Source organism: Diadema antillarum, unplaced genomic scaffold (genome assembly GCF_040938485.1).
Source record: "Diadema antillarum isolate AM-2024a unplaced genomic scaffold, OU_Dant_1.0 seq00000814_RagTag, whole genome shotgun sequence".
In the NCBI taxonomy this organism is placed as follows: Eukaryota; Metazoa; Echinodermata; class Echinoidea; order Diadematoida; family Diadematidae; genus Diadema; species Diadema antillarum.
Genome location: NW_027271693.1, coordinates 694 through 61641, shown reverse-complemented (window position 1 = coordinate 61641; position 60948 = coordinate 694). Strand labels below are relative to the sequence as shown.

The 60948-nt window shown below is 40.3% G+C and overlaps 1 pseudogene; it reads right to left on the bottom strand.

The window, feature by feature from the left end:
- Positions 1–745: 745 nt before the first annotated feature.
- On the bottom strand, positions 746–60486 carry LOC139739734 (uncharacterized; annotated as a pseudogene).
- Positions 60487–60948: the final 462 nt, after the last annotated feature.

Below are 60948 nucleotides of genomic sequence, written 5' to 3'. Positions count from 1 at the left end.
GATATTTTAATACAGAGGAATGAATACATCAAATTTTGTCTATCATCTTTTTTTTAAAGGAAAGACTAAAGTGGATGTAAAATACTAGGAGAACCCAATCATGGAAGATAGTGCGGAAAGGTGAAGAATGTGTGTGACAGGTGGTGAAAAGTACATAAGATAAGTGCAATGTATACGGTTCGCCCAATCCAAAAACAAATTAAGTTGAATTCCACACTCATTTCATATTCATGGACCGTTTGCACCGTTACTGTAACTTTGGATCCCTGTGGTATGCATTTGACGTATGTAAAGTACTCTATAGCGAGCTAAATGAAATCAGGCATGCTCTTACCAAGACAATATTCAATCTACCCCCCACCCACCAACTGTTCAGGTTCTGGCAGATATTTTTAACTAGTAACAATAGGAGCATCATCTCCCTGAAAGTTGAAACTGCTCCTAGTCCCACATCCCACAGGCCATGTGCATTTTTTTTTTTAATGTGATTGTATTTTCTAATCTCCTTTACTCATTATTCTCTACAGCCAAAATTCTTTCGGGGCTAATGTTGTTAGTACTCCCTATTCCTGACTGGTTATAACGGGGAATTTATATTGTCTATTGATAGAGATGATAATTTTCTTTTAATTTCCAGATTTACGAAGTGTGAAAGGACTGCAAATTACCAGCAAATATCAGTTCCATATTCTCTTCCTATGCAATAACACTTTGAACTCTGGTCAAATGATTTACATGTCCCTTCCTGAGCAACCAGAATAATTTTCTTTTCATCTTCAGATTTGCAAAGCATAAAAGGACCACGAAGTACCGATTCCGAACATCAGTACCATATTCTCTTCGATGCAGTAAGCGTGGGTCAAACGGTTATCGTGTCCTTTCCTGAGCAACCAGCATCACTGGAGGGATGGATAGCCTCAAAGAAACGGCATAAGTATAACCTTCTAACAGTAGAGCCGCTCTTTCAAGCACTTCTAGTGCAGCTATTCCTCTGAACAGTCCACAGCGATGATGAAGCTGACCTGGCAACAGACACCTCGACCACAAACGGGGCGTGGCACCGCAGCACCGATGGGCACCGGTCTGAAGATATCGCATCTGTAGATGGAGGAGTGTATTGGCGGAGAGACCCCCAGGGGCTCGTATGATCAGTTCATCATGCTCTCGAGATCAAGGGCGAGGTTGGTGAACATGGACTCGATGTCGTTAAAGATCTCTTTGCTCTCTTCAGCGGCCGGTTCTTCCTTTGGCTTCTCCCTGTTACACACACACACACAAAAAAAAAAAACAACAACAGGAAATAAACACCTATTAGTATATCATCCATGATATTTCGCAACTCGCAAAGATTCTGCCGCGCCATTTCATGACTTTTTTTCACTTGTCACCTGCATATTGTTAGACCAAATCTGCGACGTCTGGGTAAACTATTCTGAAGTTACGTAAAGTTTTGTGCATGCATGTCAGCCTGAAAACAGCTCAAATTTGTGATATTGCGAACAAATCCAATGCAAACTGAGCTTTTTTGTTAAACTGATATACAAATTAGATTATTTCAACTTTTAATCACTGAAATGAATCAATTCTAATGTAGATAAGCTTGTAAAAGTGTCTGCAAAAAAATTTGGCAAAAAAACAGTAAAACACAAATGGTCGAGAAAAATATATAAGATGCATGAGAAATTAACAAAACAATAAAAACAAAGGAAATCAATTTTGATTAAGGTCTTGAGGAATTCTGACACAAAAATTAGCAATCCTTCAGCCTTTTTAATGGAGTTACAGCCAAAAATATGATTTCATGCAAAAATTTGCATAATCAATTAATTAAAAGTAGAAAATCATTATTTGTCTATTGTATAACCATATAATCTTGTAGTTGACACCTGGCTCTATGTTTGGGCACAATTTTTGTAGCCGCCACTTGCAGCCGAGCTCAGGGGGGTCCCCTATTCCCCTTAAAAACTTGGTCTAAAATACTGTAGCCCAGTTAGAACAGGGTTAAAGAAAAAAAAAATTGACAAGAAATCACATGCCTCAAATTATTAAAATAGAAAGACAAAATTTATGATGCTCCCTGCCACAGTCTATAAGGGGGGGGGGGGGGGGGGGGGGGCACCACGTTTTTAAAAGTGGAAGCCCAATTCATATTTCTGGTGCCACTTCAGGGTTTCATCAGCTGACAAGCAAAAAAAAAAAAAGGCCTTCAGCGCAATTTTCCCTGCCCCTTCCGGGTTTCTTCAGCTGACAAGCAAAAAAATAAAAGCAAAAAAAAAAAAAAGGCCTTCAGCGCAATTTTCTCTGCCACTTCCGAGTTTCTTCAGCTGACAAGCAAAAAAAAAAAAAAAAAAAAAGGAGGCCTTACCCACAATTTCCTGCTTCCATTTCCGGGTTTCGTCACCTAATAAGCAAATAAAAAACCAGAACCTTAACCACATTTCTAGTGCCACTCTTCAGGCCTCCTCTGGTTCCACCGGCCCTTCTATACCTCATAAAATGGAAATATTTCCACTACTGCACTGATGCAATGCCCTAATTGGTGAGAGATCAGAAACAGGGACAAAAAAGAGTGAATGAGAGCAGGATAAAACCCTGAGAAATGAGGACCAACCTTCTGAGGTCTGGTTGCTTTGGCCACGTGGAGTCCGAGGGTAACGACGTCAAGGCAGGCTGCTGAGGTGGAGGCTGAGACTGCTGGACGCCGCCGTTCCCAATGGCCTGGTCATCGACGAGCTCGGCCAGGGGATCCTCCATGGCCATCGTCCGCAGGATCTCCTCCAGCTCCAGAGTGGCTGTGTGTGCCGGACATTCAAAATGTCACTTTCAGGTCAGAGGTTAAAGGTTTCATGCAAGTATTCAAAGGTCACTGCACTTTCAATCACCTATCCATCCTTTATGAACACCTGCACAAGCTGAAAGTCCTAAAGCATTGTCAATGCGGAAAATTGCTCCCCACCTGCTTCTACTTCAAATTAAAGCGGCAACATACTATGATTAATGAATGATACAATAACCCCACATATGGTCCTTATTGCATCCAAATGATTCAACTCCATTGTCACATATGCCACTTCAATGTTGACATTTTTCAGGCAGATATTCAAATACCTAGTTCATGCTATATCACCATTAACGCACAAGTATTCATTAAATGCAGTTTGAAAAATACATCGTTAAAGCATCGGGGTAGTCTTACAATCATGTTTCATTAACCTGTGATACAAATGTCACAAGCAAGGACAACAAATTTTTGGAAAGAAGTAACTGACTTAGTCTGCACAATAGTTACAACCAAGTGAACTTTCACATTTGCTCATAAATTTTCTTACCATCACCAAGTGTTTCTCCCTGGGTATCGGTCTTCGTAGTGAGTCCCGCGCCAATGGGGATACTCTGCAGGGAAGGCATCTGTGGAGTGACTGGCGTCATGGGAGCTTTGAGGATATGCGCGTCAAATGAGTTGCTCAGGTCGTCTACCTGCCGGCGAGGGCTCAGCCGCACCGGCTGCTTCTTGATGGTGTCCGTGTTCTCGTTCTCAAAGCCACTGAGCCCCGTGTCGAGGCTGTCGCTATTCTCGCTGCTGTCAGAATCGATGACCTCTTCCTGGTCCTCGAGCATGTCGAGGTCGTGGAGTAGATGTCGATGTCCTTGGAGTTGTCTACCGGCAGTGCCTGTGGTGCCGCCTTGGCTGCCACCTTGGGTGCCATCTTTGGTGCTGGAGGTGGCCCGACCTTCGGTGAAATTTTGGGGGAGACTTTCGGTGGTTCTCGCGGAGGATCCCTTGGAGAAAGTTGTTTCAGTGGAAACTGGGGCACAGTCTGCTGATGCTGGGCCTGCGGTGAAACATGTGGTTGTCCGAAGCTTGTTGCTGGGGAGGGCGGTTGGTCAGGCTTTGCCCCTTTGGGCGATAACTTGGTCTTAGGCAACACAACTGGTGGTGGCCCTGTTTTCTTCTCTTCACCTGTGGGCAGAGTTGCACTTAATTCTTTTGGTGATGGCCCCCTAGTCATAATGTTACGTGATTCTACAGAATCACTTTCAACGACTCCAGTAGGGGATGTTGGCTTCCTTTTGATGGTATCAGAATTTGATTCCAGCCTTCAGACACAACTGGTGTCTTTTGCCGCTTCTTCTGCTTTAGTTTCAGTTCAGCCATCATGTCAAAACCACCCATAGGCATGCCTCCAAGTTTCATCTGCGAACTGCCACCACTGCTGCTCTTTGAGTCAGCACCAGCTTTTGACCGTAATTCCTCCTTTTGGCTCTGTTTCAGTTTTGAGAGCTGCATGCCTGTTGGTGGTGGTGGTGCAGGAGGGGGTGGTGGGGCACCAGCTCCGAGAGGAGGAACTGGAGGGGGTGGTGGGGCACTGGCTCCCATGGGGGGAACTGGAGGGGGTGGCGGGGCACTGGCTCCCATGGGGGGAACTGGAGGGGGTGGTGGGGCACTGGCTCCCATGGGGGGAACTGGAGGGGGTGGTGGGGCACTGACTCCCATGGGGGGAACTGGAGGGGGTGGTGGGGCACCAGCTCCCATGGGGGGAACAGGAGGGGGTGGTGGTGCACTGGCTCCTATATGAAGAATGGGAGGGGGCGGAGGAAAATTTGTGGAAGAAGGTGGAGGAGGTGGCAATTCTGCTTGCAATTTGGGTACAGAAGGAGGCATTGGAACCACAGCAGGTGCCACAGGTGGCACCTGGGGTGGTATCGACGCTGGAGCCACAGAAACTGGAGGAGGTGGTGGTAGCGAGGGAGAAACTGCAGCTGGAACAGGTGGTGGTAGCTGTACCTCAGGAGCTGAAGCTTGAATGCTGGATGGTGATCCTTGAGTGGACAGTGGCATCATCTTTGGTATAGCTGGCACAGCTGGTGGAGGACCGACAGGGGGCGGGGGCACTGAACTACCGGGCATTTGCATAGGCTGTTGTGACACAGGGAAGTTCACCATAGGCGGTGGAACCTCAAGTGGTTGCTTAGGTTGCGTCTTCTTCGCATGCCTTGGAGATGTATCAGGACTTGGCTTCTTAAAGGAAGACGTATATTGCTTTTCTCCATCTGCTTCAGATCTTGAAGGCATGGAATGTATATGCTCCTCTGCTGATGGTACAGAATTCGCATTCATGTTCCTGTTCATTGTTTCAAAGCTAAATGGAGCAATTTTACTGACAGGCGACTGATTGTACTCGTCCTGCTCGGTGAATGAACGTGATCTCGACCTAAACTCTGGGGCTAGTGGCTCCGGCTTTTTGGGAGGACGCTTCAAGGTTTGATAACTCAGGGGATGTGAGTCCGTGTTCAAAAACTGCTTTTTCAGCTGCAGAAACGTGGCTTGGGTTCTGATGGGAGACTCCTCCTCTGCTCCCTTCTGGGAAGATGAATCCCCCGAAGAGTCCTCGTCCACCTCGATGCCTGAATTTCTGTTGTGCCTGGACTTGGGCCTCCATATCCCCTGGAGGGGATTTGAGAGAGCCGGCTGCAACACCGGTGCACTGTCGTCACCGTTGGGTTGCTTCTTCCACAGCATTTCTGTGCTGTTCGGTCTTCGGTGGTGTCCGCTGCTCTCCGAACTGTTGCTGCTGTTCTCACTGCTCCCTGACTGCCTCCGCACGTAGTCGCTCTGGAGCACCGTGGCTGTTGGTGGTGGCGGCATGACAAAACTATAGCTGTTGGATTGCTTCTCCGACTGCAGGCTCTTTTCGATGAGGGATGTTCTACTCTTCAAGTCAGTCTTAGAATGACTCTCCGAGTAGTACCTCACCTGGTCCAGAGAACGCCCGTTGCTGTAGGCCAGGGTCGTGTCCAAGAGAGCTTCCTCCTGAGGGTGATGCCTGGAATGTGGAACCTTCCCATTCGGAAAGGAGGACTCCTGTTTGGACACCAGAGCCTCCGACAGGATGGCTTGTGCCTGCTTTCGCATCTGCTGTTCCACTGCAGGGCTGTGATAGCTGTACTGGCTCTGTCCTTGATAGGGATTGTGCTTTGGCTGTTCACTGGCTGGTGGTATCACACTCGGTGCCACTGATATTGCCTCATATATTGGTTGTTCAGCATCCTGAGCATCGCTTCTCTCTTGGTGCCTGGGATCACTCCTGGACTCCTGCACACTATGATTAAGAGCATTCTGAAGATGCATAACAGAGTCTTGGTGCTCATCACTCGAGTATGTCGGCATCCGCGATTCAGAGTAAATACTTGGATTAGAAGCCGTACTCGATGCAGACGATTCCGTCTGTTGTAGAGGTATTTGGCAATACAGCTCCATATTGCTCTGCGCAGGAGAAACATTCTGTTGTTCTTGACTAGCCCTGAAATCACCATGTTGTGTGGGTTGACTTCCAGGTGGTCCCATTGCCAGGCCTTCTGAACTGGGAATTCTGTTGATATTACTGTTCTCTGCAGCGCTTGTCGGAACGACAGGAGCTGTCGGTGGACCTGGATATGCCTTCATGCTCGAAGAAACCTTGGGCACCGAGGGTGCAACTGGTGGCTTGAAGCTCCCATCCACAGACGGTCTGTCTGTAATGGCTGACAGTGGCTCATTGTCATGAGACTGTGACCTCTGTAAGCGACGTAATGTGTCCGTCTTCCTAGAAGGTGTTCGCTTGATGGTTGCAAACCCTGACGTAATCTCTGGATGTCGAGCCATCCCGGCGGCCACAGCCGACTCCCTATCATGGAAAGGTTTCATGGACTTCTTCCTTCCAATCGTTGCTGTTCTCAACTTTTCAGCATCAGATGCAGTTGTGATAACAGAATTAGTCCTTCTTGGTGGAGCAGGTGGGAGGGATTTCTTTGAGCCCAGAGATGAATGATCTCCTGAGCCAGAACCTGACCCGGAGCCGAAGCTAGAGGCACTCTCTATTGAGTTTCGGTTGTTTTGTTCCGTTTTGTGCATACCAATTAACCTCTCAATGCCGTACTGCGCTCTGGGTGGTGGCACGGTCGGTGGTGGAGCCGTGTGTGGTTGCTTGAAAGTTGAGAAGGAACCGTACGTGGGGTCGGGGGCATCTCCTGGAACCGACGTAGGAGTGACCTTTGGGGTTGGAGCGGGCCTTGGCTCTTCGGCAACTTTCCTGGAGGCCATCGTGGGTACGTAGCTGGCGTCTGGAAGATGCTGGGGGTGCTTGATGTGGAATGTCTGCATGTGAGACTCCTGGGGCGTGGTCGTGTCCTGCGAAGAGGAACCGGCAGAGCGGTTACTCAGCTCGCTCTGCAGGCTTTCCTGGCTGCTGCGGATCCCGGACCGCCTACGCCCCAGCATCGGGTGTGGCATCATCTCCTGCTGTGGTGACTGCAGGGGCGATGCCCTCTCCTGGAGTTGCAGGTGAAATCCTCCTGGCAGTGGAGTGATGCCATCCACGGAGGACTGAGGGGACCCACTTCCACCCGAGTCGCTATTTGTGGTGTGTCCTGGTAACCAGCCTTTCTTCTTCAGATCTTTCAACCTTTTCACGCCAATCATGAGCTTTTTCTGGTGACCTGGAGCAATTCAAATGAAAGAAAAAGCAGATTTCAATGCTACATTTCGTTCACCTCTATCATTCTATAATCCATTCAGTAAAATGAGAAAATTAGAGTTCTTTCTTTTTTATCACATCTAAGGGAAAAGTAATGTGCAGTGTGCAATAACACATTTACCATACCATAAGTTGCTATTAAAGGCATGATTTACCATTTGGAGAAGAAACAAGAACCCAGCATTAGTGCTTTAAAATAGTTCCAAAATGTGAGTTAGGGATAAAAACAACCACTGTAAAAATTTGAATCCAAATAATTGATGTTAAGTATTGCTAAATACACAAAATGTGAACAATAGTTATAATAAAATGTTTCCAGACAAAACTGTCTACAGTTACGGTTTAATGAGAAAAATGCTGATATCTCCTTATATTTTAGGCTTGATTGAAAAAAGTTTATAGGATGTTTTGTGGTACAAATGACCTACACATATGCATCAAATGTGATATCTTGAACATTTTTAAAATCACTGCTCTCAAAGGTAAACAGGACCTTGAAGGATTACAACCACCACTGGCTATCAGACAGAAGCTCGGTAGCCTAGTGGATATGACGCCTGTCTAGCAATCATGAGGTCGTGGATTTGTATCCCATCCTAGCCTGAATATCCATGACATTTTTTTTTTTACCATGGTTATTACTCAAACACTGAATAATTGGTGCTAATTTACGTCAATGAAAGGCAAATTGTCAGTCAGTTGCAGAAAGGCATCCATCAAGCAATCAATCTGGGTCCCATGTACAAGATCCTGACACTAGCAACTATCACGTCTTCCTCTCAATTCTTGCAGCGCGATTGATGAGCTCAAGAAAGGTATAAGCTTTGTTGAAATTGGACCTAAACTGTCCATTTTTTTTTTTTTTTTTTTTTTTGAGGGGGGGGGGGTTCAAGTTTTCTATGTTCTGATGTGACAGTACTCTTAATGTGACCACGGATCACTGAAGTCAACCTGCACATGAACAGATTTGACTGTAATGGTGAAGCCTGGTACAGGGGTGTGAGAATACTTGCAGAAAATGAATTGAAAAAATCTGAAAACTTGTGAAAAAAAAGAGAGTCTGAAATGCATTGAATTCTGAAACTTTCAGTGCATTTAAACTGCAAAAAAAGTCTGAAAAGTGGGTTTTGGGCAGAGTAAAAAAAAAAGTCTGAAATCAGATTAAACTCTGAACTCTCACATCCCTGATTGTAGCGGCCATTCTTCCTACCTAGTTTGAGAATACCGATGTCCTGTAGATCCTCCCAAGTCAGGTTGTACATCTCCTCGATGGTCTTGTAGCCGTTGGTGGTCAAGGTGTGGAAGTATGTGCTCAGGTCCAACAGCTTCAGCCATGTTCCTACGTCCGCCTACATGATAACGATAGAGACATGGACGCCAACTTTGTAAACAGCAGCATTGCAGTATTCCGAGGACTGCCAAAAGCATATTTTTGGTGAGAAAAAAAGTATTTTCCCCTTTCCTGCCTAAGACATGTGCAGTAATGTAATTTAGAAACAAAGAATATTTTCCATGAAACCTGCAGTATTATGGGCAAAAACAGTACAAAGTACTGCAAAAAAAAGTAACAGTTGGTATCTCTACAAAGTGAGTGAATTTTCGTACGGGTGAGCTGAATATCAGTCGGTGATTTGATCAACAGGTCATGTGATAGTGGAACCATTTGTAACCCTCTTGAAATAGAAGAGCATTCTATGGACGCTCTACGGAATAACTCTAGAGCACAAAATGGCAGGTGGGGGAAGCAGCATGCAATATTGGGGTGTGCAGTTTGAGCTCAAGAGGCTGAAAAAGAGTATAAAAGCTGTGAGCACCGCCTACGCCTTGTTCAGGTAAACAATTTTGAAAAATCAAACCAAGCAAATTTACAATCAATTCTGATCTGCAAAGGTCACACTTGGAAGTAAACATAAGTCCAAACACCATCATTACAAGCAGCTTAGCTCTCATTGAGCATGTTACTATTGTTATCATTTTTATTTTGTTACCCAACAAGGAAGATATATCACTTCAGAGCTACAAGAAAGGAATCATGTAGTACTTCTCGGACACTGGAACAACTACATTTAAAAAAGAAAGAAAAGAAAAGAAAAGTATAAGAACCTGTCACATGATTTAGGACTAAAGAACAAGTCAGCAACAACAAAAACACAATGAAAGCTGGCAAAAAACTTTCCACAGAGAGCACGTTACCATGGACTATCCAGTTTAGTGATCATTAGCTGAGCGAGGATTTTTTTTTTACTCACCGGAATGTACGGCGGCACCGGATCCACTTCCCTCATCTGTGCAATCATGGCCGTCACCCGCTTCCGGTGGCTCGGTTTCGTGAGACCGATGGCCGTCAGATCCTTGGGGGACAAGAACATGCAGAAGATAAGACTTATCGTGACAGCGCGATCAATGTACATCTCAGTGCCATTTTGGGTGGGGCAGGTACGTGTATGGGGATTGGGCTGTATGGGTGGGGGAGTGGGGCTGTATGGGGGTGGGGCTGTATGGGGGGGAGGTGGGAGGATGCATTGAGCTCAAGGACAGGTGTGCTCCTTGCAGCTCAAAGCAATCCAGCATTTTGTACACATGACATCACATTCAATTCACAGTCTTAACGAGATCTTTACATGAGAAACCAAGCATGAAGAAAGGGGGGGGGGGGGGGCAAAATTTTACTACACAAACACTTTCCCTCCTTGTTTAAGTTTTGATCTCTTTTTTTTTTTCTTCTTTCTTTCAATCTAATATGCCACTACAAATAACACACCTGGCACTCTGCCACTGAATATCTTCCTGTAGCTTTTCACAGAAACTCACCTCAGGAGTCATTTTGGCGATGGTCGGCATGTCGTAGCCAGCCTGGGTAAAGTTGTTGGTGTATTCCATCAGGCGTTGTCGCCGCAGCCATTCGTATATCCTGTCTGCATCCTGCCGTTCCGGTAGAAATACACCAATCACAAAAAATAACGGCATGACACAACAAATCTTGATTATCTACAGCAATTTCTCAGAGGCTTTGATGGCATGACTTTCCAAAAGTGAAACCAATTTTCTTTTCAGTGAAATGAACTTTTCAGAACCAAAATAAACAAGATCTCCTCATCCTACATATATGACAAAATACAACTCTACCAACTTAATAACAAACAAAATGACTTATTGCCTTCTTCTTCTAATTCCTCTTGGGGTAAACTGAACTCCTTTAATCTTGAAGATATCAGCCGATGTTTTGTGTTTGACCACTTCACGCAGGACTTCATCCTGCCCTTTACAGAAAAAGTGAAGGGTTTTTTTTTTTATGTGCATAAGGTACAGCTCTTCTATGCACTGAACTGACAACCAGTCTCCTCTGAAAGATGTGGCAATAAGGACAAAGTGCCTTTATACCAAAAGGGCACTACTGCCAGACTGGGGCTAGAATGTCATATGTGCATTGAAGCCAACGATCTTATCTGCGTGGTCTAACTGCTAAACTACGACACCTCCCCTTGACGTGGAAAATATCAATTCTATTTCCTGGATTATGGTTAGCCAAAATAACAAATTGTATGTTTGATGTTGTGGATGGAAAATAATGAATGCAGAGAAAGTGAAATTCACCTTGCCGCTGTCGCGAGGAACCGACATTGCCTCCATTTTGAAATCAGAGATCCCATCGCTGTGCGGCCTTTGAGAGTCTACATGGAAGACATGGCAAAAAAAAAAAAGTCACATTGATGAACAAAAAACTGGTTATCAATTACTTGAAAATTCATGACTGGATGTTGGATCCTACTACATAGCCTAACAGTGCAGGCTATGACAAAGTATGTATTCTCATGTTCACGATGCTGACACCGAATACAAAGCACCCCCTCCCCAAATAAAATCGGAGAATTAGCATACTGAAAAAAATTTGAGTATCCCTAAATAGGGAACAATGATAATGCAAGAATTTACATGGTTGTAAAGAGAGCATATGACTACGTTAACAAGACCTGTAACAAAGTGTGGCTTTATCAAAATAGCTACGGGCAGTTTAACAATTGCTGCTTCATCATAGGGTGGGCTGTACGTGGACAATTTACTGACCATTGCAAGGGTAATCTGACGACAGCATGTTGTCCATACTGTGGGCTGGATGCGTGTGGAGGAGGGGCTTAGGAAGGTTGCCGGGAAACACTCCATGATGACTCCTTATACTGTGAGTCTGCAGCGAGTAGAGGGGAACAACAACAACAAAATACTTGCTGATGTTTTTTCTAAAGAAAAATTCAACATATTAACCTCAACGATTACTTCAGCGCTACGAGTAACATATGATATAGGAACAATGGCAAAAGACATGATGATGATGATAGTGATGATGCACAGCATTTGTATGGCACCATACATCTGTTGAAAAATAATCACAGGCACAACTTGACAAGGTAAAAACACATAATCACAAACAATCACGATACACATGTACAGTGTGTTTGAAATGTCTCACATGTTATAAAAGCTACCTGACAACTCTATCTCATTAATAACATACACTCCATATTAGAATTTTATCATTATTTCACTTTGTCCATGCTCTGGTAGAAAAAGCTACAAGCACGGCTTTTCCAAAATCTGAAGATCTAAAAACACACTGATGGATGCACAGGAAGTCAAAAATCCTATTTTGGTTTGAAGAAATAAACGGAAATTGCACAGACTGTGCATGCTCAGTCAATTTCAGAACAAACAAGCAAACAAACATACTGCTCATTTCAACAAGATATCTTTGAAGTTTTGATGAGGTAAAACAAATTAAGTAGAGTAAAACAAATACCAGTTGTTAGTTCTGTATGGGGAAATCTATTTACCGAAGCATACATCTCTTACCAAGGAAATTTTTGTTCGACAAAAAAAAAAATCATGTTTTGCACAGTGACTGGATCTCTCCTGTTTTTACATCAGGAAAAATGGCAAATGGGAGGCATTTCATGGTCTGTACTTGAGAATAGAACACACAGCACAAACACAAAATACTTCTAAAAAGCATGTACAGCTGAGGCTTAGCTTTCACAGTCATCCTAAGAACAATTCAAGGAAGTAAAAACATGTGATAGAAAATCCTCACACACTACAGACAGCTTTCAAAGAAAAAAAAATCCAAAAGTTAAACAAAATCAGTCGAGTGAAGCACAACTTGTTTCCTCTTCAAACAGCCGATGTGGTATCATGTTACACTGGAAAAATCTTGACAGCACACAGCATGGATGTGAGCGAGTGTCACAGGCAAATATTCCTTAACTTGAGACAAAGCATTGTTAGTGGTTTCCTCGACATTTGATTATTGAACATAAAATGTTGGCTGTATTGCTTTTATGAAATCAATCAAATGAACTGAATTGAATTGAATTGAATTGAATTGAATTGAAATGAATTGAATTGTTCTTTATAATATAGGAGCAAAGAACAGGCTAAAAGGCAAAGGAAAACAGCATGACATTTTTTTTTTTTCACAGCAATATATCAAGAGTGAGTATTGTGGAAAAATTTCATCCACAATTTGACAAACAAAGCTTGTACGAGAGTAAAAGTCCTTGCTTTCTCAAAAGGTGATGCAAAACTGAAACAAAATTGTTGAGAGACATATCGTGGAGTTTTTTCATTTATTGACAGACAAAAGTATGCAGATCTATGTAAGTTGTAGCCCACAATTAACCTTTCAGTTGATACTTTCATATTGTGAATAGCATTAAGGCATGTCAACGCGATGTTATTTAGTCATCTTCCAGTGATATTGCTGAAATGACTGACAAACTGGTGTTGTGAGTTTCACTCTATTTAGTTGGAGTATGTCCCCGAAACACACCAAGACAAAGACGGCACTGCATAGATGCAATTAGCAGCACACACAAAATGTCTTGTTATTACGTTCCGCAAAACTATAAAACCAGCAGGGTCTACCTTGCTTTTCTTGCACACAAATCAGCGATTACAGAATACTTTTGCGGAAACGAATTAGCCAGCTATCAAACACGAAGATTGTCATGTGTGACATAACTCAGAGACATAAGATAGCATTTTTTCTTTGGTTAAAAAAAGTCAATGTACGGGAAATGATACTACATATGTAGGCTTGGAAAACGAAGTACAATCAAACAGAATGGCGTAAGGTTGCCTTTGCATCAAACTCGTAAAGAGTTTGGAGTACAAAGTTACAGCTCCTGATATATTGCCCCCAAAATAACACTTTCAACATCTTAATTTTCAATCCAGTGGTTATATTGTGAGTCGATTGCATCAATGCCTCATCTAATTTGTATGCACGATTACGATCCACTTCAAAGTTTTGAAGAAGCAGTTTAGAATTCAGTAACCTCCCAACTCTATTAAAGAAAAAACAAGAGACCCGCGGGTCACGTGCTCACCTGAGTATCGCAATTTCCCCTTCCATGCATTCTTGCACACTCTTACCTGACAACATTGGAAACTTAGGTCTGCATATGGACCCCCCCCCCCCTCCCAACTCCAGGATGGGGGGGGGGGGCAGGGAACAGCCCTGGATCTACGATGAACAAACTTGGAACTAAAGTCATCAATGTACAAACTCGTGGTATTAACTATGCTTATCATTTCTGGTTCTAGAGTAGAAGATTTTAAATATTCCTTAATGTGGGGGGGGGGGGGGGATGGGAGGTGGGCCCCCTAGGGGCCCCCAAGAGGGACATGGCGCCCATTTGAAGGAATTGAGATTCTATCCCCCTAGGGATGCTACCTGAGGTTTTCAAGAAGAAGATGAACATGTACAATTCAGGCCCCATTACAACTGTAGTGTAGGACTTCTCTCCATCCCCTCTCCTGGGTCATAAGGGGGGGGGGGGGGGGTACCCTTGATTCCGCCAATCCCATGAATAAACTTGAAACTACAGTCATCAATGTACTAACTCATAGTGTTATCTAAGCCCTATCACTTCTGGTTCTAGAAGATTTTTAAAGATTCCTTAATTTTAGGGGGTTTGGGTCCCCCTGGGGGCCCTCCAGGTGGGCCATGGTGCCCATTTGGACAAATGGAGATCCTATCCCCCTAGGGATGCTACCTACCAAGTTTGGTGAAAATCAGACATGGGGATATCAAAGTGAAGATGAAAATGTACAATTTAGGCCCCATTAGGACCCCTCCCCAACTCCCTCCCCTGGGTCCCAAGGGGGGCACCCCTGATTCCCTCATGAACAAACTTGAAACTACAGTCATCAATGTACTAACTCATAGTATTAACTAAGCCCTATCACTTCTGGCTCTAGAGAAGAAGATTTTTAAAGATTCCTTAATTCTAGGGTGTTTGGGCCCCCCTGGGGCCCCCCAGGTGGGCCATGGTGCCCATTTGAACAAATTGAGATCCTATCCCCCTAGGGATGCTACCTGCCAAGTTTGGTGAAAATCGGTCGTGGGGTTCTCAAGAAGAAGATGAAAATGTAACAAGAGACCCGCGGGTCTAGCGCTCACCTGAGTATCGCAAGTTCACCTTTCACGCGGTCACTAATCTAAATTATTCACAGCTCTACCAAAATTTGACCAGGCATTCTCAAGTAGAAGATGAAAATGTCCAATAAGGGCCAAATTTTTTAAGATTCCTTAATTTGGGGGGATTGGGGTCCCCTGGGGCCCTCTGGGTGGGGCATGGTGCCCATTTTGATAAATTGAGATCCTGACCCCATAGGGATGCTACCTGCCAAGTTTGACGAAAATCCATCATGAGGTTTTCAGGAAGAAGATGAAAATGTACAATTCAGGCCCCCATTTGGACCTTCCCAACCACCCACCCCTGCCCCCCAAATGGGCACCCCTGGATCTCCTATGAACAAACTTGAAACTACAGTCATTAATGAACTCACTCATAGTATTTCATCTTAGCTCTATAACTTCTAATTCTAGAGAAGATTTTTAAAGATTCTTTCATTTTGGGAATTTGGGCCCCCTGGGGGCCCCCTGGGTGGGGCATGGTGCCCATTTTAACAAATTGAGATCCTAATCCCTTAGGGATGCTACCTGCCAAGTTTGGTGAAAATAGGTAATGGGGTTCTCAAGAAGAAGATAAAAATGTACAATTTAGGCCCCATTAGGACCCCTCCTCACCCCCCTCCCCTGGGTCACAAGGGGGGCACCCCTGATTCTGCCATGAACAAACTTGAAACTACAGTCATCAATGTACTAACTCATAGTATTAACTTAGCTCTATCACTTCTGGTTCTAGAGAAGAAGATTTTTACAGATTCCTTAATTTTGGGGGGTTTGGGCCCCCTAGGGGCCCCCTGGGTGGGGCACGGTGCCCATCTTAACAAATTGAGTTCCTAACCCCCTAGGGATGCTACCTGCCAAGTTTGGTGAAAATGGGTCATGGGGTTCTCAAGAAGAAGATGAAAATGTACAATTTAGGCCCCATTAGAACCCCTCCCCACCCCCCTCCCCTGGGTCCCAAGGGGGGCACCTCTGATTCTGCCATGAACAAACTTGAAACTACAGTCATCAATGTACTAACTCATAGTATTAACTTAGCTCTATCACTTCTGGTTCTAGAGAAGAAGATTTTTACAGATTCCTTAATTTTGGGGGGTTTGGGCCCCCCTGGGGGCCCCCTGGGTGGGGCATGGTGCCCATTTTAACAAATTGAGTTCCTAACCCCCTAGGGATGCTACCTGCCAAGTTTGATGAAAATCGGTCTTGGGGTTTTCAAGAAGAAGATGAAAATGTAAAAAGTTTACGCACGACGGACGACGGACGACGGACGACGGACGACGGACGACGCACGACGCACGACGCACGACGCACGACGCACGACGCACGACGGACGCCGGACGAAGGGCGATCGCAATAGCTCACTTGAGCCTTTGGCTCAGGTGAGCTAAAAAGTTTACGCACGACGGACGACGGACAACGCACGACGCACGACGGACAACGCACGACGGACGCCGGACGAAGAGCGATCGCAATAGCTCACTTGAGCCTTCGGCTCAGGTGAGCTAAAAACAAATCCTATTACTGAAACTTCTGAAACTGAAACTGAAAGTTCTGCCAGTTTCACTCTATCCATTCTTATTCTTTGACTTCTTGAGGGGATTTTCCCTCTAAAAAGTGAGAGGCACATCTTGCTCCAAACTTACATCGGATGCATTCTCCTCGGGATAGTCCGCCCCACTTGGTGGTCTATTCCTGGGCGGATGTTTGCGTAGCCACGGGGGCTCGTCGTAGGTGGGCTTCCTCCCACCCTGGAAGACCTGTCTACTGGGGGAACTCCCCGCTGAGGAGGGGTACTGGAACTGGTTGTAGTAGCCGCCATTACCTGGGAGAAAAAGAAAAGATAGTCTATCAGAATTTTGATGTAACTAATGCTGTCATCAACGCAACTACGTCTATTAGCATCAGCTTCCTGAGAGTGTGTTACCAAAACAACAACAACAAATACTACTACTACTTCAACTGCTACTACTACTACTACTACTACTATTACTATTACTACTACTACTACTACAACTACTTGCTCATGATGATTACAATACTATTCCTACTACCACTACTAAAATGAATGAAATGAAACAAATAATTCTGCATAATAACCAAAATCGTCATCATCATCATCATCATATCTACAACAAACATACATTGTACTAAATTTTCCTTTTCGACAATTTTGATATGATGTGAATTAAACAATACATTATCAGAGACATGTATTCTCGATTTTTAATACACTTAAAAGATTTCCTGACAGTATTTTGCAAAACTTGCTTTAAACCAGTACTGCAAGAGGTCAACTTGAACATGGTATGGTATTTTACTCTTAACATGGTATAGAATTTTAGTCTCAACCTGGCACTCCAAAGCACGCGATACAAAGACGTGCAAACTTCAACTGAAAGTGGGAAGGAAGACATCGTTCTTGATTTGGAGTTTAGTGCGACATATTTTGATTGTGAAATCACAAATCAGGCAAGTGCTTTACTCTCGTGTGTAAACAGAAGAGAAGGTTAAAAACATACAGCACTTAGAAGTAGCCTTCATTCAAGACTCTTGCTGCAGTAATTGTAAGAGATATGCGAAAAAAATCAGAGTCGTAAGGTTGGAACCAGTCAAGTCACCAGCAAGAGGGCCCATGGAAACGCGGTCAAATTCCTCAAATTTCGCCTTCGAACTGCTGAATATTGCTACCAGCATTTTGGTAGCGAAAATAATAGCAAATTAGCAGGGCTCTGTATGAAAAAAGCTCATGCAAAATGTATTTTACACTGAAAGACCATGGGTGAATCTAGCCAAGCCACAATTGGTCGAGGTGACTAACTGAATTATTCAGTACGAATGGTGCGCCAACCTCAGCAGGCTGTTGCGCTGACACATTCAGCTTTGGTTCTCTTCGCTCGCGACTGTCAGTGCTAACCATGCGAGGGTCTTTGACTAAGGCTAATTTTGAAGTGGCCATTACAAAGAAACCAAATTTTCTAACTTAGCTTTCCTATTTTTGTAGGGAAGAGGATACATAGTATGCACCTGAAAATCTGAACTGATATCAAAATAATGACAAGAACATGAAAGCAACATACTCTTTAGTGTCTGGTTACAACTTATGATTAAAGAGTGCAAACGCCATATTGCAATGTAAAGAGATTGCTAGTACTTTCAAATTGGGTTAATGTATTGTTGTTGTTACAACTAATTTTGAAGACAAAAAGAAAAATTTATACATCCTGCTTCTGAGAGAATATTATATGAGCTATCATTTATGGTTTTGTTAGCATACAAGTTTCTTGTCGCTGTCACATGTTGTTTTGTTTTTGTTTTTTAAGGGGGTTGGAGGACTGTGTGCTTGCAAAAGTTTGTCACTGTATGGTGGGCCTTTTGTGTGTGTGTGTGTGTGTGTGTGTGTGTGTGTGTGTTTATGTGAGTGTGTGTCAATCTCTACACATGCTACCTGGTAGGGGAAAGGGAACAATACAGTGCCATGGATAGCTTTCTTTCTGTCCAGCTTGTGGAGTGCAGAATACAATTTTTGCGGGGTAGACCCAAAGAAAGTGGAAAACTGAGGCATACGGTACCCAGAGATGACTGTGTGTAAGGTTGTGTGTGTGATTGCAAGGGGGGGGGGGGGGAGGGGAGGTGGGTGGGTGGGGATTGTGGGTTTTAGAAGTCTAAGGCGTTTTTCACACAGGTTGAGAAACGCAACGGCAATGCTGAATTACAATTACGATAACAGCTTCCGTATACACGACCGAGGAAGGCTTCGCGGATTCTTCAGCTTTGAATTTTAGAGCAAAGAGAGGAGGTTTGGCTTCTCTTCAAGTTCCTATCAATCACTCTTAAACAGTAAAAGTAGCGTGCGCTTTGACTGCAGTGCAAGCATTTGAGAAATGCAGATTTTCTGTGGAAGTGATTGGTAAGGTCACGGTATGCTACGCCCCCCAAAACATGATTTGGAGGTCAAATGGTACACAAAACTGTTTCATTCTGTAATACTGGAGAATCCTGATAGGAAAACACCTCCGGACTGTCATTTGAATCACGATTGAGATTACAATTCAATTCACTCTCCGCTATTCCAGTTTGCATACACATGGCCAAAGTGCATCATTCGAATCATGACTCTAGTGAGTATGCGCCATTAGAATCGTAATTCAAATTTTGCAAATCTGGTACGTGTGAAGCGCAGCTCAACTCACCACTGGGAGAACTTGGGTAGTGGGGCGATGGAGGAGCGTGGTGCATGTGTGAGGTAGGGCTGGGTGGCACACTCCCCATCGAGTTCATCCCGTGATGCAACAGCTCTGGTGGTGGAGGTGGAAGATCCTATGGGAGCACAATAACCCAGAGTTAAAATTAAACATTAAAAATGGAGAAAGAAAGCTGGAAAACTTTGGTAAAGCCTGGGCGGTATGATGCCTCTCTAACCAGGCATGTCACAACTCAATGTCAATCATCTTCCAAAAATATCACTCCATGTATTGTCAAGATATGACATCAACATATGGAAATATTGGAATAAAAAATCTGCTGTTTATGGCGTAAGGAAATAACATAGATAATTTCAATCACTGATCTAAAAATGTGACTTATTTTTCATATCTCATTTCAATACATAAGACCGTGGCTGAACATTTAATGCACTTTCTGTACCAGTAATCAAACTCTGAGACACTCAAGTGCATGCAGATTCTCCACTGACCACTTGAAACACTAGCTTCTCTTTAACCAGAAAGAGATTCTAGAACCCCACCCAATTATTTGTATGTATAAACCACAAAGTATCATGCCGTATTACATATCATCCATTTATCGTTTGTTTAAATCATGAAGTATCATAACATATCATGTATCATCCAATGAGACTAACATTTGAAGGAGATCAGTACTGAACAATTGTTTCCAGTGGTATAAATGCCATTATACCTCCTTAAAGGCATAATTCATCATTTGCATAAGAAACGAAAACCCAGCATTAATGCTTTAATTTGTTCTAAAATGTGAGTTAGGGATAGAAACAACCACTGTAAAAATTTGAGCCTGTATAATCAATGTTAAGTATTGTTAACACAAAATGTGAACAATAGTTATAATAAAAATGTTTCCAGACTAAACCGTCTACAGTTATGGTTTAATGAGAAAAATACTGATATCTCCTTATATTTTTGGCTTTATCGCAAACACTGTACATGGTAGGATGTTTTGTGATACAACTGACCAAAACATACCGATGAAATGTGATATCTTGAACATATTTTTCAAATCACTCTCCCAAAGGTAAACAGGACCTTTAACCTACAAAACTTCCAGACTTGCTTGTTCTCTTAAGTAGAGAGTTAAAAGGGAATCTAAAACATTTCACAACTGTTGTTAATACTAACTAGTTCCTTGTTGGTGGCTCTGAGTGAGATCTGTATCCAAATTAGATCAAACAAGGGGATGCAAAACAAACAAACAAACAAACCCCAAACCAAAACTCATGGGAACTTTTTTTTTTTTTTTGGGGGGGGGGGGGATGACTGACCACTTGAAACACTGTTTCTCTTTAATTAGAAAAAAAAGAGAGACTCAAAAACTCCACCCATTTCTTGTTCATATAAATGACAAATAGAAAGTACCATATTGTATCATATATCATCCATTTATAGTTTGTTCAAATCATGAAGTACATGTATCATAACATATCACATATCGTCCAATGACCCCAGAGAGGATGTGACCAGTTCTGAACAAAGTTTCAAGTGGTATCAATGCCATTATACCTGCTAACCTAGGAAACTTTCAGGATCTCTTGCCCTCTCAATTACAGAGTTTAGGGAATCTGATACCCCTTTCATAAACTCATCCTCAAATTATCCGCATAAGAATAATGCGGACAATTCAATAAAAAATGCGTTCACAAACTCTGAAAATTATCCGGATTATTTTTACGAGCACCCGTCCTGATAAAGGCGGATAATCGTCATAGGGACTGCACACGTCCCTCCTGCGGGAAAGACAGGTGACATTTGACCGCACCCCGGCAATTATCCGCATTATTTGGGTTTGCGTTCATAAACTCCAAATCTGGTCCCAATGCTGCTATTATGCGGATAATAGAAGTGTCGAAATAAAGCGCATTATTATTTCCCCGCTCCGATTTTACGACCAAATGTTGCGGATATTATCCGCATTATTGAGTTTATGAAAGGGGTATAAGACAAGTCATAACAGTCATCAATACCAACTAGTTCCAGGGACGCCAGCCTTGTTAACAGCACTGCAGTATTCTGAGGGCTTAAAAGGCATAGTTCTGGTGGAATAACGGTATCAGTAGTTTTACCGTTCCTGTAATAGACATGTGTAGCGATACAATTTGGGAAAAGCAGAATTTTCCATTAAACCTGCAGTATCTTTGGCCGAAAGAGATTTCAAAATGCTGCAAAAAAGAAAAAAAAAGTAAGAGTTGGCATCTCTGTAGTTCCTTGTTGGTGTCTCTGAGTGAGATTTGAATCCTCAAATGTTTTGACCAAACAAGGAACTACAAAACAAACAAACATAAACCCAATCCCATGGGATGTTTTTTTTTTTCACCGACTGACTCCACTCACCACATCCTGATATACCGAGGGACTTCCTGGAGACATGTGAGGAGGAGGAGGTGGGAGGGGCGGGGAGAACTCGTGCCCCATCATCGGATGCGGTGTGGAGTTCATTCTGATGGGGGTGGCGTGTTCTGTGCTCTCTGCAGGAAGAGACAAAGTAAAATAAAAATACCATCATAAACATAAATGTCTTCAAACTTTTTTTTTTTGGCCCCCTGAAACAAAATTTCATTCTAATTGATTTATCTTGAATGACAGCCTGAAATTTCCATGGACTTTGCACAGGATCGATACATCAGGTTCCCCTGTGCTCAAACGGTCAATATGTTAACTCTTTGTTGTGCTATCTGCACAGTAAACCCCCAGCACTGTACACACTGTTCAAAAGTCCCTGGCACAGAAAGGGTTAAATATGTTATGCAAGATGTGGCTTATGTCAATTAAAAAGGTGCGTTCAATGTAGTATATCCATTTAATACATCTTTGAAGGTTTTAAGATGTATCTCACTTTATAGATATCTGAATTCAAATCAAATCAAATTTAATCATTATATCATCAATATATAATAATCATTAAACAAACTCAAATTCAGGTACACATCTGAAATACAAAATTCTCACTCTGTGTGACGAGAAGGAGGGAATGAAATTGTTCTCCTTGCAATAGGAAGGGCCATTTCAGGCAATCAAACTCCTACCAAGATTTTGTTTTGAATTCTTGTTTTGTCTTGTTATTCTCCTTATTGTTTAGAGTTCTCTTCAAAGAGTATTTCACATCGCATGTAAAGATTCTAGAAAAGTATGTCTTCATCTCCCCTTGGAGATTAAAGGGATAGCACAGTATTGGTGGTGATGAGAATTGGACTTTTAACTTTTTGTGAGATACCAAGAAAACACTTATGATATAGTACAGAGCATACCATTTTAAGAGGAATTCAAAGTTTATTTGATGAAAATTGGGTTTGGAATGAATGAAACATCCAAAAACAAAGTAAAACAAAGCGATCGTAATAAAGTGTGGGTCCCACACTTTATTAGAATCGCTCTTTTTTGGATATCTCAGCCATTTCAAAACTAATTTTCATCAAACAAACGTTGAATTCATCAAGGAATTACATGCTCTTTCATATTTCATAAAAGGTTTCTCATTATTTCAACAAAAAATGTTAGAAACCTGAAATTAGGTCTCAACCCAAACTGTACGATCCCTTTAAAGAAAGTCAAATACAAACAAAAACTTGTCTTTGACTGCAAACTGCATTGCACACAGTCATTAGATGTCATATGTGGCTTTACAACCAACTGCACGGAACACCTCTTGCCAATTTAGTGAACAGTGCCATGGTAGTGGATTACAAAATTTCACAACTTGTCTCTAATGCTCATGTGGCCCGAATCACCAACAACATTTTTAGACCATTTCACAAGCTGGCGACACAATAAATTAGAATATATTTGTCAGGTATAAAGACAAAGTAAGACCCCTCCCCCCCCCCCCTAAAAAAAAAGGAATAAATGTGGAAACCACCCTTTTAGGGAATGAAATGATATATGGAAGTTGTATAGATGATTAAGGCAGAAAAAACGCAGCAAACGTTAGTGGCCTTTCATTTTCAAAACAGCATAAAAACCTCAATAAAGAGCTGTGTCCAGCTCACTATGGCCAAGGACAACTGCTGAAGCGGCAAACTTTGCATGATGATCACAGGGAAGCCAACATCTGCAAACCAAAGGTGTTTTATTTGATGGCATTACGCTCATTTTAATGGTAAATAATCTTTATTCTAGTCAACAGAATGAGAAAATGGTGCAAATCAAGCACATGCAATGAAATTTCAGAAGAAAAAAAAATAAGCATATCGTTAATTTTCAAAACATATCTTGATGTGTGATGAAGATATACTAGTTTAGCTGCTATTCAAATCACCTCATGATGTCTGTATAATGATCAGCTGGAAAGGTTTACCTTTTTACAATAGCAACCAGTCTCTACTTTGTATTTCTTCCTTTGTTCCCAGAGAGGTTCTAATACTCAAAATAGCCACTATTGATGTTAACAATGACAGTTTTGAGCCCCTGTGGTCTCGGTAAGAAATTTCTGCATTTATTTCTTCAAGATTTCGAAAACCACACCATTTTAGACTACGGGAGGAGTTTTGAAATCAGCCATTTTGGGCAAAAAACAATTGGACAGTTTTCTCAACAAAATTAAGACTAACACAACTAACATCATCTAGGGGCTTTATAAGGGTTTCCAAACCAAATAAAAGACAGCAGATTGTTTACAAATAATGAAAGTCTTTTTTTTTTTGGGGGGGGGGGGGGTGGGTTGGGAAGAGGGGTGGGGTGGGTCACCTCTGCTTGACCAGTTTCCGGAAGAGCTGGCAGAAGCCGTGGAGCCCGTTGAGTAGCGATGGTTGGTAATGTTGTCGACAGAGGGACTCCGCGAGGGGTACGCACCAGTGAGCACAGCGTTGCTACCATAGCTCGGCATAAACGCTTGGCTACCTGTAAGGGCATGGGGAGGACGGATGATAGCAGACGAATAATGAATGAAGGCAACGCAGCAAATGGAGAAGAAAAAAAATGAAGAAAAGAGGGGGGAATCTTTCTTTAAAGAGAGATACCAAGCCATGTTACAATTCTCTGTGCATGTGATCACACATACACTTGTATGCACACGAACATATACTCCAGGGGTCAGAAAGATTGCTGTCATGTTATTGCACTGATTACATACAAGTACGACTGTCGGGGCCTCTTTGCGGAAGTGGGGGGGGGGGGGGAAGATTCTCTCTCCACTTGATCACCTCTTGATGGTTAGAAGCCCTCATACTGTACCCCAAGTCTCTCCTGCCATGGAAATCTACTTTACATCAGTCTAAAAGTGGTCCTGATGAACACACAACATTTACAATCAAATGAGGGGGAGGGGGATGGTGGTGACAGAGTTGAGTCTATATTTAATTCTTGTAAAGTTCTCATGATAAAATGCTAAATCACATCTGTCTCTACTAGTTACTTAACTTACATGTACAGTATGTGGGGTTTGTGTCCATTTGTTTGTCTGACTTGGGTAAGTGTCAGGTTCATATTTCCTAACTGGTTATCTTTGTGGTTGTTACAGACTTCTTATATCAATATCTCTCTCAATGAAAAATCATCAACAATGAAAAATGAAACAAATAACAAAAAAATATATTCACCATCACCTACTTTTGAAATAAATATATGCCCAATAAGCTTCACTTTGAGCTGAACTTCCAAAGCCTTATCTGCTTATACCTCTATCAATGAAAAATCATCAATAACGAAAAGTGAAACAAATGAAAAAAAAAAATCTATTCACCATCACTTACTTTAACTTTTGAAATAAAAATATCCCCCATCAGCTTTACTTTGAGCTGTACTCCAAGCTTTATCTGCTTCTACTTTTATTTCTCTTCCTGATTCATATCTTTCAGGCTGTTAAAGACTTCTTATATCAGTATCTCCACCCACGCAAAATCTTCAATTACAAAAAAAAGAACATATAACAAAAAATCTCTTTACTATCAATTACTTCTCAAAAAAACAAAACAAAAATATATATATAAATATATATCCCCCATAAGTCATACTTTGAGCTAAACGCTTGTCTGTTTCCACTTTCATTACTTTTTTGGGGAAAAGTAAATAACGATAGGTGGAACTCCAAGAGCATATTCTAACACAAAATAAACATTGCACAGTCAAGACTGCTAGGCACAGGACTTAAACTGTCGATAATTTGATTTCCTCATGAAAATTCCACAGTCCCAATTAACAAACGTAGCAGTCTTTCTCAAAATGAAAACATTTCAATCTGATCAGATTTCATGTCATGACATCACCGTCATCGCTTCGGCATCCTCATTTGGCCACTTACAGAACTCTTCTCACAGCGACAACAAAACTGACACCACAAATTTGTCACACACTAGACAATGTAAGGTTGTCATTAAAATGTTCCAGGCATACCAAGGCTTTGTATTTAACATCATCGCATTCTTTACAATCTTATCAATTAGATATTTCCACCATCACTGCCACTTTAGCATGGATGAAGAGGGTCATTGAAGAGCTTTGACTTTATCTAGATGTTACAGTTATGAAGAGGAACGACCGATACGGACCAAATTTGGACCAGTGAAAATAATGCAAGGTCATGCGAGCAGTCTACGACACATTATTCTGGTAGAAGATAGGTAGACCTACTGCCGGAGTCTTGCAGGCCTTAGACACATGTGCGTGCACACACACACACTATCCTATACTATAATACTCGAAGTTGTTGTTGTTGTCGCGGCCTTATGTATTTCCTGTTTTATTCCGGCGTTGCTGGATTGTCTATCTCCTCCCGAGCCGTCGGCTCCGGGCAGCTGCGACCGGTGCCGTCGGCCGCAGGAGAGTATCCTGCATCGAATGGCGCGGGTTTCGTCCCCTCTCCGCCTCCATGTCGACGTCGAGGACGAAAAAGAAAAATTAATTAGCAACATGCATAATGCATTTTTGTGCGTGACGAAAGAGCCAAGCGTTTTAATATTCACCAATCCTGCGCTGGACTCCTACTTTCTCGATAGTGCATAATTTATCTGGCAGAGACAGTGGGATACTAAAGATGATGGGTGCAGCGAAATCTTTGACATCTTCCGGCGGACACGCAGGCACGCACACAATGTACTCTCGGGTGGGCACGGTACGCCAGTGTGTGGCCTGCGCCTGTGTGTATGTATTGACGATGGTTACATGAAACACTATCTGCTTTCGCGTGATGGGACTCTCATATCGTATAATACACGGCGCGCGCGATCATACAAGGGCATTTACGTACAGTGACGTTCGCCATTGGCATTGGCGTGCCCTAATGAAAACAACGAATGCTGTTATTTTATTGTATTTTGCACAACTGCAGGATACTATACATATGCATTGATCCAGATGCAGCTCAGGTACGTCATTTAGTTTACTCTCAAGCGGGTATCATTGTACTCAGACTGTTTAGGACGGCTAAATATCCACTTAAATTTTGTCCTTGCCGATCGTATCCTTCCATATCAGATTACACGCGCCGCTGTCCATTCATTTACTGTAGGGCTGCTGTAAACATGAATATTCATAAGATGAGCGGACGTAGAGGAAACCCTCGCTTTGCCGACCGCTTCTTTTTTTTTGAATTTCCAGGTGGAAATAAAATGGGTAATTCTATGGTCCATCACACCAAGTTTTGTTGATAAAAATAAAAAAGAGGGAGCAAATGAAGACAAAAATATTCTTCTTTCTCCCATAACGAGGGAAAAGAGTTAAAGAAAAAATACGAGGCCCTGAGATGCATGGATTCCAACAGGTGCCTACTTATTAAACCTAATGACTATAATATGATCTCCCCCTCCACAAATAATAGTGGAGATTATAGTGGTAATATAATAACGATAATGATAATAATAATAATAATAATAATGATAATAACAATAATGATAATAATGATGATAAAATGTACCTGTGTCTGAAGCAGATAAACGGGTGGTTCTATGATCTATCAAACCAAGGTTTGGTGATAAAAACTAAAAGAAGAGAGCAATATAGTGAAGACGAAAATATTGTATTTCTCTCAGCACAATAGCAACAAAAAGACAACTGGGGTAGTCCTGCTCAGCACAAGATTGAGTATGTTAGTGCAGTGAAGCAGTTTTTGACAGTTTGCGCAGGACTGTCTTCAGAAAAGCTTTTTATCAAGAGCAGAAAAATGGGGGAAAGAGATTTTTACAATTCTTAACAAATTAACATTTCTGCCTCCCTATGTTGATCATCCCTATATTATGACTCTACTCTCTCCTCTCCCCTAATGGTGCCTCGCTCGGGTGACTACATTTGACTACATTTGTTTGACCAATATTGCAATTTTATGTAGCATTAAATCCTTGAGTTTTTACCTTGAAAATTATAAACTATTTTGTTCATTCCGTAGATTTTATTATAATCTCGACATACTGAATTTCGCATGTGTTTCGTAATCTTTCGTAATTAGCATGTTGCACTAAACGCTTACATTATTTCTTTGGAACCTACATCCTACAAGCATTGCTTTTTAGTAGGTTCCTCATATTTACACATCATTGTATTACATGTCCTTATACATTTGTGAAATTATGTCTAAAATTGACTGTTGTGTTAAACATATTTTACTTCAAAATCAAATGGAATATGTAACCTGAATATGAAATGTGAAATTTGGAACATGATTAAAAAAATAATAATAATTATACAAATGTTAGTAATAATAAAAATGATAATAACAATAACAATATTACACTGTAATAATGATAATAAGAGAATAGGCCAATACAAATTAATGGGGAGGGGTGCTATAATCCATAACTAAGAGTGGGCGGAAGAGACGCAAACAGGTACTGGATTGTTTTAATGTTTAAAAATAAATATCAATGATAACGAAGCTATTTGAAATAAGTAACCTTGAGAGTAACCTTGACATGACGGACAAAAAGATTCACTATCCTTGACCGATAAACTTTTTTTCTGAATTCCCTTGAGTCATCCCCATGTCAATGAATTATATAAAATAGCAATGAAACCGAATGACTATGATCTCCCCTCCCTGAAAATAATAATAATGGTAATAATCATAATCATAATCATAATCAATGATTATAATGATAGTAAAAACAATAAACAGTATCAATGAGATAAACAGGCGGTTCTAAATCCATCAACCCAAGTTTTGATTATGAAAACAGAAATGAGGGAGCAAATGAAGACAAAAATAATCTTTGTGTATTTCTTCTGTCATAACGTGGTTGAAGAAATATTAAAGAAAGAATACGAAGCCCTGAGACCCGTAGATTTCCACGGGTTTCTTATACTTATAAAGCCTAATGACTACATGATCACAATAATAATATAACAGTAGGAGCATAATAATGATAACAATATGATAATAATAATGATGATGTTTAGTCTGAAGTATATAAACGGATGGTTCTCTGATACATCGAACCAAGTTTTGGAGATTAAAAACAAAAAGGAGGGAGCGATTGAAGACGAAAATATTATATTTTTTTCTCATAACGTGGGAAAAGAAATAGGAATGAAAAAAAAAATGCGATGCCTTGAGACCAGCCGCGGATTCGCTCGGGTGCCTGCATGGATGCAAGAACAGGGGGTATAATTAATATCAAAGTCATACAGTGTCAATAGCATCTCCCCGTTCAGACGGGAAGAATCTGTGGGCAGAACTTTCGGAGAATCTCATCAAGCGTTTTTTGGTGATTTTTCCCTGAATGTTTGTTTGTTTGTTTGTTTGTTCTGCGAGGGTGAAAATGTGTGTGAGGACATGGTGGTCATGAGTAGAAGAGAGCACAAGTAACTGTTCTTTTTATTTCATCAATAAAAATGTGTAAAATCGTATATATGAGAGGGAAAAAAAGAGTAAAACCCCTCAGACCCGTGGATTTCCACGGGTGCTGCTAGTAAAGTATAATAGCTATTGGTTGACAACAATGAGACGAATTAGATGACCTTATATTACTATTAGTCATAGGCCACATGATGCAACTCAATAGACTTTTGTTTACGTGAGTTTATGCTCATTTGGTTCTCAGCCAATTACATACACACAGAAACACACCACACAAATACATTGTAGATACAATAATAATACATACATTCACATACCATACACATGTGCACATCTATGTAAACACACACAGACGTGTACACACACGTTTATATGTAGATATAAGTGTACATACATACATACATGTGCACATGCATAAATACACCTGCATGAATACACATACACAAACTGCATATTTCATTATCAATCTCTCACAGTCTATGACATTGACAACTTTGCTAAACTTGCCAGCAGAGGTCATACAGTTGTCGTCCTCAGGGGCTTATAAGAAAAGCATGGCTTCCAGTATGCATTGAGAACATTAACACTTTGACTTTCCACTGACAGAAATGGCAGCAGCCTTTAAAACACATCTGCTAATAAATATGTTCAGCAAATCACATTGGCCCAACACTGACAAGGTGCCGGCTGCACTACTCTGTGACTATAATCATGTTTTCATGTTTATCTGAGCTCCAGATAAACAGTCAGACAGCTTAAGGCAATCATGGGCAACAACCTCTTCATGACCCCAGGTTTTTATCTTGGACATATTTACTCTAACTCCTATTGTTTATATGGGGACCAGTTTGATGCACTTGTCACATATTCCTACCAAACAAGAATAACAATTTTCTTGACCCCGCACTTATGTCACTTTTTGTATGTGTATGTTTCAATCTACACAACCAACCTATCAATCTCTTTCTATGCACTGTTAAAAAAAGAACATAAATATATATTACATAGGCATTTATGTGCATCTATATATTCTCAGCAAATGAGATATACTTGATTTAATGCAAAAAAAAAACTAAGTCCTTGAATAGCATACATATTGTTATCCAGAATGCAATGTGGCAAATCCAGTCTACGGAAGTGATATTGGTTGATAAATATGTTTTACAATAGAGAAAAAAGGTACCAGTAGGCCTACTTTCAGTGGCATTGACGGACTTATATACACAAACAAACAAGATTGAATGAATGCTGCTGGAATTACCAAATGCCATGGATTATATCATGCTCCATTAATCATATATCGAGATAAACATGTTGCATGTTTGTTTGTATTGCCCACGCCAGAGAAATGCCCATAACACGTCAAACAGGTTGCATTGAGCATACCAGCACATCCCTGATGGCAATGCCAAACAACCTGGCCGCACGCCACCGTGACTGACCTCAATGAAGGGGCAGACGACGTCACACACAACCGGGTCCCTACCTTTACGAGGGTTCATATCCATGGTAAAAATCCTCGGACCTGTTCATCACTGACCGCTGGGTAAATCCAAAACATTACATCCGTCCGCTACACAAAAACTTGCACAATAAATGAATCTTCTGAGTCCAAACACTGACTTGGACGCTGGAGCTGGACATGATGGCGTGATGGTCCAGTAGTAGCAGGTCGCTCTCTTTTCCAAACACCCTAGTATATCACAAAGCATGCGGGTTACCCTGTGTATGAGCCTCACTAGCAGGAGGCATTAATGAACCCTGACCAACTCCACTGGCTGGCTGGACAGACACAAATAAAGTGGGCAACCCAAATATACTTTGACCAGAAAGAGAAGGGGTGAGAGACTGTGTATAGTTATGTGTATGTTGTGTTGTGTGTGCGTGTGTTTAGTCTGTGTGTGTGTGAAATACAAAACAAGTACTATACCTGCACTATGGAGCTGCAACAGATCCCATGCCTGCACTAGTGTGCTCAGGTATACTCTTGTAGGGCCAACATTTATGGACTTTATTTACAGTGGTCAGTCTGCTGTGTGGTCATTGGAACACTAAGGACACAATTATAGACACTCATTGCCCGTTGCAGTGGATTTTTATAGGGGGAAAACAACAGTTAGTTGCAGTTTAGTTTCACTTTCTGTAGAGTGCACTGGAGTGATTTGGTATGTGGCAAATGTGTGTGTGTGTGGGGGGGGGGGGGGTAGAAGAAAGAAATGTGTCGTTTTGCACTTTTTATCTCCTCTTGACCTTTTTATATTTCACTATCTGGCCATGCTGACGGAGTAGATACTAACCCAGATCTTGGAGGGGGAAAAGAGAGATTAGGAGCAGGTAAAAAAGAAAGAAAGAAGTGATATAGACCATGTAAACTGAAGAGGAATTTACAACTCTCTGCATATTTCATGGAAGAAAGACGTAACCGCAGTGCATTCTTCTGGTGTCATCCCACATAGCACACATTCCAGCTCTGATATCTCTCAAAAGAAAACGCAAACTTAAGTCCGGGTGACCCCCAAACACAGTCTCCAACTCCCGACCATAGCCGCCAGATGGTCAGGATCCTTCATGAATGGAATTATGATATAAAAGGCGAACAGCAAAAACATCAGGAGTTTTAAGCGTGATCACAACAGAGGATGACAGTGCATCAAACAATTTGATAGCTTTCAAGTTGCAAATGCCACAGTATGAGAAAACACAGAATGGTAAGAAGTCATAAAAGCTATCACTCCAAATTCTAAAATCTCAAATCAATACACATGCAAATCATTTCTTTAAAAAATGGAAAATATTTTCAGTCCTGGACCCATACGAAACAAAGTTGCTATAATATGACTATTAAACATGGTATTACTTTCATGAATTGGCCAACTTAGGTAAGTTATGTCACAAATATGTCATTCTGTCTTACATTTTTAGTACTTTTAGGACTTTAAATAATCATAGGTAGAACTGAAAAACAAAAGAAGAATCACACCAAAACAAAGATGTAGGACTGTGTCAACTTAAAAAAAAAAATAGAGTATTAAGTCATTTCATGTCATCTATATATATTCATTAACTTAGATATGGTGTGCCTCTTTTTATCCCCATGGTAACTTGCACGAAACTGACATGAGAAAGCTCACATTCATCCCCTGAAAACTAGTCTCAAGTACACTTGGGCACGTGTCTATGGGAAATGAGTGTGAAAGCAAGATCAGCCCATCCTCAACAGGTTTAGAGAGAACCGCTATTTTGGGGGATAGACAACTTTAATACACTGGTGAGAACGGTGTATCAAAACCACGAGGCAAGGATGTGAACCAGTGTCCTGCTTTCTAATACTGCCTTGTTTTGATATTAGCAATCATTCAATCAGAAGTTCTACGATTAGTCCCAAAGCCTTAGTTGCTATGTCGTGAACATTGTTTTTCTCTGCGATGAACAAAGTGGCATACCACAAATCATAATGTAAAGAGTTATTTCCCATAAAAATAAAACCTTTGCCGCTAAAGCCACATTTTCCACAAGTCAAAGTCCCATGTTGCAATCACTAACCAATCCACCCCCTTCCCTCCCCTTCAATATGAAAGAGCAGAACAGTTCTCTACAAATGATAGCACATATTTGAATGAAGTACAGGTATAAATGCTGAAATGCTGAGATGCCACATTCTTTCTCTGCACTGCTAGTTTCTGAGACAGGGTTATCAATTCCAATAAGGACCTTGTGGATTTGCTATTTCATTGTTTTTAAGGGTTTTTGTTTTATTTTTTATTATTTTTTTCGATAAATCATGAAACATATGCGCTGTGGTTAGTTGCATACAGAGTGCATTGACTGCGTCAGGAAGCAACAGAACATATACACATATGTATACTATGATGAAGTGCCAATGTCATCGCCTTCCGTTCAACCAAGCTCTCACATCCATTAACATCAAGCTGGTATTTCCAGGAGGAAATATATTCCTATGCACTTCTAGAACGAGTGCAGAGTAAGAAGAAGGAGAAAGGACTCAAGTTCATATGTTCAGAAATCCACACAAATCTGGTAATAACTCCAGGTTAACAATCTGCCATGACTCCATATTGGGACTAGAGCATACTGATCTGACGGCGCAATCAGAAGTTTGTCCCGCGTAATGGATCGCTCTCGTTTGCCCCTCATTCAGTGAGAGGCATGAACTTTAGGGTCCATATCTCTTAATCCCTTGAAGGATGTACAAAATATACAAACTCGAAGAAGACGATATTCATCCCTGAAACCAGGACGATAACACTGAACTTTGCATTGACAAATCATCAAAATGGATCTCACATTTGTCCTTTCTCTCCCTTTCTTTTCTTTGCTGTCTGTCTACCTATATTACATAGATATATGAGTGTATGCGCATTTATACAGCTTTCTCTCTTTCTTTCTTTGATTACTTGAATGTATGCATCTGCATCTTTTTCCATCTACCTCTGTCTACAATACAGGTACATATCTATTCATTTCTCGATCTATACATATCTGTATCTTCAATCGACTAATATGTTTATCTATTTCTGTATCTGTATCTTCAATCGACTAATATGTTTATCTATTTCTGTATCTGTATCTGTATCTTGAATCTACTACTCAAGTAATATATCCATTCATCACTTTATTTATCAATATACATACCTTCAATCTACCAATGTATTCATTCATTTTTCTATCTATTAATATCTATATCTTTAATCTACACATACATCTCGTCATTTCCCTATCCATATCTTAAATCTACCAATGTATCTATTAGTCTTTAAATATGAATCTGTACCTCAAATCCACCAATATATCTATCTATTTCTCTATCTTCTACCTATCAATGTATCTTTTTATTTCTCCATCTACATCTACAAGTATACCTTTAGACTATCAATATTCAAGTGCATATTCACTTCTCTATTTAAAGGACAAGTTCACCTTCATAAACATAAGGATTGAGAGAATGTAGCAATATTAGTAGAACACATCATTGAAAGTTTGAGGAAAATCAGACAATCCGTTCAAAAGTTATGAATTTTTGAAGTTTTTGTGCAGTACCCGCTGGATGAGAAGACTACTGCAGTGTATGAATAACTTAGATGTCACATGCGTACAACAATATAAGGAAAATATAAAGAGAATTTCACAAAATTCCATCTTTTGAAAAAAGTACACATTCCCCTGACTCGTTACCGACAAATGTTATGGGTAATATTATTCCCCCTGCCTTTAGAAAGAGGCAAGTCAAGTGCTCTTTTATTATGCGAAAAAAGTGAAAATATGTTGAATTTTGTTTTACATTTTCTTTATACTGTTGTACGCATATGACTCACAAGCTGTAGTAGTCTCCTCATCCAGCGGTTCCAACACAAAAATTAAAAAAATTAATAACTTTTGCATCGATTGTCCAATTTTTTCCCAAACTTTCACTGATGTGTTCTACTAATATTGTTGCATTTTCTCAATCCTTATGTTTATCAAGGTGAACTTGTCCTTTAAAGTTTTATCTTTAATCTACCAATCAATATCAAGCATAGTTCTTTTCCACCTTTTTGCCTCTCCTATCGCAAAAATTATAAGACTTTTCGAAAGCATGTGTGATTGCACCTTTAACTGGCACACGACATGTCAAAACATCGATGAAGCTCACACTTGAGGCAGTACTTTACAGCATGTGGGACAATTTATAACAGAAACATGATCTCAGTATAATGATTACATGAAGAAGACATGATATACTGCATTTAAAATCATAACAATCTACTTTCAATCTATATACTTCCTCATGCTTGACTGTCTTAGAGGGAAAGTATGATGGGGGAAAATATAATGGGGTGGGGGGGGGGGGGGCATGCTGATAATTCTTGAGGGCAAGAATCATTGTTGCTGGTATAACAGGCACCGATACTGGCACTTGACAATCAAACGGTGAGAACAAAAGCACTTTAACAGATACAGTATGCAGGCCATAACAATTAAAGTATTTTTCCCTCCTTGCGTGAAGGGGCAAGTGGACAAGTGTTCTTTACTAAATTTAACAGGCAAATACCCCAATCATTTCACTTACCAAACAGTGCATGTGAGTTTTCCCCTGGCATAGCAGACAAGTAAGTCGGGTTGTGGGTTGTTTTGGGACAACACTTTGCTATAACACGAGGAAAACCTAGTACATATCACAAAAGGCCATATTTCGGGGTGTTAAATAATGTCATTAATAAGCAAACAGTCACACAAATTTTCTGGATAAAGTGATCATCTTTGAAACAGCACCTCCTATGTATCAGAATCACCGTGCAATTCAAAGTATCAAACAAGGAAGGGTAGCGGGTATAGAAGAAACTCCATTGACTCAACAGACTTTACTGCCATAATAACAACTGCTGTCACCAGTCTGATGCCATTGTGATTGATCACGCAACTATGCAATAAAAATCATTTCATGTTGCAATGACGTGCACAGAAACCACAAAAAAAAAACACACACAAATGCCACGCATTCAAAAAACAAACAAACAAACAAACAAACAGCCATTTTGCGTGGAGGAAGTACCTTTTCATACAACATGCCTACGCACAGTTTCAGGGAGACTCATTAAAGGCATAATTTACCATTTGCAGATGAAACAAAAACCCAGCACTAGAGCTTCAAAATAGTTCTAAAATGTGAGTTAGGATAGAAACAACCAATGTAAAGATTTGAACCAGTATAACTGATGTTAAGTAGTGTTAAATATACAAAATGTGAGCAATAGTTATAATAAAAATGTTTCCAGACTAAACCATCTACAGTTATGGTTTAATGAGAAACATAGTGATATCTCCTTATATTTTAGGTTCTATTGCAAAATTCTTATATGATATGATGTTTTGCGATACAACTGACCTACACATATGTATCAAATGTGAATATCTCGAACATTTTTTGAAATCACTGCTCCCAAAGGTAGACAGGACCTTTAACCCCTACCACAACCTAGTACCTCCTTGCCATAATTGAAGACAGCTCTTGATCCTGTGCAATAATGCTACCGTACTTATACTATTTTAAGATGATTGTTCTGAACGGGTTTGATATTTTCATTAAAGTGCAGACCCAAATAAAAGAAAGATTTTAAAAAAAATATAGATGGGCATGGCTGTCACATTTCATTCTAATGACTGGATAGGGTACAAGTCTTTGATTGGAGTCATGAAAAGGTTCAACGCATCGACACCTTTTGTTGGCTATTTTGGAAAAGAATGTTCACGCTCACAAACTATGCTAATTACCACCATTGCATGCATAGTCGATGCTCTAAGCAGAATGCTGAGACTAAAAATTGTTCACAGTTCAGTGGAGTTCAAATATGGCATTGCACAACAGGTTTAAAAAGTCTCTTTTTACTTATTATGTGGACACATACAACCCAGTTCAACTCACAAAAAGTTATGCCTTTTAATCTCATTAAAGGTCCTGTTTACATTTGGGAGCAGTGATTTAAAAAATGTTCAAGATATCACATTTGATGTTATATATATATATATAGGTCAATTGTATCACAAAACCTCCTTATCATACAAATTTTTTTGCAATAAAGCCTAAAACATACGGAGATATCACTATTTTTCTAAATAAACCATTACTGTAGACAGTTTTTTGTCTGGAAACATTTTTTTTAATAACTATTGTTCACATTTTGTATATTTAACAATACTTAACATCAATTATACTGATTCAAATTTTTGATTTTTGGTTGTTTCTATCCCTAACTCACAATTTAGAACTATTTTGAAGCACTAATGCTGGGTTTTCGTTTTATCTGCAAATGGTAAATTATGCCTTTAACATTTGCTGCTGTATATTCTTTCATGAGACATCTATCGGCAAAATATAATGCCCCTCTAAAACAAGTACATGTACATGAAGATGGTGACTTTGGCAATGAGTAGAACATGTGAAGTGCTTTCACATTACTCTTAACGAGCGATATCTTCCGGTCATTGATACAAACCAAGGGAGTGGCTGCCCACTTCAAGATCGGTGATTGGTTAGTGGGGGGAGAGGACATTCCTGGATTTCCCCCCACCCCGACCCCACCATTAGGGACTTTTCGATTTCACGTCCTGGACGTGGACGCCAACATAATGATGTCATTTTAAGAAATTGCGCATGCTTCAAGTTCTCCAACATGTCCAACACCAGAATCAAGAACGTGTCTTCTATGGATTTAACATCCTCCTAGATTCAGGACGGGAATGACGTCATTGTTTGGAGCGCCAATAGCAGGCCCACCGGATGGGACGTCATAACAGTACAAAAAATAAAAATAGGTGATACACCGCGGACATAACGAGAGGATTGCAGCCATTTGGAATGGCTCTAGTACAAGAATGGTGTCACAACCAAGTTTACTTATTGATTGACTGACATTGTTGAGGGATAAAGTAGCAGAGGTCAATTAGAAATACAACCTCATGAATATCTTGCTGCTATTAATCCTCAACCTATATTATAAAACAGAAGTCTCTTTAGGACGACTCTACCAATATTAACTTTGCAGTTTCACCTGAGTCACTTTTATCCTGCCCACCCCTCCCCCCAAAAAATGGTAAAAGGGAACAAAAAAGGTAAACTTTACAGGTGTCACAAAACGTTTACGCCACTCTGCGTCCGTATCGATGACATATTCTCTGTAGATGAAAAGGACGTCACACATGGTCTATAACACTCACACAATCATATCATATTTGTTCAAGGACGAAGGCATTCTCCAACCAAAAGTTCACACAGAGAGAAAGGCTATCGTATTCTTCAGTCCCATCCCTTACTAATCACGCAAGAATTCCTTCCACTCACTGCACAGGATCTACTCCCTTTCAGTAAAACCAGTCCACAGTTTCAGGCAACTGCAGACTTGGGTGGGTGATGCCATGGTCGCTTGGTTCTTGGAATTTACACGTACATAATTATACAGTCACTGCAAATTAATTTGTCATCTTGCCATCTGATTCTCCACAATGTTGACGTGCTCAGAATGCACTCTATCTCTCATTCCCCCGGGTTTCCCGCGCAGGTCTTTTCTCTTCGACGGCAGCCACTGTTAATAATACACGCCATCTTCCTGCAGATCCACTCCACGACTCCAAAAATGACACAGTCATGCTCGATATCTCTACCCCCCTGTATCAGAGTGATACATTTGTGCGTACCCGCGGTTGCTTTGATACCAATTGTAACCGACTGATCACATGACGTGTGTGAATGAACCCAATAATTCCCGCACCTGTCTACTTCTATCCCCCCCCCCCTCCAATCCCATTGTCCTGCAGACATTTTTCTGAACGACAGACAGATCCCTGTACTGGAAAATGTGCAAGCATTTCTAAATTGCTGCTTCAAAAAAAGTAGACCTTGCACTCCAGGACAGGCATCACAGTAATGACAGTATCACAACTCATTCAGACATGTTGTGGTTAATAGGATGGTGGGGGGGGGGGGGAAGTTGGCAGGTACACTGTAATTAATGTCATCTCGAGGATAGAAGTGGGACTGGGTCTGCTAATCATTTCTATTCTTGGCTACATCCCAGCGACAATTCTTTGAATGAGAGATAAGTTTTGATCTCCACCCAACAAGTCCTTTTGTGGCATAATCCACATCTCCCTTCACTTCTATTCCAGAGCACTGTCAATTGCACTGTTTTACAAGACCAAGGAACAAAATGGAATTTCACCCCAATTATACAGCATGGGATAGTTTCTTACATCCTGTTGGCTCACATAAATGACAGACCAGAAAGCCAAGGAAAAGTTTGGCCAAACTTTGTTCTAGAAGTTTCATCATATCCTTGCCACTCAATGACTTCCCTTCCACGGCTTGCGCCATGTTTACGTTCGGTGGGCCAGGCAAGACATAACAGGGACCTTGGGTTTACCCATCGACCATGGATTAACTTTCATGATTTTGGCAAACTGAAGCAAAGAGATTATCACACATTTTTATTGTATTTGGACGCAACATGCGGAAGTTACAGAACTTTCTAGAACTTTATGGAAGTTTCAGGAAACAGTGACACTGGCCTCAGTCACACTGTGGTGATATCATTAAATCTCATACAGGTCTAGATCTCTTTACTAATTTCCCTTTTTTGCGGAAGGGGGGAATAATATGCACAAGAATCATATCCTACATATTGAAGCATTGTACTGTATGTACAGTTGCAATAAAACCAACTTTCCTGACAACTATGACCTAACATGTTATCTCTCAGTGATAATACGAGCCCTCCCCCCCCCCCTTTCCAAACTGGTGTCAAGTACCTTGACTGATTAGCAATCATTTAACTTCCATTGTCATTTGAGATAAGATATTGAGCAGTGCATAGTTTTATTTTCTGTAAACTTGCTATTGATCTGAGCTCCATACACTGCGTATAATTTCATCAGTCGGCACGAAACAAAAGTTTGACTGAAAAGTGAAACTGCCCCAAGTTGCTTTTGCACACATCACAAATCATCCAGGGTGACTGAAATATGCATATTCGAGTGAGTCGGGCTATGACAATATCAAAGACCTTGGAATAATTGAAACTAGAATACTGTAAACATCCTTATTTTCACACAAATTAAATTTCCACTCTAAGCTGCTCAGAAACACGTTCATGGGTTCTGAACATTAGCGCTGCGCAGTGGCCTAAATGCATGTTTTCTGATAAGTCACATACACACATGCATAAAAATAATGTTTAGACATTCGCGAAATTTAAAAGCGACAGTTCTTGTCTATTACATGCATTGAATGCCAGTAGTGATAATTCAAAAAAAATTTCATATATATATATATATATATATATATATATATATATATCTTGCTTTACAGTATACTTTACTGCATAACATGCATACCAATGTTGAATATCAAGCTTCAGTTTGAAATATACAAGTACACTCATTTGATTTGACTCATGCACACACTGATCAGTAATCCATTCACATATGTGGCCTGAACAGATAGCTACTAGCCAACACACTCATGTACTTTATCATTTATCAGCTGGCGAAACACATGATTCAATCCGTTCAAAATGTGCACAGCAAATCGTAAAGATATTTTCGCAGCTTTTAAAATTTGTGCTAGTAAAAAAAACCACAAATTTCACGAGAATCAATGTACTGTTAAAAATTTTGTATTTGATGCAATATTTGGTACCCTGGGGTACCAAATGAAAATTCACTATTTTGTTGAATTATTTATTTTTTCAGTGCTGTACCCTGTGTTACCAAAAAATGTGTAAAAATAATTTCTAGTATCATTATACACAAAAACATTTTCTTGTTTGTGATTATGCAACAATCAATGCATGCAAATTATAACTTTTTTCTTTCTCATTTACATGCTCTGTTGTAATCTTCACTGTTTAATATTATTGTACATGCTAGTATTGTAAGTACTGATGTCATTATGTTGACTTCTTGCACAAGTACAGTGCGTACAGTACAGGAACTACTAATGGGAATGAGTGATAATGACAACGAGGTGAGTTTGGGGATTATCTAGTGATTGTGTAATAAATGTAACTGAAAAAAAAAATAATAATAATTCTTGAATAATTGCTCAGTGAAATTTGTATTATCATTGTGATTAGATTACACAAGTTGATATGGAAGGAAAATTGGGATCGTTATCACTGCGCCGATTTATGCCGGTGTTGCTGATGAGAAAATAGTTGCCATGACAACATTGCACAACTGTTTGACAATGAACACGAGATGGCGCTTCACAACGCCGTACCCTGAGTTACAACAGTACCCCGGGGTACAGCGTGCCGGATCATTGACAGCATGGCCGCCATCAGGGGGTTCATAATCAAGGGCAACTTGTCGAACTTAACCCACTAACTCTTCATACCATATCAATGGTATTCCCCCCCCCCCCTCAAATTTAATTCAATCTTGATTTATTCAAAACCAGGAAAAATGACTGAAGCATGCAATGTTGACAGGCGATTGTTTAGGGAGGGGTAGGCCCCGGGGTGTCAAGGAAACATGGGGTTGTGGATAAAATACTGTAAAACGAGGAATGTTCGTGTGCATTTTAATTTCACAAATTTCGCGAGCGCCAACATTCGCAAAATTAAAATGCATGCAAAAGTTCTTACCTACATAATATGCATTGGATGCCAGTGGCAAGTCGCAAAAATTTCATGCTGCGTGAAAGGCCGTCGGCTCCAATTCACGAAATGTTCATGCCGCAATATATCTTGTTTTACAGTACCCAAGCTTGGGATCTATTATCTCTCTACCAGTTCTGACCCCTCTCCCCAAACTTTGAGGGAACTGTCAGCTAAAGTGTCACTGGTATACCACCATGACAGCACAGGGGAAGTGGTGCTATAACTATGTGTGTGTGCCAACAGAGTTGCATCCTAAAAATAGGTCATTCGGAACCAACTTCCTCGCTGATTCTTCCGGTTTCTGATTCACTGGCTACCTTTTGATCCACCTGTAGGATTGGTACAATTCCATCATGATTTTTGCTTCTGTGGTGAATTACTAGAAGCCGATACAATTTCTTCCCACAATCACGGCAACTTCGTACTTCATTCAAACTTTTGATCCGAATCATTTTCTACATTGATAAAGCACCTGTTATCTTTGGTTTGGATCATACAGAAATATTTCAAGCATCAAACTATATGTGTTAATGGGACATTCTCATTACATTATTTTTTTCAAACAATAAGATAGTAGCATCTACTTGAAAAAAAAAATGGCTGACTATAACTGGCTGTTAAATTGTTACATATAGGCCTACATGTTTGGTGAGAAACACATATGTATCATCATCACAGAAGATGCATTCACATTTAAGGTTTAAATACCACAGTATTTTCTGTGGTACTGTAAAAGTGGAAATTTTCGCGTTGTTGAAATTTTCGCGCATTTCGCACAATCAGAAACTAGCGCGAAAATAAAAGCACGCGAATATTTTTTCTTGCCATATGTTCCTGTGCGTGATGTCTTGATTCCGCGGAATCAAAAACACGCGAAACTCTCCTTAACCGGCCAAGCGCGAAAAATTAGTCACGCGAAAATATCCACTTTTACAGTAATACGTAATTTGAATGCAAATACGCCACAAAATACACCACGAAATACCGCATCATATGCTGTGGCAATTCAAACTCTGCACAAAATATGAATGTGAGAAATATGAATGTAAATTGTGTCATGAAGCAGGCCTACTATATCTCAAACAGCGGTTTGTTTCTCATAAAGCGAGCCAACACACTCACTGTCTTTGCTCCCTTAAGAGATATGCGCATGTACAGCGCTTACTGAAAATACATTGGTATTTCGCAAGTGAGAACAGTGCCACGAAATTACTATGGTATTTAATACTGCAATGATTCAAATGTGAACACACCTAGATAGAGATTCATGCTGCAGGAATGTGAATCATGTCAAGTGCTCTATCCACTATCTCCCAATTATGCACCATTTTTCCATTCTCATGTACAACATATAAGTTGTTGCATGCAATGTCCATTGCATTTTGCACAGCAGTGGCACTCCGTGGGTTAAGACAAATATTGGCATATCTAGGTTATTTGCTTGTATTTACTTGGGTGTGGGTGCAAGCATGTACAAGAGTGTGTGTGTGTGTGCCACTTCTACACTTCTGACAAAGCCAATGGCGACCCTCTGTCTGCGGAATGAACATAAATATTGATTAATTTGGGACACAGCTGATACTTCAAGGCTCAAAGGTCATCCACTCCAGATCACAGAAATGTCGATGATTCAACTGCCTCCTTTTGCTACAGAGCACACAGCTTGTAATTACAGGTACTAAATGTCACACAAACTATTCTTGGTATGTATATAATGTATGTGGAAGTTTGGTTGTGCAAGGGAATGGGTGATACACATGAATATATTCAAAAATCTATGGGCATTTTCACCCTGATGACATAATAACAAGCTATTCAGTCCATATGTCATAAGTGAGTTCCGATACTTCGACCCCGTTTACAGTGCAGGGCTGGGCCGAGCCCGTATTCAACTGCGGGCCCCGCAATTTTGTCCATTTACACTGCCGGGCTCGGCCCGGGCTTTTAATTCAAACCTTTCAATATTTTGTCGTAGTGGCGCTCTGCTTGTCAACAAACGCAATTTGGTATAGTCTGGTTTCCAGACCCTTTGCCAACTGAACTCCGCGCGGTGACAAAGTCACCTCCTTTGCCGAAGGAAAAATCCTTTGCAGGACAAAACCTCCTTAAACTATACTAACTTTTGACGTTGAGGGCGTTAATATCCTGAATAGCGAAATAGTACGGACAGAGGGTCTGGAAGCCAGACTAAATTTGGTACCGCATTTGGCCCAGTTTGCGTTTATACTGAGAAAAGGCCGGGCTCGGCCGCGACTCGGCCGCGGCCAAGACCACCTCCAGAGTGTGGCCAAATGCGCGGCCAATTTTGGCCCCGCATTTGGCTTTTTGTGCGTTTACACTGAAATGAAGGCCGGGCTCGGCTGCGGCCGAGCCCGGCCTTTTCGCTCACTGTAAACGGGGTCTAGGTATCCAGTTTGTATTTACAAGATTTGTTGCTATGTGAGGCAAGCCTCCCTGTTTTCAGGGACCTTTGCTTCATATGTATAGGCATAACCTTTGCATATTTCAGTAAATCAGTTGATATTCATCTATGCTGAGGAATCATTTTCTCGTATAAAAAAAATGTGAACCAAAAAAAAAATTCTTGCTGCATGGTTCCAAACTTTAAAAAAAGGGGAAAAAACAATGAAAATCTTTTCACCTGTCCCATGAATTGAAGATTTAATAATTTTGAATTGATGTGCGGACCAGATACGACTGACTCTGTAACTGCCCCTTCTCGATGTCTCTTCCTGTTCTGTCCTGTCAACAATTGTATGTCTGTGTTTCCCTGATTGTTTCTGTGCCTCTGTGTCTGTGCCTCCATGTGCTTCCATCACTCCGCACTTTATTTATTTATTTTTTTTTTTGGGGGGGGGGGGGGGTGTAAGCCCAATATATTGAGTGGCCCACATCTCTTACAAGCTTGTCTTTTACATGGGCCTCTCTTTTCCAACAACAATGAATTTGAACAAATAGATTCATACAAGTTTTTATGCACTTGCTCATTTTGTCTTCTGCTTTCATATATATATGTTTATCTATTTTGTACAGCATTGATTTGTTATAATTGTTGTGTCTGATAGAGTTTATGTCATGACTTTGGAAATAAGATTTGATTTGAATTGAACTGAATTGTGTCGGGAGCTCTTGCCATACGGAGAAAGAAAATCAAACAAAAACATTTCAGTGATTATAAGACTCCCTTCCTCTATCTCTCTCTCTCTTTCTCTCTCTATCTTGATATCTTTCTCTCTCGCTCCCTCTCTATCTCTCACATGTTGCTCTCCGACACACAAAGAACACCTGGGCAGCGTGCCGCATAAGCGAGTTTGTGATATAACGCTTACTGCTACGTGCGACAATAAACTCTGACCGATGTCATCCCAAGGGGGAGACAGAATACCGCACATATCAATTCTCACCTGACTGTTGATTTATGAAGAAAGGGAAAGAGAGAGATAGAAAAAAAGAAAGAAATGCCCATTTCACAGCAGGTGGTAACTGTCATCACACAACAGGCTAAATTTACGATATGTTAGCTAGCTGATGAGGGATCGCTTCTCCGCCTGCGTGCTACATCAAGTAGTCTGCTCTGCACTGATAGAGCTGCGTGGCAAAGCATGGAGTTACAACAAAGCAGCAAGATGTTACCCAGTCCAAATGCATTGATTAACATTGTTTCCAGTTAAACTGATCTGAGCTTTACGCAGGGTGCTTCATAGCTTTTTCTTTTAAAGCCACTTGCCTGGTTGGGCAAGCAGATTTTCAAATCATTGCAGAACACTAGCCCAACCATAAATTTTACTTGCCTGAAAGTGAAAAAGAAAAGTCCATAAATATAAGAGATTGATATGGAACATCATGAAAAGCACATCATTTTGATAAACAGCACACTTTGATTCACACCAACAGGAGGAACAAACTTAGATTTGAATAGGTGTTGGTGAGTTGTATGGCATTGCATTGGGGTTCTTCACCTAAGTGTTGGAAAGTTGATGAATGTGAAATGCCATTGAAGTTGTAGGTCCCTGTACAGTCAAGTCATCAATGGTTGTAACAAGAATTAATGAGCCTTGGGCAAATTTCACACCAGGCAGGGTAGGAAAGGGGGGGGGGGGGGGGCTGTTAAATGCAGTACAAGTATACCGAGGCTAGTAGCACAGAGCTGCAATGGTCTATCTCTGCACAGAATCAAATGAGAGAGAATACCAGAATGCAATATGGCTTCTGCAGTTCTGTATCATTGCTCACATAACATGTATAGTGAGAGACATAAATGGATAATGACAGGGGGAAAATAATCAACGCAAGCACAAAATCAGTTTTGCTACCAGTAATTCCACACTTGCTCTGAGGGCAAGCTTGATTCGTGGAGTAAATCGGTTGCAGCAATATGTGGCAGGGGGCATCTGCCACTCAGACACAACAAGAGAGGGCTTTAGCAACTTACTTCTTTGGCACAAACACCATGCAGCCTCAAATCCTCTCCCACCCTCACAGAAAATCCTCCATGTGATGTCCTATAACAATCCAGATAAATATGTCTGTCTCCCTTTTGAGCACAAGTCACATAATAATCTGCATATCTCACATTCCTGGAGCTCGTCGGATGGACGGTCAAATCAGCAGGAAAAGCTTTCCCCGTTTCCTCTACCCTCTGCACAAACTGCCTCTCAAAACTGGTAAGCGCAAAAACACAATCAACGGGAATCGACTTCACTCAGTAATTATGTAGCTGGCTGGTTAGTTTTGATTATATTCAGCCCCAGAGTGGTGGCATCAAGTGTCATAACTGGCAGACTTGCAAAAATACACGGAGCCTCACTTCACGCTTTTGGATTGGTTTTGAGAGAGGGAGAAAAGATACATTGTAAAAGAGAGAGAGAGAAGTTGAGACCAAAGAGAGCTGTTTGAAGTGCAAAGGCTGACTGAGTTTACACCTATTGCTCTGAAACAATGACAATTCTCAACCGACCTTGAACACAGCCACTGAGGGCGCGCTGAGGCGTAACATTTGACTGAGCACATTGTCCGCAAAAACCCTGAGCAAACAGCTGGCACTAAAGGCTACAATGACTGGGACCTCCTCCTCCTCGACAGACAAACCCACGGAAGAATCAAACTGCAACAACCGGTGAGTTCATCCATGTGATGGTGTGACAGAGTGACAGCCGTTAAGTGCCAACGTTCCGCAGACGGTGTGTTCCACCGCTATCATAACATCCTGATTCGAGTCCTCCTTCTCCATGGGAAATTTGGCAAAGGTTTCTAAACTAATCTCCAGTTACTGAAGAGTATGACATTTGATATATAACTCAATCAGACTTGAGCACAGACTATTTCATGTCTTCCTCGACATTTTCTCTTCCCCTTTCTCTTTCACTGTTTATGTTGTTTCACAGCTGAAAGAACCATACACACAAGTGCTAAGAAATAGCCCTCATTTTAATCTCTAATAACTAAAGTGTGTCTTGCAGTTGATCTCACTCACACTTGAACACAGACTTTAAAGGGATCGTATAGTTTTGGTTGAGACTTAACTTCAGATTTTTATCATTTTTTTTTTTTTTTTGGTGAGATAGTGAGAAACCTCTTATGAAATATGAAAGAGCTTGTAATTCCAAGAGGGATTCAATGTTTATTTGATGAAAATTGGTTTTGAAATGGCCGAGATATCCAAAACAGAGCGATCGTAGTAAAGTGTGGGACCCACATTTTATTACGATCGTTTTGTTTTACTTTGTTTTTGGATGTTTCAGCTATTCCAAACCCGATTTTTATCATATAAACTTTGAATTCCTCTTAAAATGGTATGCTCTGTACTATTTCATAAGTGTTTTCTAGGTATCTCACAAAAAAGTTAAAGCCCAATTTTCATCTCCACCAATACTGTACCATCCCTTTAAAGCCTTCTTCAAAACATCTGATGTGAACACTTGCAGATTTTCTTTTCTAACTAACCTTCTAACTATCAAGACTAACTCTTGATAAATGAGATATTATGCATTGACATGAGATTACAGAAAAAGTGTAATATTTCTCAAAATGTTTCCTTCTACATCAAGAGCTGGTTTCATGCCATGTGGTCACAAGTCCAAGGGTCAATATATGGGTCATCTTGGTGTCACCCATTCAGGACTGACCCCTTCTCTTCAGCCATCAAGACACTTTCATACCTCACAAACTAAGCTCTGGTGGGTGATCCAAAATAACCAAATTTTGGCTCATGTGAGCCATGAAACACACACTCAACAATAACAACAACAAATAAAACAACAGCAGCAGCAACAACAGCAGAAACAACAACAACAACAACAACAACAACAACAACAACAACAACAACAACAACAACAACAACAACAACAACAACAACAACAACAACAACACAAATACAAAATACAAAATACAAACAGATACACAAGCCCAAAGCATTAAATGCAGATGTGGGAAAAATTTCTACCAGCTCATTGCCATAAAAATACCTTTTCCCTGGCAATCCCACAGGCAATTATTCGACAGCACCATTGGCATTTCAAATTTTGCTGAACGTTATTTGTCACCACATCATTCGTCTTCACTTTCCATTCGAGGAAAGCAGCAAACAATGCCAACAATCAAAACAGCTTTACCACTACCTGCACACACCCATTCATCAAGAGATAAGTTCACCAAGGTAGACTGCTGGTCTCTCAGAAGCCATGACAAGCCTGTTTCATTCACGGATGTGAGTGTGCGTATGTGTGCATGTGCGAGAGGGAGCATGGCTATCTCTTGTAATGAACACATTTCCTGTTCTCTGGTTGTTCGTTTTTTTTTGCTTGTTTTTTGTTTGTTTGTTTGGTTTTTTTTTTTTTTTTTTTTTGGGGGGGGGGGTCACAACACTCACCTCCAGAGGGCGGTCTACTGATGAGCTGCACGTAGTCGCCGGGGAAGTATCCTATTGACTCCACAGCACCGCGCATGATGGATCCCTTCCATCGCCCGTCGGGATTCCTTTCGAGGACCTGGGACGAAACCGTGGTTACGGGATGTCAGTCAATAAAAAAGTGACTAAAAAAACAAAAACCCACAGCAAACAAACATGACAAAAAAGAAACTCAAATATCACTACAATGTCTTGGTGCATTCCAAAAGATAGAATGATTTTATAACAAGGTAGTTAGTTAGTCCTGAAAGCCAGATTCCAGCTGAGTGAAGATCATTTCAGAATGTATGATTTTTGTCTCTGTTTTTGTAATGATTTACATAAGTTTATAGTTAGTGCTGACTGCCCAGTTCACATTTGGTAAAAATAAGTCTCATTTTTTTTTTTTTTTTTTTTTTTTTTGGGGGGGGGGGCTTTTTATTGTTTTGCTTTGTTTGTTTGTTTGTTTTTATCATTCATACACAAATTTTTATCAACCAAGTCTTGAGTGAGTTGATTGCTTGCTTTAAAAACAAAAACATAAATATAGTTATTTCACATCTGAGTCCACCACATGAGGGCGCTAAACTGGTCACACAAATTACCCTGATTGGTGGCGCTTTTTGCTTTTAACCCGTTGAGGACGAGTCCCGAGTATACTCGGGCAAGCATCTATGGGAAATGCGTGTTGTAGCAAAATCAAACCGTCCTCAATGGGTTAATTGTTAATCAACTGCAGTGCTAGTGTAGTGGGAATTATAAGATCTGCCACGCCCGAGACTAGAGATCACACTATACAGGAAACTACAGATTACAGTTGCAGATGATGACTTAGAAAACATATATCACTTTGACAGCAGAGGGCACTGAAAGCAGCACTGCACATTAATTCATCATTAGAACTCTCAGAACGAGCTAGAAAGTTATGAACCTTACAAATTACCACACCTGTCTTGCCACAAGGTGGCGCCATTGCATTTGTTAGATTACTGCAATAACAAAGACAGAAGTGGCATCACATGGAAGACAGGTGTTTCCTTGTAGGAAGCAGGAACTTACAAGCATCCAGAGGATTATTTTATGAGCAAAAACACTTGTTCAAATCATCCCACACTCAGCTTTTCATGATGCAATCTTACTTTATCTTAATGGCCACTCTGTATCATACTTTATTAAATGCTGCCCTCATTTTTCTTTCTTTCATTTCTTTAAAAGTTAAAAGCTAAGTGCATTTACCAATGATCATATGATTGAATGGCAAAATACAAATGCATTCTTCAACAAATCATTACATGCAATTTCATCATTGTTAAAAGATACAAAGTTTGAATAAAGATTGTCTGAGAGCGTCAAGAATTCATTGATTTGAATAAAAGAGTTCTTGACGATGTTAAAAGAGAGCATATTATAATAATCATGGCTACATATTTCTTGTAATGGGATACAAAGTGGAGAGGTCTGGCACATTTCTTAGCTACATTTCTGAGACCTGTACTCAGCAATAAGGTTACAATAACAAATATATCATACTGTGCAAAAACACAGGACTGAAAGAAGGCTGATTTATCATTTTTTGTGTGTATGTTTGCAGAGCAGTGATTATTTGTCAAAAAACATCCCTGCCCTGACAGATTGTTACTGCACTAAACACACACACACAGCTAGTCATCTCAGTAGTACAAATAATCTACTGAACTAGATTCTGAAAATGCCTCCAAAAAAAAAAAAAAAAGGCCAGTTTTCTTCTGCAAAACCATTCTCGGCACTGTTTGAATACATAACCTGTATTTTTGGGGTCGGGTCTGTCACCGACCGGGGGTACACTTACCGTTAGAATATCGCCTGCCTTGAAAGAAATCGCCGACCGGTCGTGGATTCGTGAGTAGTCCTTTATTGCTCGTGCCTGGAAGCCACCTATTGCCTCTGTAGTTACACAAATGAGAAAATTTTGGAGTTATGCTCTGATCTGTTCCTCCGGTGATAATTTCCCTTCATTAAAATAAAACTGAATTTTACCTTCCCATTTTAACTTTTACCACAGAAGTGGAGGTTTTGCATGATCAATTTTTACCACTTGATCAACTGCACTGAACAGGACTCGCCTATGATTTTGCAAATGAGGGTGCTCTCGTAAAACTTCAACATCTTGAAGCATACATTCATTTTGTTATTTTAGGGGCAGTTTAGCATAGTACACTTGATGATGATTTCCACACTGCAAACTATTTCACATTTATGGTGTATCATAGCAAACAAATGAAGCGTAATGCTCATAAAGATATCTATACTCAGTACATGTCATGATTGTATACAGTTAAACCAACATAAAATGGCCATTGCAGGGGAAACAGGTCATGTGACCACTATGGATAAGCGGTAAAAAACGGGATAGATCACTAGATAGAAATATGAATGAACAATTTAATTGACATCGAAACAACAACAACAATTTCAATATCCACATTGTGATGTATGCCAGGCATGTGACTCATAAAAATCAAATTAATTACATCTTATTCAATTGTTCATTCCCATTAACATTCTGCCTGAAAGATCTCTGAGGCCGCGATGACGAAACACCTTGATGTCACAGTTTAACACACTGCATGATCTATGCCACCTGCATTCACACATAATTATTTTACAAAGATGTTTGTTCAATGAGGATGGGCTGGTTTTCAAATCAGCTGCTAGATGTTATTTAAAAGAATGAATGAAACACCTCACAAGTGAAATTGATTTTAAAAAAATATTCTGTATGCCTATGAGTAAATATAAATAAATATGAATACAAGTATATAAGTATGCATATATATATATCGTCGCTGGGGTGACAAGACCTTGTATCTGCAATTTTGGTGAAACAAATGGATTAATGGTCAAATAATGGGTTAAGTGATGTCCTGTCCAAATCACAACTGTCTTACTCCAAAAATGAAGCCACCACGGCATGTCAAAGTAAAGGCTATCCCATTCACCACAGTGCTTTGGCCGCCATGTTTTTTGGCTCTCCTGAACATTTGACATTTTGTAGATACGAGGTCTTGTCGCCCCAGCGACGATATATATAATTTGCAGGTATCAACTGAATATGCAAGAATGCACATATAAAATTCTTCACGAAGTGTGAATAGTTTTCATTGCACACAATAAAACAGATCATGTATTATTGAGATAAGGACAAGATCAAAATACTGCATACGCCATATATTTCGCGAGTCTAAATTTTCGCGAATCGGGAATTCCCGACGATTTCGCGAGTGGTTAAATTCAGGATCGTGGAGTCCTGTACTGAATGGAGAAGAGTACACGTGTACGTCACATTCACATCGGGATCAGAGTCAATATTTTCGCACGTCTTTAATTTCGCAAATAGCACCTGACTCGCAAAATTTGCGAAAATAAACACCTCGCAAAATATATACAGTATTAAATACAATATACAGTATTAAATCTCTTTCAGTCATAGATTCTTCTGAACAAACTTATACACACTCTCCTACTTCTTGTTACAAAATATGAATAAAGTTGAATGACATGACTTCATTAATATACAAGAGATCTTTCTAAGAAATGCATTCATACTGTTCATGAAATAAAATGAGGAAACTTACTCCAACACACATACAAAAAAAAATGAAAACCAAATATATGGCAGCCTACATGCCTTCAGATAAACTCTTCAAGACAAAAATCCAAATCATGGCAAATCTACTAAGTTTTGGTAGAAGCAATCCAATCAGTCTCATATGATTCAGATTCTTGACGCCTGGCATTCTCCTTAAGGGGTAATGAAGTCAAAAGGAGTCTGAAACCTGAAGACTACCATAAACCTGTCGAGGGGCTGGCGATCAGCTCGCTAACCAGAGGTAAGTGAGCCGATATTAGTCCGAATGGCAATCCGGAGAACGGCAAGAGCAGGTTGGATGCCAATTACCGAAACATTCATGTCGTGATAAACAAAATGTCAAAGTGTTTCCCACGTCGGGGGACACCGTTTCGAGCCTGCAGTGACATGGAAAATCGCGCTCGTATTACTTTGGCAATTACGTGAGGCCCCCCATCAACTTGTTGGGCGAGCACCGGATAGAGAGTGTCAGTGGATGTGCTGGGGTTTTCTCGATGAGACAGATTTGAAAAAAAAATGTATGAATGGATGGCTATTTCAAACTAATTTACGAACTGCATACTTCATGTAAATAAGGACCCTGAGAGTCTTGACGGAATTTCTTAGCAGCTTTAATTTGTACACAGATCCTGTTGCAAGGCTGTCTTGTGGCAGAAATATATCAAACTTTACCTAACACTTCTATCTTGTGGCAGAAATATATCACATTTCACCCAACGTCTCCATCTCTTTGCCGAAATATATCATCAAACTTAACTCAACATTTCTATCTTGTGGTTGAAATATATCAAACTTTACTCAACATTTCTTCATCACTTACTCACTTTTACAAACAAGTAATCACATATTTCCCTCTTTTTCTTTGTCTCTATTACACCAACTGGTATTTTTCATTTCCTGACAAATTCCAGTTCAGATGGACATAACTTTCCTTTAGCAAGTCAATGACAGCAGAATTATTCCCTTTGGAGAATAAAACTTTTGTATGTATGGGGTGTTGCATTTTTTTTTTAATGTTTTCACTATTTTTTTGTGGGAGTTGTCTTAAAAGATGGACTTATCACCATGAAATCATTAGGTGGCATGGTTGCAAAATAACATCTCATGTGTTTAAGATAATGTTATCCTTTCAGCAAATTAATGCGATCAGAATTATTCCCTTTGGAGAATAAAACTTTTTTATGTTTGGGGTACTGCATTTTTTCTATATATTCACTATTTTTTTCTTGGGGTTGTCTTAAAAGATGGACGTATCACCTTGAAATAAGTTTATTTTCCATTAGGTGGCATGGTTGCAAAATAACATCTCATGTGTTTAAGATAATGCAATCAACAGACAAAGACAGCTGTTTCAGAAATAATGTACTTTCATCAATTGAATGCTTGAACAGACATTGTGCACTGTTGCAATGACATCTATATTTGCAAAATACAAAAATTATGGTGGGCAACAGAAATTACTAAATGAAATTAATACAGAGCGCAAGAACTATTAAGTCAAACTTGTTCTCAGAAATTTCACTGTTCACTGACATTATAAAAAATTTGTACATATATTAATTTTTAGGGGGAAAACAGCTGCAGGTAAATGCAGCCAAAATTTGTACAAACTATAGTTGCCAGAATACAAAAGTGTAATGACAAGACTGCAAAGACTATGCATGATATGGCACCAGTTTTCTTTTCTTTTTCTCCTGCAAATTGCCATTGAGAAAATGTCATATTTACTTTTGCTAAACATCTCATTTCAATCTGTAAAGTGTGACAATTTTCACTATGGATATGAAATACCCTATGAAAGAATTTAGCCCATACTCTGATCATGAGGACGATGACAACTTTGATAAAAAAACTAGAAATGTCGCTATGGTGACTGGTATGCCTCCGTCATAATGCATGATTCTCCTACTAGGTCTATAGTTCATGTGGCCAATGTGTGATTACATTTTCACAAAATTGGAAAAATATTTAAAATTACATGTTTGTCACAAATGTGTTGAATGTTCACCTTCCTCAACCTATGTTTAATTGGATGAATAGGAGAGCATGTATTTTGGGGTTTAAGAACTTAACTTGACTTTGACCCTTTCATAAGTTTATGCATTGAGTAATTTTCAAGGCATGGAGAAAAAATTTGAAATCACCTCTATAGACTACTGTGCTAGAATTATTCTCGGACCGAGAATAAATGCAATTATCATAGATATCTTCATAGTTAATGGGTTACTTTCATTATTTTTGCATTCTTGTTTGTTTTGTCATCCATCTGAACATAATTAGACTGGTCAGGCAGCTCAGTTTTAGAATTTTTTAAATCGATCAAACACAATGTTAATCAGTGGCTTTTAACTGAAGTTTATGGGTCTAATATCTGTAATATTATAAAAATATTTCATTTTTGTTATATCATAAGGACCTTTGTGACCTTTGACCTTTGACCCCAAAATACCAGTGAATATTTGTCTTGTCATACTCTACCCTCACACAAAGTTAAACGTTCATGTCTAATAGTATGTAAAATACTGTACCAAAAGTTTTTTTTCCACAAAATAACCTGTGACCTTTGACCTTTGACCCGTGACCCTAAAATCCAAACAAAGTATCATCCCCCAGGATATACCCTCATACCAAGTTTGATGTAAAACCACCACACGGTTCTTGAGATATCAACAAAAACAAAATGGGACGGACGGACGGACGGACGACCCGAAAACATAATGCCTCCGGCCACTTCATTGGCGGAGGCATAAAAAACCTGTTTCTGTGCGTAAGTCTGCAATCAAAAGTCAGACATTTAACATATCCCAAACCCATTTGTGCCCCTTGCCAAATGACATCATTTTATGACTTGATTACACACTAGCACCCTCAATCAGATGGAAATAGCATAGCTTTGTACCAGATTAAGGTTATGAAAATATCTACACTGAAAAAAATAACACTAAAAAGCACCTAAATTAACAAAAAATATCTTTGCAAAACAACTCTATCTGGTGCAAACTTTGGCTCATGTTAACAGCTTCATCATTTAATGTTCCAGATATTAAGAATATTCCTCCAACAAAAATGATTTCATAACAGATGCTTTATCAGGGAGCATCAAAAAAAAAGAAAGAAATTCAGTCTGTACTGCACTTTTGCAAGGTCAGCTTGATTATCTATGCATAATTGATGCTTTCATTTTTGTCGAGCGAAGGGGGGTAATAATTAACTTTCTCACTTTTCAGTTGAATCGATGGGGGATAAAATAAGTGTTCTCTATGGCTCAATATTTAGTGAGCTCTGAAAACCTTATCCAAATACTATGACTACTCTGGCTGTGCACACCATTCAGAATTTGATTATTAAAGGCAAAGTACAGAAATTCATACACACTTTACAATACTTCCAGAAGAGAGAGATAGAATTTAAAAAAAAAAGAGAGAGATCTACCCGGTATACAGAAGGAGAGGGCGTGTTTTCTCCTTTATAAAGTTTGAATACGGCTTACTATGACCATTCATTATACAGCAGCAGTTTTAACACTTTCAGATATGTGACTGCATAGATACATAACCATGTGAAGCATAAAATGACACCTTAGAAACAAAGAAACTTCCTGAAAATGAAATACAACACTCTAGAAGACAATTCCATGGAAGTCCTCTGACGTCACGTTTTCACGATATCATGCAGGAATGTAGCCAGGCATTATTCAGGCTGCATTTCAGGAAACAAACTAGAACTCATCCCTGACCCATACAGCAAGCTCTATGGCACTGCAGCACTTTATATTTCATGGGCTGTATCCGCTGTGGGCAACCTCAAGCCGTATCCATGGCAACCGTCATACACCGGCCATAAAACCCCAGCCACACAGTCGCCATCCTCCACACTTCCCATTTTCTCTAGATGCACACACTGGGCATGCATCACTTATACCAGGGAGGTAAGAATTTTCCTCAACTACAGCCAGATAGACAGGATGAGCTCGTTTCAAAATGATTCTGCTCAGGTCTAATGGATGAGTTTCTAATTAACAAAAAGAAATGAAAACTAGATTAATTTGACTAGCACTCATGGAGGGATGCCTCCATCTTCTCAAGTGATAGCTGTGATCTTCTCAAGTGATAGCTTCAGTATAGGGCACCATCATGAATGGCCCTTTGGGAACTTGGAGATGTGGTCCATCATTCATGACCTTTGGCTTGGGGACTGACCTTCAATGGTCATTGCAAATAGGAAGTAATGTTCAAATTCCTTCCTGTCCTTATCAAATCATATTTCCCCAGGACTCTGTTAGCTGAAACTTGTGATGGAAAATTGCATTTTAAGCCAAAGATATGTGACCTTTAACCTTAAAAGTTCAATGTTACCCCAGATATTTCTTATCTATTTATGTATTTATATTAAGAGAATCAATACTTTGAGATGGAAGTAGACTTCACTCTCTGCAGTGTATAAAAACAATAATTCATATGGCAGTCATATCAAATATCCAATGTCCTGTTCTCATGAATATCACACCTAACAATGGCAATCCCTCCATCCTGAATTTAACTTACAGGTATCAAAACATTCAAAACTAGCATTACACAATTCATAAAGTACCTTAGCTGCCACTGGAGAATATTTTAGTGGTTTGGATTTACATTTGATATATGACATCACGATACACAATACTATCTTCTCAGAAAATTTGACGGGTCTGGCAAGCAAGACTAATACTTAAGTTTGGTAATCATACTAATTGTTAGCCAAACATTACGGGCTATACGCATTCTATCATGTTGAAGGTTATCAATTGTAAATGTCCAGCTACCAGTTAGACAAATGATCTGAAACTTGAATGCCCAGATAATCACTTCATTTAAAGGCTGCATTGTCTCATAGGATGTTTACATCAAACATCAATTTCATTACGTGGGACCAGGCATGTATAGTTGCTCTGTACCCTTGAATTTCTACATCAACCAGAAACAAAAGCTTAACCATTTAACACACTCTTTTGCTGAACAAAAGCTGATGTCTTGGATGTCAAAATTGCATCTATCTCCTCAAATTTGCAATTCAATTCACGGAGTTGGTTCAGCCTGGTTACCTTGTTTGTGGGATGACTAAATCTCTCTGACAATAGATGAAACCTGAAATTTTGATGTGCATGCCTCTACAACTATTCACATGACGGGCTCGATTGTGGGAGACGTAAGAGGCACAAAAACAGATACTGTCAACATTGGGAGAGAGGGGATATCTGATGCTGCATTGTATAAGTCATTTCCTACAAACCAGGGGGCGGGGGGAGCTGTCTTGAACCAACAAAAACATTGCATTGCCAAAAGTGTTAAGTCGCCAGGATTTGATTTTTGCATATTTTGTGAATTACTGTAGGACTGCAAATTTAACAACACGCGAAAATGCCGCCATGCGGTAGGCAAATAGTGCACTTATGATAGCCTCTGTGTCAATTCGCCAAAACAGTACCACGCAAAAATGTCTGTGACCTCCTCATTCGATACAGATATTTGAAAATATCTATAAGCGAAAATAACAGCTTATACACTATATTAGCACGCCAGATAACAAAGACTATGTGATCAATGGGGAGGGATAATTTCTGTATGTTTACTGTAAAACGAGGAATTTTCGCATGCATTTTAATTTCGCGAATTTCGCATGCATTTTAATTTCGCGAATTTCGCGTGCATTTTAATTTCGCGAATTTCGCGAGCGCCAAAATTCGCAAAATTAAAATGCACGCGAAAGCTTTTGTCTACACTACATGCATTGAATGCCAGTAGCAATTCGCGAAAATTTCATGCCAAAAAAAAAGGCTGTCGGCTCTAATTAGCGAAAATTTCATGCCGCGAATATATCATGTTTTACAGTACCCCCACGTGGCACTAGGGATCTGTCACTTTTGAGTCTTGAGAGTGACCCCGGTGCTCCCTAGTAGACTTTGATCATTTCATAAGTGTCATTCTTAGCTTTCTTATCAATGAGGTACTCCACCGAATGCAGATAAGATTATCCCACTGAGAGAAGGGAATGTGGAAGTCGTGACATGAATCAGACATTAAGTTCCCATCATTCACTACCATCTCCCACCCCCATCTAGGTACTAGCGGAAATACACATACACCTAACACAGTGGGATTGGTATTGTGCTTAAAATGCTGACATACTACAGGGGATGAAAAAATTATGACCTCTAAGCTAGGGTTACATGCAAATGGTTTACCATGAGGTTGAACGAATGATAAGTAAGGCATCATCCATTTTTATAGACTTTCTATGAAGTCATACAAAATCCCAATGTTACAAATGTCCACTGCTGTGGACAGCAGTCCAAATGACAACTTGTGGTTGACTTGACATGAAGTCATGTGAAATCAGAAGCATTCGGAGCCCATTTAAGGAAGGAGAGAGTCGACGTCGCCTCTTCTTCTTTCCCTGTCATTTCTGAATGTTGCAGAAGAAGCAGTAGACCCGCCCATCTTCTCTTTCACTGTTGGTCTGTCTGTCTGTCTGTCTTCTACATTCTGTCTTGTCTGTCTGTTTGTCCGTCTCATGTCTGTCTGTTTGTCAGTACTGGTCTCTCCACCAATCTCCTTCATTTATCCATCAGGCTGTCTAAACAGGGCCTTAAAAACGAATGAGCGCACGGACGAGGGAGACTTGCGAGTCAATAGCGCGGCGAGGGAAGATGCCGCTCACTTCATTTCGGGCGATAAAGAGATGTTTGCCCCCCACGTGCGAGGGGGAGAGGCAATAATCGGGAGCGGGCGGAAGAGAGAGGGAGAGAGAGAGACACACACACACACACACATACACGTACATTGTGCTCTGTCGCTTTGGTTGCTCGAGGCAAAGTGAGCAATTCTCTGGCCAAACTTTGCACAACATTCTGTGTAGAACAACTGCATTACAATCATTAGAGAGAGAGAGAGAGAGAGGAGGGGGAGGGGGAGATAGAGTGAGTGTGTCAGAGAAAGACGGAGAAAAGTGAAGAGGAATACAAAGGGAGGAATAGAGAAAGCCAGTGAGAATGTGCATCATTTCATGCTGAATGTATACAAGTAGATGGGCACGAGTCTCCCAACCCCCTCAGGGGCCCAACCTGCCAGCCGTGTTTATTCCTGACACTCACAAGTCACAGGCACAGCCAAATCAAAAGCACACAGAACACCTTTCCACTCCACTCCCCTCCCCCCTCCCCCTCCTCCGCCATCCTTTTATTCCTTTTCCATCCAACTTTCAAACAAGCTCTACATCATTATTTGCCCATCTCAGAATGAAATGCCAAGAAACTAATAAAGACTGACTTATCGACAACCACTGGAAAATGATTTCACTCCTGATTTCTTCAACAAATACAGTGTATGTCTCATAGAAGGCATCAAAAAGACAGGAGATTTATATGTGCCTTTTGTTGTTAAAGGGATAGTACAAAAAATATAACATTATGTGATTTCAGTGAATGCATATAAATATCTGTTGAACACAATATTGAAGTTTGAGGAAAATTTGTTCAAAATCTTGAGTTTTACTGAGTTGGTCAAATTAGTGTGCCATTCTTATTGGATAAGAAGGCTACAACAATTCATGATGTCACACACTAGTGGGATGATATAAGAAAACATATGAGTCATTCAACAAAGTACCATTTTTTAATAAAAAGTATTGACTGTTTAGGACAATGTTATTTCTTATGCTTTTTGAAGGGTGGCAAATAAAGTGATCTTTCACTATGATTGAAAAATCAATCACTTTTGAATAGCTCAAATCTGTCATACTTCCTCAAACTGTACGGATAATGTGTATTACTAGCTCTGCATGGATCCATACATAAATGCTATGAGTAAGTTCCTGGTGATTGCTGAGCAAGAAGACTGTAATGATTTTATGGTAACATTGTTGAATGATTAAACCTCCAGGCCATTTTTGCTGTTGCTTCTTTTTGCTTTCTGTTTGGACCCATGAGTTTGTTGAGTGTTGGGAGTCAAGTTAATGTTTCCCCAAAACTTCAACATGACATGACTCTGCTAGATGAGCTTGAATGGAGTCTGTTCGTCACATTATAATTGAAGCTGCCCCATCCCCCCCCCCCCCAACCCTTTGCCGGTCCTCAATCAAATATTTGCTGTGAAACAAGAGGGAGAGATGCAGACAGAGAGTATATTAGAGAGAGGGTATTGAAGAGAGAAGACATGGATACAGCATGATTTAGTTTTTTGTTTACCTCTCAATATCTGCTTGATATCCTGCGCTGCCCTCGTGGGCGTGAATTTGTTGACGATGTCTAAGGCTGTTTGGCTGTGCGAATTCTTCTTGAGGACGTCGATGCCGCTCTGCGAACGAGGAAGAAAGGAAAACAACAACAAGAAGATATGAATATAAGAGAAACAGATCTACAGAGAGAAGAATATAGGTCATGAACAGATATATATCTTGAGGCTGTATGACAATCGGCAGCGCTTTACATGATTACACTCAACGGATCCTCTGTGTATCAAATGCAATCCAATCTTTAAGGCAGTAAAGTTTAATTTGTTTCATGGCTTAAAGTCAGCATACAAACTGCAACAGTTTACAGCGCATTGGAGTTAAAATGATAGAACACAAAGTTTTAACATTTCCAATATATCAAACTTTACCAGCAATAATCGCAAGGAAAACATAACATGTTGCTTTCCCGTCACGATACCTTAAAATCAAGTTCCATTACAACAGAGGAGGGATTCTTTTCCTATATATTGGAATAAGGTTTCATTTACCCAGGGTAGCCTCTTCAGTGTTGCCACAGCTCTACCAGAGGGCCCTGCTATTATCATTATTATCACCCTAGCATTGCCAGGTACCCATTTACATACCTGGGTCAAAAGAGACATAGTGAGTAAAACATCTTGTCCAGGGCTGTAAGCACTGGGCGAGATTCGAACTCGGGTCCTCTGATCGGGAGTCAGGAGTCTTATCCACAATGCTACAGCGCCCCCACTTTTAATTTCCTAGCCCCTCGTCTCCATATCAATACTACATCCCAATGATAACCCGGGCAATCACCCCTCTGACGTTCTTAATACTCGCATCACATTGCAAAGATGCATCTCCACATCTCATATTTCCTTGTGAGGAACGCATCATTTATTGAAGGAGGAAAAGCAGACTGCATTGTTTTATGAATACGCATACAGGCAAATTCATGTTTTCATGAATTGGATCGAGACACCCCACGTGGGTGGAAAGTTTCTGAAAAGAGTGAGTTCATGCACATGGCTCTCAAGAAATAAAGTTGTCCTGTTTTTCCCTGATTCCTCCTAAACATTCAGAGGTAATGCAGCCTTACTATTGTT